At 45.8% G+C, this 68,338-nt stretch overlaps 1 protein-coding gene across 1 annotated transcript; it reads right to left on the bottom strand.

Moving 5' to 3' along the window:
• Positions 1 to 12,489: 12,489 nt before the first annotated feature.
• LOC116966213 (tubulin gamma-1 chain-like) lies at positions 12,490 to 43,973 on the bottom strand. Its single transcript, XM_033012361.1, has 8 exons — positions 43,942 to 43,973; positions 43,491 to 43,586; positions 29,729 to 29,855; positions 29,544 to 29,630; positions 28,155 to 28,304; positions 23,966 to 24,118; positions 14,555 to 14,716; positions 12,490 to 13,807 (listed from the first exon to the last, which is right to left on the bottom strand). Exons 1-8 carry the CDS (start codon positions 43,971 to 43,973, stop codon positions 13,610 to 13,612), a joined length of 1,005 nt encoding a protein of 334 aa, XP_032868252.1. The 3' UTR covers positions 12,490 to 13,609.
• Between the last annotated feature and the right edge of the window lie 24,365 nt (positions 43,974 to 68,338).

The raw sequence follows: 68,338 nt of genomic DNA, 5'->3' as shown, positions 1-68,338 counted from the left end.
CGCCTTATAAAGTTTGTATAATTTGTTTTATATACTGGCTGCCTCCGCCCACGGTCTGGGTTGTCTTTTATTTTTTATTATGTTTAGAGTGTTTTTTTAGTTATTTTCAGTATTTTATGTGGGGGAAAGCGGGGAGGGTAAGGGGGGAAACCGTCCTTCAGTCGCTTCCTGGTGAGGAATGCGGCTATTATCCGCGTCGAAAAGCTGGCTGCAGGGACTGGCGATAATGTGTGAGGGGGCTTGGGTACCTGAGGATGTGTCTCCCACTGGGACCGATGATGATTCATCCCTCCAAGATGGCGGCGGCGCGGGCACATCGCAACGCCCTGTGTCTCACGAGAATCAGCGAACTAGCAATAGTTTACTTACTTGTTTCAAGTCTGTTCACACGGAGCAGTCTTGCGTTCCTATCGTACAGCCGACAGGAACTTCTGGACATCGGTTCCTACAGCTGCAACACCATTTTGGTCTCGCTTCTGAACTAGCCAGAACAGCGGAGCAGCGGAGCGTACCAAGCCAGCTCGGCCGACCAGAAGCACCCATAGATGGCGACGCAAACACAAACACCGCCGTGGTGGGTTAAAGGCTAGGTTAGGGTTAACCCCACACAGGCTATCGATTCCTAGCCTTATCCTCTCCAACGTACGCTCACTGGCGACCAAAATGGATAAACTCCGGCTACGGATTACCTCCCACAACTGGATTAAAGATTGCAGCATCATGATCTTCACAGAAACATGGCTTAACATCGACGTTCCTGACAGCACCATCGAGCTAACGGGGCGCCATATACTCCGAGCGGACAGAACAACAGACTCAGGTACGACCAGAGTTGGGGGTCTGTGCATTTATGTAAATAAAGCTTGGTGCATGGACACTACCATCATCGAGAGTCACTGCTCAGCTAACCTCGAGTTTCTCATGGTTAAATGCAGACCATTCTTTCTTCCCAGAGAGTTTACTTCCACTGTTGTGACTGCAGCCTATACTCCTCCGGATGCTAATGCTAAGCTTGCAATGAAGGAACTGCATACTGCCATTAGCAAACAACAGACTCACAACCCCAAGGCAGCCTTCATTGTTGCGGGTGACTTAAATCACTCCAACTTGAAGACTGTACTCCCCAAATTCCACCAACATGTCTCCATCGCCACTAGAGAAGACAAGATACTGGACAAAGTTTACACAAACATGGCTGAAGCTTACAAAGCCATCCCCCTACCCCACCTTGGACAGTATGATCACCTCTCATTGTTCCTGCTCCCAAAGTACTCTCCACTCAACAGACGTGTTAAACCCACAGTGAGGACAGTTAAAGTTTGGTCAGAGGGAGCGGACTCCACACTTCAGCAGGGTTTTGGAAACACTGACTGGAATGTGTTTGCAGCTCAGGCCACCCTTGACTCCCACACGGACATTGACTCTTATACCTCCTCCGTTTTGGACTTTATAAACTCCACCATTAACAGTGTCACCTCCCTCAAACGGATTACCACATTCCCGAATCAGAAGCCATGGATGAACAGAGAGGTCAGGCTACTGCTGAAGGCACGTGACAACGCTTTCAGGTCAGGCGATGCTCGAGCCTACAGTTCATCCAGGGCTAACCTGAAGAGGGGCATCAAGACGGCCAAGCACAGCTACAAGCTAAGGATCGAGCAGCACTTCAAGAACAACTCCGACCCCCGACGCATGTGGCAAGGCATCCAGGCCATCACGGACTATAGACCCACCAACACCACCCCCACATCCAGCGACGCCTCCTTCCTTGAGGAGCTTAACCACTTTTATGGCCGCTTTGACAGGGACAATCAAGAGATGGCCATCAAGGCTGTGCTCCCTGCTGATCATCAACCCCTCACACTCACCCCCATCGACGTGTATGCAGCACTGAGCAGGATTAATGCACAAAAGGCTGCTGGCCCTGACGGCATCCCCGGGCGCGTCCTCAGGGCCTGTGCTGCGCAGCTGACAGACGTCTGGACTGACATCTTCAACCTGTCACTTGCCCAAGCAGCTGTCCCCACGTGCCTTAAAACCACCTCCATTGTGCCGGTGCCAAAACACTCCACTGCGGTGAGCCTCAACGACTTCCGCCCAGTTGCATTTACCCCCATCATCACCAAGTGCTTCGAGAGGCTGGTCCTGGCACACCTCAAAGGCTGCCTACCTCCCACACTGGACCCCTATCAGTTCGCCTACTGCAAGAACAGGAGTACGGAGGATGCCATCTCCACGGCACTTCACTCCGCCCTCTCCCACCTCGACAACAGAGACACCTACGTGAGAATGCTCAGCATTTAACACCATTATCCCATCCAAACTGATCACCAAACTCATCGACCTGGGCATTGACCCCTCCCAGGGCTCTCACTTAATTATTTTTCTCTGTTGTCAGCAGGGCAACCTTGGCAGCTTTTTAAGTTGCCAAATGACAGTTTAGGTGGTCATTTAAGGCAGCTTGCATGGCGCGTGCGATAATGTGCTTGGACGAAGTGGGTAGTTACCAGTCGGAATTATGCTCAATGAAGCATTCACATATTATTTATGCTTCAAATAAAGTCACAAACTAAACATATTCACCAATCAAGACATGATATATACCACAATGACATGCAGCAAATTATAATACAGTTTCTCAACTCTTTTTACACGTTGCAATGAATTCAATTTCTATTATTTCTTTCCACTTCCAAACAAAAATGTGGTTGGATTATTCAGCGTATGATCAACCTCGGTGAGACCAAGCGCAGGCTTGGCGATCGCTTCGCACAACACCTCCACTCAGTTTGCAATAACCAACCTGATCTCCCGGTGGCTCAACACTTCAACTCCCCTTCCCATTCCGAATCCGACCTTTCTGTCCTGGGGTTCCTCCATGGCCAGAGTGAGTCCCACCGCATATTGGAGGGGCAACACCTCATATTTGCTTCGGTAGTTTACACCCCAGCGGTATGAACATTGACTTCTCTAATTGCTTTTTCCCTCCTTCCCCTCCCATTCCCAGCTCTCCCACAGCCTACTGTCGCCGCCTCTTCCTTTCTTTTTCATGTCCTCCCCCCCCCCCCCCCCACCACCGACATCAATCTGAAGAAGGGTCTCGACCCGAAACATCGTCTATTCCTTCGCTCCACAGATGCTGCCTTACCCGCTGATTTTCTCCAGTTTTTTTGTCTACCAATGGGATCCCACTACTGGCCACATCTTCCCATCTCCTTCCCTGTTGGTTTTCCGCAGAGACCGCTCCCTTCCATAACTCCCTGGTCAATTTGTCCCTTCCCACCCAAACCGCCCCCTCTCCTGGCACTTTCCATTGCAACCGCAGGGATGCTACACAGTGTAGATTGTACAACATTGAGGGTTGATCATGGAACATAGAAAAGCACAGCACAGGAACAGCCGCCTCGGCCCACAATTTCAATGCCAAAGAGGTTGGTGAGAGCGTAGCCACTGAATAAATCCCTGCCAGCTTAGTACAGGGCCAGTGACACTGACTGTGTATATGGGAACTGGAGCAGAACATCTTATCAGTTCGCTGAGACAGGCCATTCAGCACCACTGGTCCATGCCGAGGTATTTATCTGATCTGCTCAGGCAGAGTGCAGGTGCCATTACATTCGAGCTGCAGGCTTGTGGGTTCAATTCCCACTCCAAAAATCTGAACCTAAACATTAGAGCGACACGAAAGATGCAATTACGCCGGAAAGAGCGCAGAAAAGATTTACAAGAATGTTGCCAGGACTCGAGGGACTGAGTTATAGGGAGAGGTTGGGCTGCTGGGACTTTGTTCCTTGGAAGATTGTACAAGGTTGAGGTTTGAACATGGAACATAGAAAAGTACAGCATAGGAACAGACGCCTTGACCCACAATTTCTAAAAGCCAAACATGATGCCAAGATAAATTAACCTCCTCTGCCTGCATATGAACTATATCTTCCATTCTCTCAATACTCATGTGTCCATCTAAAAGCCTCTTAAATGACACTATCTCCAGCACAACCTCCAGCAGCATGTTCCAGGCACCTAGCCCCCTCTGTGTAAACAGTCTTGCCCGTAACATCTCCTTAAACTTTACCCCTCTTACTTTAAAGCAATGTCCACCAGTCTATTTCCACCCAGGGGAAACGTTTCTGACTGTCTACCCTATCTGCGCATCTCGTAATTATTTTTATCTGTTTGAAAGGAAACAAGAAGAAGTATAAGAAGTAAAGTAGATGAGCTTCAGGCTCAATTAGAGGTTGGTAGATATGACATTGTGGGGATTACTGAGACGTGGCTGCAGGAGGATCTGGCCTGGGAACTTAATATTCAGGGTTATACATCCTATAGAAAGGACAGGCAGGTGGGCAGAGGAGGGGGGGGTTAGCTCTACTGGTGAGGGAGGGAATTCAGTCCCTTGCGAGGGAAGACATAGGGACTGACGAGGTAGAGTCACTGTGGATTGAGTTGAGGAATTGTAAAGGCAAGAAGACACTAATTGGTGTTATTTACAGACCCCCAAATAGTAGCCCGGATGTAGGGTGTAAGTTGCAGCAGGAGTTAAAACTGGCATGTAACAAAGATAATGCCACTGTGGTGATGGGGGATTTCAATATGCAGGTAGACTGGGAAAATCAGGTTGGTTCAGGACATCAAGAAAGAGAGTTTGTAGAATGCCTCCGAGATGGATTCTTCCAGCAGCTTGTAATGGAGCCGACCAGAGAAAAGGCAATTCTGGATTTAGTGTTGTCCAATGAACCAGATATGATAAGAGAACTCGAGGTAAAGGAGCCGCTTGGAGGTAGTGATCATAATATGATTAGTTTTAATCTGCAATTTGAGAATGAGCACGTTATTTCGGAAGTGGCATTGATGCAGTTGAACAAAGGGGACTATGAAGGCATGAGAGGGGAGATGGCCAAAGTAGACTGGAAAGGGATCCTAGCAGGAATGACGGTGGAACAGCAATCCGGAATCCAGGATCATTTCATTCCTAAAAGGAAGAAAGATTCTAAGGGGAGTAGGAGGCAACCGTGGCTGACAAGAGAAGTTTGGGGTAGAATAAAACTAAAAGAAAAGATGTATAACACAGCAAAGAGTAGCCGGAAGCCAGAGGATTGGGAAACTTTCATAGGACAACAGAAGGAAACAAAACGGGCAATATGGGCTGAAAAGATGAAGTATGAAGGGAAGTGACCAGGAATATAAAGAAGGACAGTAAAAGCTTCTTTAGATATGTTAAGGGAAAAAGAGTAGGAAACTCAAATGTGGGTCCCTTGAAGGCAGACACGGGTGAAATTATTATGGGCAACAAGGAAATGGCAGAAGAGTTGAATAGATACTTCGGATCTGTCTTCACTAAGGAAGACACAAACAATCTCCCAGATGTACTGGAGGACAGAGGATCTAAGGGGGTAGAGGAACTGAAAGAAATTTTCATTAGGCGAGAAATAGTATTGGGTAGGCTAATGGGACTGAAGGATGATAAATCCCCTGGGCCTGATGGTCTGCATCCCAGGGTCCTCAGGGAAGTGGCTCTAGAAATAGTGGATGCATTAGTGATTGTTTTCCAAAGTTCAATAGATTCAGGATCAGTCCCTGTGGATTGGAGGATAGCTAATGTTATCCCACTTTTCAAGTAAGGAGCGAGAGTGAAAACGGGGAATTACAGACCAGTTAGCCTGACTTTGGTGGTGGGAAAGATGCTGGAGTCAATTATTAAAGAGGTAATAATGGGGCATTTGGATAGCAGTAAAAGGATTAGTCCAAGTCAACATGGATTTATGAAAGGGAAATCATGCTTGACTAATCTTCTGCAATTTTTTGAGGATGTGACAAGTAAAATGGATGAAGGGGTGCCAGTGGATGTAGTGCATCTAGACTTTCAGAAAGCCTTTGATAATGTCCCGCACGGGAGACTGGTGACTAAAATTAGAGCACATGGTATTGGGGGTAGGGTGTTGACATGGATAGAAAATTGGTTGGCAGACCGGAAGCAAAAAAAGTAGGAGTGAACGGGTCCTTTTCAGAATGGCAAGCAGTGGCGAGTGGAGTGCCGCAAGGCTCGGTGTTGGGGCCGCAACTGTTTACCATATATATTAATGATTTGGAAGAGGGAATTAGGAGCAACACTAGCAAGTTTGCAGATGACACAAAGCTTGGTGGCAGTGTGAACTGTGAAGAGGATGTTAAGAGGTTGCAGGGTGACCTGGACAGGTTGAGTGAGTGGGCAGATGCGTGGCAGATGCAGTATGATATAGATAAATGTGACGTTATCCACTTTGGCGGCAAAAACAAGGGGGCAGATTATTATCTCAACGGGGTTAGGTTAGGTAAGAGGGAGGAACAACGATACCTGGGTGTCCTTGTACACCGGTCACTGAAAGTTGTCGTGCATGTACAGCAGGCAGTGAAGAAAGCTAATGGAATGTTGGCCTTCATAACAAGAGGATTTCAGTATAGGAGTAAAGAGGTTCTTCTGCAGTTGTATAGGGCTCTGGTGAGACCACATCTGGAGTATTGTGTACAGTTTTGGTCCCCTAATTTAAGGAAGGACATCCTTGTCATTGAGGCAGTGCAGCGTAGGTTCACGTGATTGATCCCTGGGATGGCGGGACTGTCATATGAGGAAAGATTGAAAAGACTAGGCTTGTATTCACTGGAGTTTAGAAGGATGAGGGGGATCTTATAGAAACATATAAAATTATAAATGGACTGGACAAGCTAGATGCAAGAAAAATGTTCCCTATGTTGGGCGAGTCCAGAACCAGGGGCCACAGTCTTAGAATAAAGGGTAGGTCATTTAAGACTGAGGTGAGAAAAAACATTTTCTCCCAGAGAGTTGTGAATTTATGGAATTCCCTGCCACAGAGGGCAGTGGAGGCCAAATCACTGGATGGATTTAAGAGAGAGTTAGATAGAGCTCTCGGGGCTAGTGGAGTCAAGGAATATGGGGAGAAGGCAGGCACGGGTTATTGATAGGGGACGATCAGCCATGATCACAATGAATGGCGGTGCTGGCTCGAAGGGTCGAATGGCCTCCTCCTGCACCGATTTCTAATGTTTCTATGTTTCTATTACATTCTCAAGGGGAGGGTGAGTGCTGTGCATGTTGGCACAAATGACATTAGGACAAAGGAAGAGGTCCTGCAAAATGAATATATGTAGTTAGACAAAAGGTTGAAAAGCAGGACCTCCAGTACCATGTGATAATGAGGGTAGGTACAAGACATTTGGAGAGATAAATGTGTGGCTGAGGAGTTGTTGCAGGGGGTAGGGATTTAGATTTTTGAACCATTGGAATCTCCTCTGGGGCAGAGGTGATCTATAAAAGAAGGCTGGGTTGCACTTGAACTGGAGACGAACCAATATCCTGGCAGGAACGTTTGCTGCTGATAGTCGGGGTGGGTTTAAATTACATTTGCTGTGTGCGGGGGGAGGGGGTCCACTGCAGAATAGAGGCAGGTGAGAGGCTGGAACTAGGTGTGGAAGGTGATAAAGAAAGCTCACTAGTGGGATAGGCAGGAGCACAGCAGGTAGCGACGTTGGAGTGAATGGAATCCATTTTGTGCGATGGGTGAGACTTAGATAGGTACATGCGACTGGGACATTTTAAACATTACATAAATATGGCTTAGAGAGGTACATAACTAGCAGCTTAATGATCCAGGGTAGGTACAGGTGTGAGAGGTACAAGATAGAGGTAGAGGTAAAAGAGGAGGGGGAGTTGCTCGATTGATTAAGGAGAATGTCACAGCAGTAATCAGATGACATTTCTGAAGGCTCTTGCAATAAGGTTATAGGGGTGGAGCTGAGAAATAAAGAACAGATGATCAGCTTGTTGGGAGTATACTATAGGCCTTTAAATAGTCAGTGGGAATTACAAGAACAAATGAGCAAGGAGATTGCAGACATATGACTAATGGGGTTACTATCATCGGGGATTTTAACTTTCCCAACATAGACTGGGACTGCCAGAGTGTCAAGGACTGAGATGGGACGAAATTTGTCAAATGAATTCAGGAAAGTTTCCTCAGGCAATATTTAGAGGCCACAATGCGAGAGAGCAAAGCCTGATATTCTCTTTGGAAATTGGGACAGCCAGTTGCATGAAATGTCAGTGGACGAGTGTTTTAGGACCAGTGACCAGTGACCAGTGACCATTGACCAGTGACCAATGACCAGTTCCATCCATCCATCCATCCATCCATCCATCCATCCATCCATCCATCCATCCATCAATATATTAAACTCTCGTGCAATGCGACCGGCTGCCGTCCGGCTGCCTTTCTGCCTTTTGATTCGTTCCCATCGTGTGATGTCATAATGCCCAATGCTCGCAGATGTCCAATCGCAATGCCCAATGCTCACAAATGTCCAATCGGAATGGATCCATTTACATGGACGGCTGCCGGCTGCATTTCTTCCTTTGATTCCCTGCAACTCCGATACCAGACGCAGAATCGCCGACATCTTTTCCATTTCGGTAGAGATTTCACTTTTCTTTCTAAGTATCTGCTTCTCATTACATTTCGTCGTGTTTAAGTACACGTTTTTAATCAAATCCTTCCCCCCCCCCCCCCAATATTTCAAAAATAAACTGGCTTCTCACCCATAGAAGCAGCACCAGCCCCAGCCCCTGCAGAACGTTCCATCGTGTGATGTCACAATGCCCAATGTTCACATATGTCCAATCAGAATGCCTTTGCAGGAGCCCCAGCCCCTGGTGAACGTTCCATTGTGTGATGTCACAATGCCCAATGCTCAAATACATTGTTGCCATAGAGGGAGTACAGAGAAGGTTCACCAGACTGATTCCTGGGATGGCAGGACTTTCATGTGAAGAGAGACTGGATAGTCTCGGCTTGTACTCGCTAGAATTTAGAAGATTGAGCGGGGATCTTATAGAAACGTATAAAATTCTTAAGGGGTTGGACAGGCTAGATGCAGGAAGTTTGTTCCAGATGTTGGGAAAGTCCAGAACAAGGGGTCACAGTTTAAGGATAAGGGGGAAATCCTTTAGGACAGAGATGAGAAAAACATTTTTCACACAGAGAGTGGTGAATCTCTGGAATTCTCTGCCACAGAAGGTAGTTGAGGCCAGTTCATTGGCTATATTTAAGAGGGAGTTAGATGTGGCCCTTGTGGCTAAAGGGATCAGGGGGTATGGAGAGAAGGCAGGTACAGGATACTGAGTTGGATGATCAGCCACGATCATATTGAATGGTGGTGCAGGCTCGAAGGGCCGAATGGCCTACTCCTGCACTTAATTTCTATGGTTCTATGTTTCCCTCTCCTCACCCATCTCCCTCTGCCACCCATCCCTCTCTCCCCCACCCCCCTTCCCTCTCTACCCCACCCCCTTCCCTCTCTCCGCCCGCTACCTTCCTCCTACCCCTCTGTCCCTCTTCCATCACTCCCCCTACCCCTCTCCTCCTCCCTCCCCACTCTTCCACCTCTCCCCCTCCACTCTCCCTCCCCACTCTTTCCCCTCTCTCCCCCCACCCCTCTCCCCCTCCCTCCTCCCCTACCTCCCCATCCCCCACATCTCTCTCCCCATCCCCCTCTCTCACCCCTACCCCGCTCTCCTTTCCCTCCCAAATCTGTCCCGTTTCCTCCTCCTCCTCTCCCCTCCCTCCCCTTTTCTCACCCCCCCTCCCCCCACCTGTGTATTTGGGGGGTGGTTAATGTGAGTTTGATGCCGCAGCCCCCCCTCCCCTCCCCCCCGCATACGCCGTTGGGGAAACAGACCCAACGGGTCTGCACTTGGTCTAGTCTCCTTTAAATTTTGCCCCTCTCACCTTAAAGATATGCCCTTTTGTATTTGGTATTTCAAATCTGGGAAAAGAATTCTGTCTCCCCTATCTATGCCTCTCATAATTTTATATACTTCTACTAAGTCTCGCATAAAACCCCTGGCATTCCAGAGAACACAATCCAAGTCTATCCATCTCTCTGTTCATCAATGCTGTTAAGAGTCTTGCCATTAATTGTATAATTTCTCCTTACATTTGACCTCCCAGAGTGCAACACTTGCTCGGATTAGACTATCTGACATATCTCCATTTCTGTAGCTGATCTATGTGCCGCGGTATAATTTGACAGCCTTCTAGACAGTCCGCGACTCCAGAGATCTTGGTGTAATTTGTAAATTTACTAACCAACCCATCTGCGTTTATGTCCACGTCATTTATATATATCACAAACAGCAGAGGTCCCAGCAGATCACTGCGGAACTCCACTGGTCAGAGCTCCAGCCTGAACATGATATTTCCACCACAACCCTCTGTCTTCTATCAGTAAGCCAGTTATGAATCTATACAACAAAGTCATTGTTAGCCCCATGCATCTTAATCTTCTGGATCAGCTCAGTATGTGGACCTTTATCATGCATTACCATCCACACTCTACCCTCATCGATCACATCCTTGATCAAGTTAGTAAGACATGACATGCTGCATACAAAGACAAGCTGACTGTCTCTCATTAACCCATTCCCTTCCAGGTGAGAGTAAATCCTATCCCGTAGAATCCTCCCTACCATTGACGCGAGGCTCACCGGCTATTGTTTCATTCTACTTCACCTACTTAGATAAAGGAACATTAGCTTCTCTCCAGACCTTGGCTGTGGCTAGAGAAGATGCAACGGTATTCGTTAAGGTTCCCGGAATCTCCTCTCTTGCCTCAATAACCTGGGATATTGCCTCACATCCTGAGGATTCATCCACGTTAATGCTCTTCAAGATCCCCCACACCTCTGCTTTCTTAAACTCACATTGCCCTTGCATACGAGTGTTCTCCACACTGTCCTCCATGTTCCGCTCCTTAGTGAAAACAGATGCAAAGTGCATGTTTAATGCCTCGCCTACATCGCAAGACCAAGCACAAATTCATATCTTTATCCTCGAGTTACCTTCTTATTTTATATGTCAGTATAAAAAGCCTTGGGATTCTCTTTAATTTGACAGCAAAACCTGGCTCTTCTAATTGCCCGCCTGAGTTCTTCCCTCTTTGCTTTATATTCCTCAAAGGCCCCAGGACACGCAGGGTCCGTGTGGGCCACCGGGAGTTAGTGGCGAGGTGTCGACTGTGCCTGGAAACATGGTCACTGGGTCGTCTCCCAGTATGCATCAAGCATCATACAACCCCACTCCCTCCCTCGCAGCTATCCTCCTGCTCAATGCACAGTCCCTAGAAAATATGATAGAAACATAGAAACATCGAAAATAGGTGCAGGAGTAGGCCCTTCGAGCCTGCACCGCCATTCAATATGATCATGGCTGATCATCCAACTCAGTTTCCTGTACCTGCCTTCTCTCCATACCCCGTGATCACTTTAGCCACAAGAGCCACATCTAACTCCCTCTTAAATATAGCCAATGAACTGGCCTCAACTACCTTCTGTGGCAGAGAATTCTACAGATTCACCACTCTCTGTGTGAAAAATGTTTTTCTCATCTCGGTCCTAAAAGACTTCCCCCTTATCCTTAAACTGTGACCCCTTGTCCTGGACTTCCCCAATATCGGGAACAATCTTCCTGCATCTAGCCTGTCCAACCCCTTAAGAATTTTGTAAGTTTCTACAAGGTGATGTAAGGGCAAGGTTGCTTTACCTGAGAAACAGAGGTGCAGTAGTAGAGCTGCTGCCTCATAGTGCCAGAGATCAGATTTGATCAGTGCTGTCTGTGTGGAGTTTGCACATTCTGTGATCGTGTAGGTTTTATCTGGGCGCACTGGTTTCTTCCCACATTCCTAAGTGGTGAAGGTTTGTAGGTTATCTGCCTACTGTAAATTGTCCCTAGCATATAGCATATAGCATACAGAAGTGGGATCATTCTTGTTTCGCTTGGGCAACTAACAACCCAGGGGTATGAAGCAGTGTTCAAGTCAGATGATTTAGAGTCATAGAAGAAATCTAGATTATGGCAACAAGCCCACTCAGGTAAGACAGCAATTCCCCAATATCATGTTGTTCAAGAAGGAACTGCAGATGCTGGAAAATCAAAGGTACACAGCAATTCCCCAATATCATGTTGGGCAATTTACAGAGGAACAGTCCAATCCACTAGGTATACAAAAATGCTGGAGAAACTCAGCGGGTGCAGCAGCATCTATGGAGCGAAGGAAATAGGCAACGTTTCTGGCTGAAACCCTTCTACACACTATTCAATATTTCTGTTTGTACACTATTCACTATTTCTGTTTGTACAGAACCAGATCACTTTCCAAGTCTCATCTATCCCTGCAAAGTGCTGAGTCAGGTGGTCTGGATGAGGCTGGAGATATCTGGTGTGTATAGGATCTCAGAGAGCAGAACATGTGGCCTGCACTCCTGCTGTATCCACCCTCAAGACTGAAAAGCTGGTACGGCCCGACAATTGTGGAGCTGCCTCCCAGATTCAGCAATTTGCCCTCATGTATAACTCACCTGCTAATTGCCCACTAACTAACTCACTGGTACACTATGATGCTAAGACATTACTAAACATTAATCAGCTACATTAACTGTCCTTTAAGTAAACTTTCATTTATTGCTGCTGGACAAAGATGAAATCAAATAAGCATTAACAAATTGTGAGATACTAACTGAAATTCACGACAATAATGTGCATTTTATAGGATATGCAAAAACTACCATTCAATAAAAAAACGATTTTATTAGCAACTGTTAAACAGGTCTGTTAATCGTGCATTCTACAACCTTCAGATCACGTCCCCAGCTACTACACAATACTGAAAGCACAAGCTAAACATTTCTGAAACTTTTTTCCAATCATCTTTAAAATTACCTTCATTAGTAGGTGTGAAGACATTTTAGCACTACCCGGAAACCCAAAAAATGGTGACCAAAGTAAAACACTAGCCAATGTTAGCCTAAATGAGCAGAATTGTAATTTCCTGAAGCGTTTACTAATCTGAGTGCTTGGTTAAGTGAGCAGACAGGTGTTGGACATGGCAGGAGAAGCAACATCTACTGATCGAGTGATCAAGCAGGCAAATAGTTACAATAGCAGGCAATGGATGCCTTGCTCACCCACCAGTACAAGGCCAGATACTACTACTGCACAACATTTATAAAACTAATCCCATATTAAAATAAATGGTACATTTACAAATTAAACTATCCAATTGTGGATTAAAATGAAGGGGAAAGATTTTTACCAAAAAATGCTTCATTTTACAATAAACTGTTGTGAGTGGAAGTATTTCCCGAACTGTGGGAATAGTCAATGACCTGTTACCACAAGGGTTTGACTGCACACTATATACTAACTCACTGGGGCGACTCCAGGCTCACACCAACATGACAATCAAATGTGCAGTTATGTTGCTGAATCACTGACCTGAACGAACAGTCATACAACTAAACTTTCTGATCAACGTCTCCATCACTAGTTGTCACCTGGAATCTTCCTTAAAACATGTATAGGGAAGGAACAGGGCGGAGATATTCAGCCAAGATGTTCATTTCGCACAGGAGCCTGCAGGTCTAAGCCTGGCTATCCTGCATATTCACCATATTCCAGTTAGTCACTTCACAAAGGATAAACAGAAATGTTAATAGAGTCGACTTATCAGCATATAATGATGGAATGTGCAGCGGTAAACCCTCAGCAAGCAGCAGTCTGTGTCACTGCTGCTGTGTACCCCAGGAAATGTAGTCGGGGCGAGTTGCAGCGTGATATTCATCAATTAACTGCTGGACAATCTCCCGGGAATTATCCAGTTCATCAAAACTCTCCTTAAATATGTCCTCTTTGCGAAATTGTTCTAAGAATGCTTCTCTTTTTCTGAGTTTATCATACTGTCTGCTGGTTCTTTCAAACAACTGTGGGATGAAGAGAAAACCCTTAATAATCCCATAAACTCAAACACATGTCACATTAAGGTGCAGAATGGTTTCACAGTTTTTTTAGTGTGGAACCCTTTAATGTCAAACTCCTTTTTTAAATTCTCGGATGTTCAATATTCTTTGACCGGTATACTATGAATCAGTGTTTTCACACTGAATATTTTATACAGGGCAGGTTTCATATGGTGCTTTATAACATTCAACCAAAACTTTTGTCAACAGTTCTAATCTTGTTGGCTGGAATGTACATTCAATCCGTTCATGGTCTCTTGAAACAGACATACCCAGAAAAGAGCAACACGACCAAATCCCTCATTCGAGGCAGCAGGATTAGAACTCTTGTCAACATTGTTTTGAATGTATACATACATGATAAAGTACAGTATGGGGATAGGGCCTCAAAGGTTTCAAGGCCATTCCGAGTCAAGCAAGCCAGAATGGCTGATTTGTTGGGACTTTCCAGCCCTGGCAGCACACTGCAAGGAATGGTGCTCTGCCAACAGCAAGTGACCAGTGAGTTCAGCCAATGCACCAGTGGGTGCAACAGCTACTATCTTGTTGAACAGAATTTGTTTATAAAGTGTTCTTTACACTCAGTCATTTATTTCACTTTTCACTGCACATCAACAATTTCATCACATAAATATAAACACTCATTGCCAGACAATAAGAGTCAAACTATTAGAACTGTCACGTGTCAACCACAAAGATATTGATACTTACTGAGGAGATGCTGGTATGATTGGCCATCATAAGCCCACTGACACGGTGAGCTGATGGCAGGTATGGAGACTTCCGTGACAATGCCACCTGAATACTGGCTGGTCCCCACGGTATGAAGTTGGCCAATTTTCGCTCTCGTATTCTTTGCAGACTTTTATGGACCTATATAAAGAACGTGGCTTAGAGTGAAAACATAGAAACATAGAAAATAGATGCTAGAGTAGGTCATTCGGCCCTTCGAGCCTGCACCGCCATTCGATATGATCATGGCTGATCATCCAACTCAGTATCCCATCCCTGCCTTCTCTCCATACCCCCTGATCCCTTTAGCCACAAGGGCCACATCTAACTCCCTCTTAAATATAGCCAATGAACTGGCCTCAACTACCTTCTGTGGCAGAGAATTCCACAGATTCACCACTCCCTGTAAAAAATTATTTTCTAATCTCGGTCCTAAAAGACTTCCGTCTTATCCTTAAACTGTGACCCCTAGTTCTGGACTTCCCCAACATCGGGAATAATCTTCCTGCATCTAGCCTGTCCAACCCCTTAAGAATTTTGTAAGTTTCTATAAGATCCCTCCTCAATCTTCTAAATTCTAGCGTGTACAAGCCGAGTCTATCCAGTCTTTCTTCATATGAAAGTCCTGCCATCCCAGGAATCAGTCTGGTGAACCTTCTCTGTACTCCCTCTATGGCAAGAATGGGTCACAACATCGGAGGCTTGGATTGCCTCAGCGCAGAGGGAGAGCAAGGAGGGAAGAGACAATGACTTTGGGACTTTAAACTGTGTTGTGTGTTTGTAATTTATTCTATGTTATGACTGCAGGCTAAACCATTTTGTTGCACTGAAAAGTGCAATGACAATAAATTGAATCCAATCAATGTCTTTCCTCAGATTAGGAGACCAAAACTGTACGCAATACTCCAGGTGTGGTCTCACCAAGACCCTGTACAACTGCAGTAGAACCTCCCTGCTCTTATACTCAAATCCTTTAGCTATGAATGTTAACATACCATTTGCTTTCTTCACTGCCTGCTGCACCTGCATGCCTACTTTCAATGACTGGTGTACCATGACACCCAGGTCTCGTTGCATCTCCCCTTTTCCTAATCGACCACCATTCAGATAATAGTCTGCTTTCCTGTTTTTGCTACCAAAGTGGATAACCTCACATTTATCCACATTATACTGCATCTGCCATGCATTTGCCCACTCACCCAGCCTATCCAAGTCACCTTGCAGCCTCCTAGCATCCTCCTCACAGCTAACACTGCCCCCCAGCTTTGTGTCATCCTTTGCATCTGTTGAAGAAGGGTCTCGACTCGAATCTTCGCCCATTCCTTCTCTCCAGAGATGCTGATTCACCCGCTGAGTTACACCAGCATTTTGTGTCCTCCTTCAATTTAAACCAGTATCTGCAGTTCTTTCTTACGCCCTTTTCTTTAGATTGCTCTTACTTAGTGACAAGCAATTACAGTGCAGTAAATACCAGACACGAGACGATGAGAAACATCTTGTTGCTGTTAGTTGATGATTATTGCCTAGGCATCAGAAAAAATTCCTACTCTTTTCTACAGATGTTTTTACCTCTACATATAAGGAAACTAATTGATCACCACTACCTCAATATCAATATCAGTTGTATTCGTCACTTGCACATAAAGTGCAAATGAAATTAATTTGCCAACAGCAGTACAATAAAAAAAAGAACACACAAAAACACAATAAAACATTTAACACAAACATCCACCACAGCATTCATCACTGTGGTGGAAGGCATAAAATTTGGCCGGTCCTCCTCCATTTCCCCCCCGCGGTCGGGACCTCAACCCCCGCAGCCATCGCTGCGGGCGTCCAGAGGTTTAGACAAGTTAAAGTCCAGATAAAGTCCAGGTAAGGCCTGAATCGGTGCTTCCCCACCGGAGACAGCGGCTTCAGGTTGGTGTAGGCCGCAGGCTAGCGGTCGAAGATTTAAAGTCCCCGCCGTGCTGCAGCCAGAAGCACCGCAGACCGCAGGGCCGGCGGTCAGAGCACCTCTCCAGGGATCCCCGGCGAGGGACCCCGCTGCTGATGGTAAGTCCCCGCCGTGCTGCAGCCAGAAGCACCGCAGACCGCAGGGCCGGCGGTCAGAGCTCCTCTCCAGGGATCCCCGGCGAGGGACCCCGCTGCTGATGGTAAGTCCCCGCCGCGCTCGCGGTAGAAGTAGGCCGCGGGCCGGCGGTCGGAGCTTCTTCTCCTCCCGGGTCCCCAACAAGGGATCCCAGGCTGCGGACGGCCCGCCAGCTGGAGCTCCGCAGACCACGGCTTCAGGCTGCCGCAGGCCAGTAAACGGAGCGCTCCCCTCTGACAAGCCCCGGTGAGGGCTCGCCCGATCCTCGACGAGAGTCCGCGCTGCGCCCGCCGCTGAAGCCACGGGCACGTCTCCGGGAAAGGCCGCACTGATCCTCGATGTTAGGCCACGGGGGAGGCGACATGGAAAAAGTCGCCCGTCCGTGGAGGAGGCGACCAAAATGGTTTCCCCCTTACCCCCCCACACAAGACACACAGAGGGACACCAAAAACACACATTAGGACACACTAAAAAATAAAAAAACGTTGAAAAAACCAACACGTTGCTGGCAGGGCTGCCGGCTTGCAGCGCCCCCACCGACCTTGAAACTGTTCCTAATTGTGAACCAGTATCGCCACTCTGACAGCCCAGGAATCGGTCAGCACTAAAAGGTGCACTGACCCCCACCCTGATCGACTACCCCAGGTAACATCCCGGTGAATCTCCTCTGCACCCTCCTATAATGTGGTGATCAGAACTAATCAGATCTCAGCTGGAGTACTGGATGTAAAATCAGAGCATCACCTCCTGACGTATATAATGCCCTGACTGATGAAGGGCAGTATCCCATATGCATTCCTATTGACATCGCTCACCTGCATCTCAGGTCTCCGTGTTCCTCAGTACCCCCAAGACCTATTAATGGTATGTGTCCTAACCTCATTAGTGCTCCCAAATTGCATCACCATATTAATTTGTATTAAACACTATCTGCCATTTTCAGCCCATGTCATCGCCATCGATATCTCACGACTAGCTTTCACACCTTCAATAACTCAATAACCAGTCTTCATGTCATCTGTGAACCGATGAAGGCAAGCATACCAATGCCTTCTTTACCACTCTAGCCTCTCATGGTGCCACTTTTGGTGCGGGGGTTATGGATTTGGGTCCAGAGATCCCTGCACGTCAATGTTATTAAAGGTGTTGCCATTATCTGTATTCTTTTCTTTTACATTCAACCAACTTGCTTGCAAAAAATGATGATACACACAAAATGCTGGCAGTTAGGCTGCATCTGTGGAGAAAAGGAATAGGTGACGTTTCAAATTGAGACCCTTCATCAGACCTTGCTTGGAGTAAACTGTATCTGCCATTTCTTTGCACATTTCAGTAACTGATCCTACTTTCATTTACCTGGTAACAGCCTTTCTCAATCAATCAAGTTCCTGTCTAATACCATCAAAATCAGCCTTTCACCAATTTAGATTTAATATATTAGTGCACCCTCTTTCCACAACTATTTTTAAATTAATAGAATTATGGTCACAGCTCTCAAAGTGTACCCCCACTGATATTTCAGTCATTTGCCAAGAGGAGGTTGAGTGTTGCCTTTATGGATGTGGAGAGTATCCATACTCATCCTTTCCTTAATGTGGTTCTAACCTGAATCTATATTCTTACCTGAGTAGGGACCACTTCTCCTTGGATAATGTTGAGGATGGCAATGTAACAGTGGTTAGTTTGCCTGTCTCTGCCAGTGGACACCATCACATTCTTTGGTTGCAACAGTCTTCGCATGACATCCAGGACTGTAGTTTTACGTATACTTGCCACCTGAGGACAAAAGATGCGCTAGTTTTAAAAATTAGAGAGTTGTAATTATCTATCCCTCCCTTTGAACAAAAGTAGCATAGAATCAGTGAACAGAATTAGAGCCAAAACTAACTAGATTCTCATTAAATAAGGCAAACATATCTGGTATTGGTTTTTGATGGTTTATCATTGTCATGTACAGTGCCCTCCATAATGTTTGGGACAAAGACCCATCATTTATTTATTTGCCTCTGTACACCACAATTTGAGATTTGTAATAGTAAAAAATCACATGATTAAAATGCATATTGTCAGATTTTATTAAAAGACCATTTTTATACATTTTGGTTTCACCATGTAGAAATTACAGCTGAGTTTAAACATAGTCCCCCCATTTCAGGGCACCATAATGTTTGGGACATAAGGCTTCACAGGTGTTTGTAATTGCCCAGGTGTGTTTAAATGCCTCCTTAAAGCAGGTAGAGAGCTCTCAGCACCGAGTCTTTCCTCCAGTCTTTCCATCACATTTGGAAACTTTTATTACTGTTTATCAACATGAGGACCAAAGTTGTACCACTGAAAGTCAAATAACCCATTATAAGACTGAGAAACAAGATGACAACTGTTAGAGACATCAAGCAAACCTTAGGCTTACCAAAATCAACTGTTTGAAACATCATTTTTATTTTTTATTTTTATTTTTTATTTTTTTTTATTAGAAGTACGGTAAATTACAATAACACACAACACATATATCTTAATACATTTTTTGTACCGCTTCATTTTTTTTTTTTTTAAAGCTTTAAGAAAAAGATAGAAGTAAGGAAAGTAAAGAAGGTGCGCAAGAGTTGTGAAGTGCAGAAGAGTGTTGGGAAAAGAAAGCCCCTTAGAAAAGAAGTTAGAGAAGGAAGTAAAGTAAGAAAGTAGACCCTAGAAAAGAAAGAAAAAGAAAGTAAGGACAATCGCTCTATTATAACATTAAACTCCGCAGAAAGACTACCAACCAAGTCTGTTTTTGTTGTTTTATCTCCCAATGCCAGGTCCTGATACCATTTATTTATTTATTTATTTTTAAAAAATTACTATTGCACCTCATGCTTGTAATAGGTCCATAAACGTAGACCACGTCTTTTGGAATTGGTTTGCTTTATCTGCTAAGAGGAATCTCATCTCTTCCAGATGTAATGTTTCAAACATATTTGATATCCACATTTTTATTGTTGGTGTGGGCGCATTTTTCCAGAATTTAAGTATGAGCTTTTTTCCCATTATTAGCCCGTAATTGAGTAAATTCTTCTGATACACGTTTAATTCAGGGATACCTTCCGATATCCCAAAAATGATCCATTCTGGTTTTGGTACCAGTTTTATTTTAATTAATTTTGAAAAAATATCAAATATTCCATGCCAGAATTTTTGGATTTTTGTACAAAAAATAAAAGAATGCGCTCTGGTAGCTTCTTGACACAGACATTTATCACAGATTGGTGAAACATTGGGAAAGATTTTATTTAATTTAGTTTTTGAATAGTATAGTCTATGTAATGTTTTGAATTGGATAAGCGTATGTCGTACATTGATCGAGCATTTATGCACCTGTAGTAAATGATTATCCCAGCTCTCTTTTGAAATTTTTATAGCTAATTCTTGTTCCCAGTCTCTTCTAATTCCATCTGTTGTGGGTATTTCTATGTTTAAAATGATATTATATAAGTACGATATTAAGTTAGCTGATTCCGCCTTTGTCTTCATTGCTTCATCCAGTAAGTCGGAAGGCATATTATGATAGTCTTTTGTGTATTTTTTCAAATAATCACAAATTTGAAGATATTTAAAATATTGGTTATTTTTCAAATTATATTTCAGTTGTAGTTGTTGAAATGATAGTAATTTTCCCACTTCATACAGATCTTCGAGCGTTTTGATTCCCATTCTTTCCCAATGTATAAATGATTTGTCTATGATTGATGATTTAAACGATGGGTTATTGGCTATTGGTATTGAGAGAGATAGGTTTCTTAATTTTAGATTCTGTTTTATTTGTTTCCATGTTCTAATTGTGCTATGTATAATTGGGTTTTTATTATAATTTTTATTATTCAGATTTATTGGTGAGAGGATAATCGCTCCTATATTACTCGGGGAGCAATCCCCTTTTTCCATTACAATCCAGTCCGCCTGCTGGGCAGAATTGTCCAGCAGGTGAATCATATTTTTAATATTTACTGCCCAATTATAATACATAAAGTTAGGGAGCGCTAGACCCCCCCACTCTTTTCGTTTATTAAGGTGTGTTCTTTGTATTCTATGGGGTTTATAATCCCATATGAAATTTGTAATGTCTGAGTCCAATTTTTTGAAAAACTTTTTTGGGAGATATATAGGTATTGATTGAAATAGGTATAGAATTTGTGGTAAGAAAATCATTTTTATAGCGTTTATTCTGCCTATTAAGGACATCGGAAGTGTTTTCCAGAATTTAATCAAATTATTTAATTTCTTAAGTAGGGGATTATAATTGGCTTTAAACATATCCTGGTAATTTCTAGTAATTTCAATTCCCAAATATTTGAATTTTTCTGTAGCTATTTTAAAGGGGAATTTCCTGAGATGTGTTGAGTCTTTTGGTTTTATCGACATAATTTCACTTTTGTTCCAATTTATTCTATATCCTGAAAAGGATCCAAAGTCCTCAATTAAATTTAATATATTCGGTATACTAATTTGTGGTTTTGTGATGTACAGTAGTACATCATCGGCATATAGGGATATTTTGTTATTTGAATATTTTGTATTATAACCGTAAATATCCAGGTGTGTTCTTATTTTTTCAGCAAGGGGTTCAATTACCAAAGCAAATAACAGCGGAGATAATGAACAACCTTGTCTATTGCCCCTTGATAGTTCAAATTTCGAGGATAATATATTATTAGTTAGTATTCTAGCCGTAGGTTTGTTATATAATAGTTTTATCCATGCAATGAAGTTCTCTCCCAATTGGAATTTTTGCAATACTTTAATCATATAATCCCATTCTACTTGATCAAACGCTTTTTCTGCATCCAGTGAGATGATAGCTAACTCTTGGTCGTGAGATTTATGTGAGTGCATTATGTTAAGCAAACGTCTCAAGTTATTGAATGAATGTCTCTTAGGTATAAATCCTGTTTGATCCTCATTTATTAATCTACTAACATACCTGCTTAGTCTACTGGCTAGTGTTTTCGCTATTATTTTTTGATCCGTATTTAACAAAGCAATAGCTCTATATGAACCTGGTTCTTCTATATTTTTATCTTTTTTAAGTATTAATATGATCGTTGATTCTGCTAATGTTTCAGGTAAGCTTTGCACCTCAAAAGCATATGTATACATTTTCTGTAATCGTGGAGTAACTATGTCATAAAAAGATTTATACAATTCATTACTGAATCCGTCTGGTCCTGGTGTTTTTCCATTCTTTAGTGTTTTTATTGTGTCTTCTATCTCCTTAGAAGTAATTTGTGCTCCCAGTTCCTCTTGTTCCCTCAGTTCTAATTGTGGTAGGTTACAGTTATCTAGAAATTCTGAAATTTTATTATTGTCTATTAACGTTTTAGATGTGTATAGATTCTGGTAAAATTGAGCAAATCTTTTATTGATATCCTTGGGTAATGTTAATAATTCCCCTCTATCTGATTTAATCTTTAATATTGCATTCTCTTTTTCCCGTTTTTTCAGTTGGCGTGCTAAAAGTTTGTGGGGTTTATCCCCGAATTCGAAGTGTTCTTGTTTTGTGATTTGAAATAATGTTATAACTTTCTCTGACAGTAATTTATTTAGCTTGAATTTCAATAATAGGATTTTATTATGTTTATCCATAGTTGGATCTTTAGCATTATCTGTATCTAATTGTTTTATTTGTTCTTCTAAATGTCTTTGTTCATTCTTATTCTTTTTATTTTGATAAGCTTGAAATGAAATAATGACTCCTCTAATAAATGCTTTGAAGGATTCCCATAATAGCGTGGGGGATATATCTGGTGTATCATTTATCTCAAAAAATAGGTCCATCTGTTTTTTTAGATATATACTCCCTTGTGGGTCTTTTAAAATTTGCGAGTTAAACCTCCAGAACGATTTATTCATAGACATTCCTTCTAGTTTTAAAACAAAAGTTAACGGGAGAGTGGTCTGAGATCGCATTAGTGTGGTATTTAGGGTTCATAGTGTGCGGAATTAATTTTGTATCCACAAGAAAATAGTCTATCCGTGAGTATGTTTTATGCACCGTTGAATAAAACGAATAATCCCTTCCCGTCGGGTTTGCAATCCTCCACACATCTACTATATTTGTGTTTTCCATATATGTATGTAAAAGTTCACTGGTTTTAGATTTCCTATTACCTTTTTGTTTTTGCATCGATTTATCTAGATAAGGATCTAAAACACAGTTAAAGTCTCCTCCAATTATAACATTTTGATAATTACATTCTGCAATTATATTCAGAATTTTATTAAAAAATTGAGGATTATCAAAATTGGGCGCATATATGTTTACCAACGTAATTGGCGTATTATTGATCTCTCCTGCTACTATAAGGTATCTCCCTTCCTTATCTGAAATAATATTCTTTGATTTAAATGGAATTCCTTTACGAATAATGATAGCGGTACCTCTAGATTTGGAAGTAAATGAAGAGTGAAATGTTTGGCCTATCCAGTTCGCCCTGTCTCGTCTGATCTTGATGTTTAAGATGCGTTTCCTGTAGAAACGAAATATCCGTGTTGTATGATTTCAACTGAGCTAGTATCTTGCCCCTTTTAATAGGTTCATTAATACCCCTTATATTCCAACTGCATAGTGTGATTCCTCCCATTTTCTTTTGATTGTCGTCATACATTTCTACCTATTTTGATGACCTTATTTATTATGGTGCATTCATACCTCAGGACTCTGGTTATTTTGGGAGCATTTATAATATAGACTTCCTTGGTAGTTCCCCTCTGCGATTGTCCTTGAAAAGAAAACACATAGATGTGACATATTGTGATAATAAAAAAAAAAAGTATATCAAATAAATTTACGGTGTCTGAGTTTCGGACACCGTAGTGAGTGACCCACTCGTCTGTGGGGTACGACATCTATATCGCTTCCGGTGTAGATGTTAAAAAATTAGCCCCGCTGCCTTTATTACCCAAACCCTAGGGGGTCGGTACCGTTTCCAAATAAGTTCTATTTCACCCAGTTGCAGTATATATATATATATATGTTTCATTCCAACTTATCAAATCTAATCATGTATTAAGTTCTCAATCAATCAAGTTCCTGTCTAATACCATCAAAATCAGCCTTTCACCAATTTAGATTTAATATATTAGTGCACCCTCTTTCCACAACTATTTTTAAATTAATAGAATTATGGTCACAGCTCTCAAAGTGTACCCCCACTGATATTTCAGTCATTTGCCAAGAGGAGGTTGAGTGTTGCCTTTATGGATGTGGAGAGTATCCATACTCATCCTTTCCTTAATGTGGTTCTAACCTGAATCTATATTCTTACCTGAGTAGGGTCCACTTCTCCTTGGATAATGTTGAGGATGGCAATGTAACAGTGGTTAGTTTGCCTGTCTCTGCCAGTGGACACCATCACATTCTTTGGTTGCAATAGTCTTCGCATGACATCCAGGACTGTAGTTTTACGTATACTTGCCACCTGAGGACAAAAGATGCGCTAGTTTTAAAAATTAGAGAGTTGTAATTAACTATCCCTCCCTTTGAACAAAAGTAGCATAGAATCAGTGAACAGAATTAGAGCCAAAACTAACTAGATTCTCATTAAATAAGGCAAACATATCTGGTATTGGTTTTTGATGGTTTATCATTGTCATGTACAGTGCCCTCCATAATGTTTGGGACAAAGACCCATCATTTATTTATTTGCCTCTGTACACCACAATTTGAGATTTGTAATAGTAAAAAATCACATGATTAAAATGCATATTGTCAGATTTTATTAAAAGACCATTTTTATACATTTTGGTTTCACCATGTAGAAATTACAGCTGAGTTTAAACATAGTCCCCCCATTTCAGGGCACCATAATGTTTGGGACATAAGGCTTCACAGGTGTTTGTAATTGCCCAGGTGTGTTTAAATGCCTCCTTAAAGCAGGTAGAGAGCTCTCAGCACCGAGTCTTTCCTCCAGTCTTTCCATCACATTTGGAAACTTTTATTACTGTTTATCAACATGAGGACCAAAGTTGTACCACTGAAAGTCAAATAACCCATTATAAGACTGAGAAACAAGATGACAACTGTTAGAGACATCAAGCAAACCTTAGGCTTACCAAAATCAACTGTTTGAAACATCATTAAGAAGAAAGAGAGCACTGGTGAGCTCACTAATCGCAAAGGGACTGGCAGGCCAAGGAAGACCTCTACAGCTGATGACAGATTAATTCTCTATATAATTAAGAAAAATCCCCAAACACCTGTCCGACAGATCAGAACCACTCTTCAGGAGTCAGGTGTGGATTTATCAATGACCACTGTCCGCAGAAGACTTTGTGAACAGAAATACAGAGGCTACACTGCAAGATGAAACCACTGGTTAGCCACAAAAATAGGATGGCCATGTTACAGTTTGCCAAGAAGTACTTAAAAGAGCAACTACAGTTCTGGAAAAAAGGTCTTGTGGACAGATGAGACGAAGATTAACTTATCAGAGAGATGGCAAGAATGAAGTATGGAGGAGAGAAGGAACTGCCCAAGATCCAAAGCATAACACCTCATCTGTGAAACACGGTGGTGGGGGTGTTATGGCCTGGGAAAACTGGCTGCTGAAGGTACTGGCTCACTTATCTTCATTGATGATACAACTGCTGATGGTAGTAGCATAATGAATTCTGAAGTGTATAGACACATCCTATCTGCTCATGTTCAAACAAATGCCTCAAAACTCATTGGGCGGCGGTTCATTCTACAGCAAGACAATGATCTCGAACATACTGCTAAAGTATCAAAGGAATTTTTCAAAGCTAAAAAATTGTCAATTCTTGAGTGGCCGTCAATCACCCGATCTGAACCCAATTGAACATGCCTTTTATATGCTGAAGAGAAAACTGAAGGGTACTAGCCCCCAAAACAAGCATGAGCTAAAGATGGCTGCAATACAGGCCTGGCAGAGCATCACCAGAGAAGACACCCAGCAACTGGTGATGTCCATGTATCGCAGACTTCAAGCAGTCATTGCATGCAAAGGATATGCAACAAAATACTAAACATGACTACTTTCATTTACATGACATTGCTGTGTCCCAAACATTATGGTGCCCTGAAATGGGGGGACTATGTATAAACACTGCTGTAATTTCTATATGGTGAAACCAAAATGTATAAAAATGGCCTTTATTAAAATCTGACAATGTGCACTTAAACCACATGTGATTTTTTCAATTACAAATCTCAAATTGTGGAGTATAGGGGCAAATAAATAAATGATGGGTCTTTATCCCAAACATTATTAGGAAAAGGGGAGATAGAAAAGTAGGCATGCAGGTGCAGCAGGCAGTGAAGAAAGCGAATGGTATGTTAGCATTCATAGCAAAAGGATTTGAGTATAGGAGCAGGGAGGTTCTACTGCAGTTGTACAGGGTCTTGGTGAGACCACACCTGGAGTATTGCGTACAGTTTTGGTCTCCAAATCTGATTAAGGACATTATTGCCATAGAGGGAGTGCAGAGAAGGTTCACCAGACTGATTCCTGGGATGTCAGGACTTTCATATGAAGAAAGACTGGATAGACTCAGCTTATACTCGTTAGAATTTAGGAGATTGAGGGGGGATCTTATAGAAACTTACAAAATTCTTAAGGGGTTGGACAGGCTAGATGCAGGAAGATTGTTCCCGATGTTGGGGAAGTCCAGGACAAGGGGTCACAGCTTAAGGATAAGGGGGAAATCCTTTAAGACCGAGATGAGAAAAACATTTTTCACACAGAGAGTGGCGAATCTCTGGAACTCTCTGCCACAGATGGTAGTTGAGGCCAGTTCATTTAGTTGAGGCCAGTTGATTGGCTATATTTAAGAGGGAGTTAGATGTGGCCCTTGTGGCTAAAGGGATCAGGGGGTATGGAGAGAAGGCAGGTACGGGATACTGAGTTGGATGATCAGCCATGATCATATTGAATGGCGGTGCAGGCTCGAAGGGCCGAATGGCCTACTCCTGCACCTATTTTCTATGTATCTATGTATTATGGAGGGCACGGTATATTGAGATACAGTGGACTGCTATGTTTGCGCACTATTTGATCAAGTCATATTAGTACTAGCAAGACATAAACAAGGACAACAGGCAACACAAATACCAGAGTACATGCATTAAGGTGTTAGAGTTACAATGAAATTTCCAAGGTCCACAATGAGATAGGTTGGAAGATCAGTACTGCACCCTATCTTATGGGAGGACCATTCACTAGTCTGATATTGTCATAGCTTACACGGTCACCATTTGCTATCAGGATTGCTTGAACATAACCTATATAAATGCATGCACAAGCCCCTCAGACCACCATCTTAATCAGTAGGATGGGAATTAAACGTATATCAGAAGAATTTATTCAATTACGGGCTAATAATGGGAAAAAAGCTCATACTTAAATTCTGGAAAAATGCGCCCACACCAACAATAAAAATGTGGACATCAAATATGTTTGAAACATTACATCTGGAAGAGATGAGATTCCTCTTAGCAGGTAAAGCAGACCAATTCCAAAAGACGTGGTCTACGTTTATGGACCTATTACAAGCATGAGGTGCAATAGTAATTTTAAAAATAAATAAATAAATAGATGGTATCAGGACCTGGCAATGGGAGGTAAAACAACAAAAACAGACTTGTTTGGTAGTCCCCTTTCTGCGGAGTTTAATGTTATAATAGAGCGATTGTCCCTACTTTCTTTTTCTTTCTTTTCTAGGGTCTACTTTCTTACTTTACTTCCTTCTCTAACTTCTTTTCTAAGGGGCTTTCTTTTCCCAACACTCTCTTGCACTTCACGACTCTTGCGCACTTTCTTTACTTTCCTTACTTCTATCTTTTTCTTAAAGCTCAAAAAAATGAAGCGGTACAAAAAATGTATTAAGATATATGTGTTGTGTAATATTGTAATTTACCGTACTTCTAATAAAAATAATAAAAAAGAAAAAAAAAAAGAAGTAGGATGGGCACAGAAATAGTCCAGCTCAGTGGCACAGCTGGTAAAACAGCTGCCTCGCAGCATTAGTGATTCAAGGTCGATCCTGACCTCGGGTGCTGTCTGTGTGAAGTTTGCATGTTCTCATCGGTTTAAGATGAAGGGGGAAAGATGTTATAGGAATGTGAGGGGTCACTTTTTCACACAAAAGGTAGGTGCATGGAACAAGCTTCTGGAGGAGGTAGTTGCGACAGGGATTATCGCTATGTTTAAGATGCAATTAGACAGGCACATGGACAGGGCAGGTTTAGAGGGACGTGGGCTAAACGCAGGCAAGTGGGACTAGTGTAGATGGGACACATTGGTTTGTGTGGGCAAGTTGGGCCAAAGGGCTTGTTTCCACACTGTATGATTCTACGACTCTAAACCAGTGATCTTCTCAGAATAGTGGAGCACATTGGCCCTCGAAGATACAAACCACTACAATGTTTCATGACAAACAAATTAATTGTTGTTACATCAAAACATAATTTAAGACATAACACGAATCACCACGTACTGATTGATCTGTCGTAAGCGGAGTATAGCCAGTCATGAGAAAATGAAGCCTTGGAGTGGGAATAAGGGAAGCAATCAGTCCAATTAGATCATTATTCATATAGCCTGGGTACCGGAGTGTGGTGGTACTTGCAGACATGATTGTGGACACCTATGAAAACAAATCACAAAACAAAGTCATACTGCAGCTAAAATCAATATATCCTCTATCATTAAAACTCATCAACACACTAGGTGAGTAAACCTAAACAGAAGCTGATCAAAGCTTTGGTGCTGGGAAGCAATAAATGGAAGCATAATTTATCAGTACAAACCCAAGAAAAGAATTAGCTTGATCAGATCAAGGCTGCAAGATAATTCCAGCTGCCCATAAAACTGCATTTCAACATTAGATTACCCTCCATGAGAGCCCCTTCCCCGAGCTGTGCTTCCCACATTATAATGCCAAAGAACTAATGTATTAGCCGTGCTTCCGATTACTTTTTCTTCTGACCCAAAAGGCCAGCAGCCGAAACGTTAAGCTGGGAAAGTCGGTGGGTGGCAGCAGTAACAATAGCAATAGACAATAGACAATAGGTGCAGGAGTAAGCCATTCATTCGGCTCTTCGAGCCAGCATCGCCTGTCATGGAGGGACATTGTATAAACACAGCTGTAATTTCTACATGGTGAAAATGTATAAAAATACCATTTAATAAAATCTGACAATGCGCACTTTAACCACACTTGATTTTTTCTATTACAAATCTCAAATTGTGGAGTACAGAGGCAAATAAATAAATGATGGGTCTTTGTCCCAAACATTTTGGAGGGCACTATGTGTGTGTATATATGTATATATGTGTGTGTGCATGTATTTGTGATCATGTGTACGTATACACACACTGAACTTTTTTTTCTCTCGTTTATTATATTGTTTAGTGTACTATGTTTATATATTCTGTTGTGCTGCAGCAAGTAAGAATGTCATTGTTCTATCTGGGACATAATGACTATTCAGGACTGGGGGGAAGTGGCAGACAGTGCAAGGGCTGCAGTACCACCAAAGGTCACGGCGTGCTACATTGTAAGAGATGGTGACTTTTGATGCTGCAAATGAAAGGGACAAATCAGAGCAGTGTGAGTATGCTACCTGGCTCACTGAGTTAATGCAGCATTTTGTTTTTCTTTGGTATAAATCAGCACATGTAGTTTACTTGTTATGACTCGAGGAATCATGTGTCTGCAGGAATAACATGAATGAGTTCCTATAGTCAGTTTTGATATTTAAATGAACATCCTGCCCCGATTAAATTATTTTTGCACCACCTCTTCTTTTTTCTTCAATTAACCTCCCAAATCTATGTCCAATAAGCAATGCTTTGTAGATCTCTGATCTAGTTATTTACTTACCAACTGGTTGATCTGAGAAAAGGAAGGGTTCTGAATATGAAGCCTGTCTGTTGCAATCCGGTTTAGTGCTGTGTTGTCAAGAACAACCTTTGAAAACACAAAACAGCAGCTCAGAGCTCAGTTCAAAACAGCAAACCATTCCACAGCTTGCCACAAGTTGAAACATTCCACTTGAAGTTACTCACCACACAGTCTGCATTTTGAGTTAGTCTCTTCAGTGTTAACAGCGAATTATAAGGCTGCACAACGACATCACTCATCTCATCTTGATTAGGGAACACAGAGTAAGTCTGAACCAACTTCTTTGGGTACCTTCAGAGATTAATGTGAATAGGTTTGCAATTTAGAACAGTCAGACTTTCAAATTCTGATAAAAGCTTTGGTTTTCCTCCCTAAACATTTGTAGAGAATGAGATACTCAAATAAAGTACTATTAGTGAAAAATTAGTCTTATCGAGAAACAAATGTGGTTCACGTGATAAATGTGCGAGACCCGTCGATCTACATTGCAGCGTTTTGATGGCGGCAGCGATGGAGAGAGAGGATGTATTAGTCGTTATCTTTCCAAATTTCATAGAAGCTGCAGACTGGAAGGCAACTGCTGTAAATTCAATATTTTATAAAAGGGAGAATTAAAAAAGAGAACTACGGGCCAGTTAACCTGACTTCAATAACATGGAAAAGGCTATAATTTATTATTAATGAAGTAGTAGAAGGGCATTTAAAATAACAACAACAAAACTGGGCTTGGTTAATATGTATTTATGAAAAGGAAATTATGCTTGCAAAGCTGCTACATTTTGTGTGTGTCACTATCAGCATAAGGGCATTTAATTAGTGTGCTGTATTCAAACTATCAGACAGCAGATTAATCTCTGGAATTATAAAACAAGGGATTATCTAACTGGTATGTATGATATTTTAAAAGAGCTCATAGTCTACACTTGAGGTAGAGTATTTGGGAATGATGACAGGAGAGATTTTTTCAAACAAGGCTGTGAAATCCTCTGTTCCAAGGACTGCAGATGATAATTTGTTGAGTATACAATTCATAGTAGAATTAAGGAATGTTGTGAAGGGGGAGAGTTGAATTGATAGGGAGGTTAAATCATGTTGCAGATAAGCAGCATGGAGACAGTCCCTTCAAGCCAACTCATCCTATTGTCCAAGGTGCCTTCCTGAGCTGCCGGCTGCCTTTCTTCCTTTTGATTCGTTCCATCGTGTGATGTCACAATGCCCAATACTCGCAGATGTCCAATCGGAATGGATCTATTTACATGAACGGCTGCTGGCCGCCTTTCTTCCTTTGATTCACTGCAACTCCGAAACCAGACGCAGAATCGCCGACATCTTTTCCATTTCGGTAAAGATTTCACTTTTCTTTCTAAGTATCCGCACCTCATTACATTTCGTCGTGTTTAAGTACACGTTTTTAATCAAATCCTCCCCCCCAATATTTCAAAAATAAACTGGCTTCTCACCCATAGAAGCAGCACCAGCCCCAGCCCCTGGTGAACGTTCCATCGTGTGATGTCACAATGCCTGATGCTCACATATGTCCAATCGGAATAGATTCATTTACATATGCCTTTGCAGGAGGCCCAGCCCATGGTGAACGTTCCATTGTGTGATGTCACAATGTCCAATGTTCAAAGGCATTGTTGCCATAGAGTACAGAGAAGGTTCACCAGACTGATTCCTGGGATGTCAGGACTTTAATATGAATAAAGACTGGATAGACTCGGCTTGTACTCGCTAGATTTTAGAAGATTGAGCGAGGATCTTATAGAAACTTACAAAATTCTTAAGGGGTTGGACAGGCTAAATGCAGGAAGATTGTTCCAGATGTTGGGGAAGTCCAATACAAGGGGTCACAGTTTAAGGATAAGGGGTAAATCTTTTAGGACCGAGAAGAGAAAAACATTTTTCACACAGAGAATGGTGAATCTCTGGAATTCACTGGCACAGAAGGTAGTTGAGGCCAGTTCATTGGCTATATTTAAGAGGGAGTTAGATGTGGCCCTTGTGGCTAAAGGGATAAGAGGGTATGGAGAGAAGGCAGGTACAGGATACTGAGTTGGATGATCAGCCATGATCATATTGAATGGTGGCGCAGGCTCAAAGGGCCGAATGGCCTACTCCTGCACTTAATTTCTATGTTTCCCTCTCCTCACCCCGCTCCCTCTCCCACCCATCCTTCTCTCCCCCACCCCCTTCCCTCTGTACCCCACCCCCTTCCCTCTCTCCCCCCGCCCCCTTCCCTTCTATTACTCTTCCACCCCTCCCCCTACCCTGTCCCTCCCCACTCTTCCACTTCTCTCCCCTTACCCCACCCCTCTCCCTCCCCCACCCCTCTCTTCCCCTCCCTTCCCCTCTCACCCCCACCCCTTCCTCCTACCCCTCTGTTCCTCTTCAACCACTCCCCCGTCCCTCTTCCACCACTCCCGCTACCCCTCTACCCCTACCTCCCTCCCCACTCTTCCACTTCTCTCCCCGTTCTCTCCTCCCCCTCTCCCTCTCCCATCCCTCTCTCCCCCACCCCTTCCCTCTCTACCCCACCCCCTTCCCCCCTTCCCTCTCTCCCCCCGCCCCCTTCCCCCTATCCCACTGTCCATCTTCCATCACTCCCCCTACCCCTCTCCTCCTCCCTCCACTCTTCCACTTCTCTCCCCCCTTCCCCCTCCACTCTCACTCCCCACTCTTTCACCTCTCTCCTCCCACCCCTCTCCCTCCCTCTTCTCCCCTCTTCCCCCCCCCTCCCCCACATCTCTCTCCCCATCCCCCTCTCTCACCCCCATCCCCGCTCTCCTTTCTCTCCCAATTCGGTCCCGTTTCCTCCTCCTCCTCTCCCCTCCCTCCCCTCTTCTCACCCCCCTCCGTGTTTGGGGGGGTGGTTAAGGTTAGTGTGAAGCCGCAGCCCCCGCAAACGCCGTTGGGGAAACAGACCCAACGGGTCTGCACTTGGTCTAGTTAGCTTTAAAATAGTTGTGGATAAAGGGAGGGTGGGCCCCACAAGTTAAAATTCTAAATTGGGACTAGTGTAACTTTGATGGTATAAGATAGGATCATTCTCAAGTTGATTGGACAATAGACAATAGGTGCAGGAGTAGGCCATTCAGCCCTTCGGGCCAGCACCGCCATTCAATGTTATCATGGCTGATCATCCCCAATCACTACCCTGTTCCTGCCTTTTCCCCGTATCCCCTGACTCCGCTAGTTTTAAGAGTACTATCTAGGTCTCTCTTGAAAGCATTCAGAGAACCTGCCTCCATTGCCCTCTGAGGCAGAGAATTCCACAGACTCGCCACTCTCTGTGAGAAAAAGTGTTTATTTGGCTCCGTTCTAAATTGCTTACTCCCTATTCTTAAACTGTGGCCCCTGGTTCTGGACTCCCCCAATATCGGGAACATATTTCCTGCCTGTAGCGTGTCCAAACCCTTAATAATCTATATGTTTAAATGAGAACCCCTCTCCTCCTTCTAAAGTCCAGAGTGTATAAGCCCAGCTGCTCCATTCTCTCAGCATATGGCAGTCCCAGAATTAAGGAATGTTGCGAAAGGGGAGAGTGGAATTGATAGGGAGGTTAAATCATGTTGCAGATAAGCAGCATGGAGACAGTCCCTTCAAGCCAACCATCCTATTGTCCAAGGTGCCTTCCTGAGCTGCCGGCTGCCTTTCTTCCTTTTGATTCGTTCCATCGTGTGATGTCACAATGCCCAATACTCACAGATGTCCAATCGGAATGGATCTATTTACATGAACTGCTGCCGGCCGCCTTTCTTCCTTTGATTTACTGCAACTCCGAAACCAGACGCAGAATCGCCGACATCTTTTCCATTTCGGTAGAGATTTCACTTTTCTTTCTAAGTATCCGCTCCTCATTACATTTCGTCGTGTTTAAGTACACGTTTTTAATCAAATCCTCCCGCCCAATATTTCAAAAATAAACTGGCTTCTCACCCATAGAAGCAGCCCCAGCCCCAGCCCCTGGTGAACGTTCCATCGTGTGATGTCACAATGCCTGATGCTCACATATGTCCAATCGGAAAGGATTCATTTACATATGCCTTTGCAGGAGCCCCAGCCCATGGTGAACGTTCCATTGTGTGATGTCACAATGCCCAATGTTCAAAGGCATTGTTGCCATAGAGGGAGTACAGAGAAGGTTCACCAGACTGATTCCTGGGATGTCAGGACTTTCATATGAATAAAGACTGGATAGACTCGGCTTGTACTCGCTAGATTTTAGAAGATTGAGCGGGGATCTTATAGAAACTCACAAAATTCTTAAGGGGTTGGACAGGCTAAATGCAGGAAGATTGTTCCAGATGTTGGGGAAGTCCAGTACAAGGGGTCACAGTTTAAGGATAAGAGGTAAATCTTTTAGGACCGAGATGAGAAAAACATTTTTCACACAGAGAATGGTGAATCTCTGGAATTCACTGGCACATAAGGTAGTTGAGGCCAGTTCATTGGCTATATTTAAGAGGGAGTTAGATGTGGCCCTTGTGGCTAAAGGGATAAGAGGGTATGGAGAGAAGGCAGGTACAGGATACTGAGTTGGATGATCAGCCATGATCATATTGAATGGTGGCGCAGGCTCAAAGGGCTGAATGGCCTACTCCTGCACTTAATTTCTATGTTTCTATGTTTCCCTCTCCTCACCCCGCTCCCTCTCCCACCCATCCTTCTCTCCCCCACCCCCCTTCCCTCTCTACCCCACCCCCCTTCCCTCTCTCCCCCCGCCCCCTTCCCTTCTATCCCCCTTCCACCACTGCCCCTACCCCTCCCTCCCCACTCTTCCACTCTCTCCCCTTACCCCACCCCTCTCCCTCCCCACCCCTCTCGCTCGTTCCTCCGTCCTTCCCCTCTCACCCCCACCCTTCCTCCTAACCCCCATCCCGCCTTCCACCACTCCCGCTAAACCACTCTAACCCTACTCCCTCCCACTCTTCCATTTCTCTTCCCCCTTCTCCTCCTCCCCCTCTCCTCACCCCTCTCCTCTCCATCTCTCTCCCCCACCCATTCCACTACTACCCAACCCCATTCCCTCTCTAACCCCCGCCCCCTCCCCCTATCCCTTCTGTCCCCTCTTCCTCACTTCCCCTAAACCCCTCACCTCTCCCTCCCCACTCCTTTCCCCCTCTCTCCCCCACCCTCTCCTCCCCTCCCTTCCTCTTCCCCCCTCTCCCCCCCCTCCCCCACATCTCTCTCCCCATCCACCTCTCTCACCCCCTACCCCACTCTCCTTTCTCTCCCAAATCGGTCCCGTTTCCTCCTCCTCCTCTCCCCTCCCTCCCCTCTTCTCACCCCCCCTCCACCCACCTGTGTGTTTGGGGGGTGGTTAAGGTTAGTGTGAAGCCGCAGCCCTCCACTCGCCCCCCCCCCCCCTCAAACGCCGTTGGGGAAACAGACCCAACGGGTCTGCACTTGGTCTAGTTAGCTTTAAAATAGTTGTGGATAAAGGGAGGGTGGGCCCCACAAGTTAAAATTCTAAATTGGGACTAGTGTAACTTTGATGGTATAAGATAGGAACATTCTCAAGTTGATTGGACAATAGACAATAGGTGCAGTAGTAGGCCATTCGGCCCTTCGGGCCAGCACCGCCATTCAATGTGATCATGGCTGATTATCCCCAATCAGTACCCTGTTCCTGCCTTCTCCCCATATCCCCTGACTCCGCTAGTTTAAAGAGTACTATCTAGGTCTCTCTTGAAAGCATTCAGAGAACCTGCCTCCATTGCCCTCTGAGGCAGAGAATTCCACAGACTCACCACTCTCTGTGAGAAAAAGTGTTTCTTTGGCTCCATTCTAAATTGCTTACTCCCTATTCTTAAACTGTGGCCCCTGGTTCAGGACTCCCCCAATATCGGGAACATATTTCCTGCCTGTAGCGTGTCCAAACCCTTAATAATCTATATGTTTCAATGAGACCCCTCTCCTCCTTCTAAAGTCCAGAGTGTACAAGCCCAGTTGCTCCATTCTCTCAGCATATGGCAGTCCCGCCATCCCGGGAATTAATCTTGTAAACCTACGCTGTACTCCCACATTAGCAAGAATGTCCTTCCTCAAATTAGGGGACCAAAACTGCACACAATACTCCAGGTGTGGTCTCACTAGGACTCTGTACAACTGCAGAAGAACCTCTTTGCTCCTATATTCGATTCCTCTTGTTATAAAGGCCAATACGTCATTCGTTTTCTTCACTGCCTGCTGTACCTGCATGCTTACTTTCATAGACTGATGTATAAGGACCCCCCAGATCCCGTTGTACTTCCCCTTTTCCCAACTTGATGCCATTTTGATAGTAATCTGCCTTCCTGTTTTTGCTACCAAAGTGGATAACCTCACATTTATCTGCATTAAACTTCATCTGCCATGCATCTGTCCACTCCCCCAAACTGTCGAAGTCACCCTGCATTCTCATAGCATCCTCCTCACAGATCAAACTGCCACCCAGCTTTGTGTCATCTGCAAATTTGCTAATGTTACTTTGAATCCCTTCCTACAAATCATTGATGTATATTGTAAATAGCTGCGGTCCCAGCACTGAGCCTTGCGGTACCCCACTAGTCACTGCCTGCCATTCTGAAAGGGACCCGTTAATCCCTACTCTTTGTTTCTCTTGGAGCAGTTTGTTTGTAGGCAAAGGAACATCTGGAAAATGGGATGCTTTTAAAAATGTGATGGCATGAGCTCAGAGCATGCATGTTCCAATTCGAGCAAAGGGCAAGGCAGGTGGGAGTAAGGAAGCCTGCATGATCAGAGAAATTGAGCCTCTGGTCTGGAAAAAGGCGTAGAACTTACAGGCTTCTGAGAAGATTCGGGAAAAACAGGATGGCAAAAAATAGGGAAATAATATTAAGGAAAATCCAGATAACTTTTATATACATTAAGATAAAGAGGTAAATAGAGAGTGAATAGGGTCCTCCAGAAACCAAAATGTTTATCTCTGTGTGATGCAGGAGATGGGCAAGATCCTCGATTAGGACAAGTCTGTAATATGGTCGAAGAGGTGCTGGATGTCCCAAGGTAATTGAAAGTACATAAATCTCATGAACATGATCAGATATATCCGAAGGATACCGTTGGTAGCTTGAGAAGAATTGCAGGATCCCCGGCTGAGATACAGGAATCATAATTCGGCATGGGTGAGGTACCGCAAGAGTGGAGGGTGGCTAATGTTGTGCCTCTATTTAAGAAGGGCTGCAAGGAAAAACCTTGGAACTATAGACCAGTAAGCCTAACATCTGTGGTAGGTAAATTGTAGATAGCAAAGATGGTTCACAAAATTTACAATAGGATCTTGATCAGCTGGGTAATTCAGTTGTGGAATGGTTAATGGAATTTAATGCAGATAAGTGCAAGGCATTGCATTTTAGAAAGTCAAACCAGGGTAGCATCTTCACAGTGAATGACAAGGCCCTGGGGAGTGTTGTCGAGCAGAGGGATATTGAAAGTGCAGATGCACAGTTCCCTGAAAGTGGCCTCACAGATAGATCTTGTGGTTAAGAAGCCTTTAGGCACATTAGCCTTCATCAGTCAAAGATTTGAGTATAAAAGTTGGAATGTTATGTTAACAGTTGTACAAGATGTTGGTGAGGCCAAATTTGAAGTGTTGTGTTCAGTTTTGGTCAGCCTGTTAGAGGAAGGATATCGTTAAGCTGGAAAGAATGCAAAGAAGATCGATGAGAATATTGCCAGGACATGAGGGCCTGAGCTCTTGGGGCAGTCGAGCAGGCTAGGGCTTTATTCCTTTGAGCTCAGGAGGCTAAGGGGTGATCACATGAAGTTGTGGATATTATCGTCCATATAGTCTGAGCATTTGACAGCACTGGGCCTCTATTCGCCGGAGTTTAGAAAGTTGAGGGGGGACCTCATTGAAACTTACAGAATCCTGAAAGGCATAAATAGAGTGGATGTGGAAAGGATGTTTCCACCAGTTGGAAAGGTTAGGACCAGCGGTTATAGTCACAGAATTAAAGGGCACTTGTTTAGATACGAGGTGAGGAGAAACTTCTTTAGTCAGAGGGTAGTTAATCTGTGGAACTCATTGCCACAGAGGATCAGTGGATATTTTTAAGGCAGAGATAGACAAATCCTTGATTAGAACAGGTGTCAAGGGTTATAGGGTGAAGGCAGGAAAATGGAATTAGGAGGCAGAGATCAGCCATGATTGAATGGCGGAGTGGTCTCAATGGGCCAAATGGTCTAATTCTACTCGTGTAACGTGAACTTTTACCCTGAGAAGGGAAATCAGGAACAAGAGGAATTAAGTTTAATGTGAGAGGGAAAAGATTGAATAGAAATCTGAGGGCAGCATTTTCACACAGAGGGTAGGTAAATAGAACAAGCTGCTCGAGGAGGTAGTTTAAGCTTCGATCGCCCCGACGGCCCCGACCATGGGATAATAAAGAGGAAGAAGTTAAACTTTATTGCCTTCCATTATAGTGAGGAGGGTGGGAAATCCGCTGTGGTGGATGTTCATGTTAATTTTTATGTAGGTGTGTCTTGTTGCTTTTTTTAGTATGGCTGTATGGTAATATGAGTTTCACTGGACCTTAATTGGTACATGTGACAATAAACAGACCTTTGAACATTGAACAGACATTTGGACAGGTACTTGGATAGAAAAGGCTTCCAGGGATATGGGCCACATACAGGCAGGTGGAACTAGCGTAGATAGGAAATCTGGTATGTACAGGCTAGTTGGGCTAGTTGAGCTGCCTGTTTCCATGCAGTATGACTGTAGGTCTGATTAGAGATAGCCAGTGAGCAGGGCAGTTTATATGGACTTCAGAAGACCATTGACAAGTTGCCATAAGGTAGGCTGTGTGGAAGGTTAGATCACATGGAATCCAAGGCAAGCTACACAATTGGATTCAAGATTGGCTTGGAGGAAGGAGTCAATGGGTAGTTTTGGAGCACAGTTTTTCTCATTGGAGGCCTGTGACCAGTGGAGTGATCCAGATGCCGGTGCTGTCTCCACTGTTGTTTGTTAGCTACATTAACAATGTGGATGACAGTGTCGTTAACATTGTTAGTGAATTTGTAGACTATGGTAATTACACCATAATTGTTCAGTCACATTCAGGGAGAGCATGGTGACACTGGAATTCTCCACCCTGGAGGTTAGATTGTTGGTGATAGAGGCCATAGATCAGTTTTTCAATGATAGGGAATGGAAAGCAGCATGCAGTTGGCAGAGAAGAAGAGTTGTGGTGTGGAGTAAATTGGCCATGGTCATATTAAATTACAGTGTGAGGAGACAGGTGGCCTACTCTTACTCTTGTCCCTTTTGTGTTATGGTTTAAAGGGGCAGAGTGCTTTGGGATGTGATTCTAGAGCAGAGGGTCTCAGCAGCCAGGTCTGGAGGAGATAAGAGAGGAGGTGAGATTTTAATGAGTAAGGCAAAACAAAATATACACCCCCTTCCAGTCCCAGGTCCCTCTCTCACCTCAGCCTTCCTTGCATTTGTTGCTCAAAGATTCCCTGTGGCCTTTCGCAGACCTTGCCTCTGTCTCTGACATGTGGAGCCCAGTGTTTTCAGTCCGTCTGCCAACTGTAACAAATGTGACATCAGTCAGGGGTGCGACGGGGAAATAAAATTTGACTGTTAGAACTTTAATGGATGTTGGAATAAAATGGAGTCATGCAGCACCGCAAGTCCGCATTAATTTTCCCTCTCACATTCCCCTCTTGTGATTTTATAAACCTACATAAGGTCATCCCCTTAGCTCCTTTGCTCCATGGAAATCAATCCCATCCTATCCAGCCTCTGCTTCTCACTCAAACTCTGGTAATCAATGGTAATCAATGGTAATGAATGTTGCATCTTTTCCAGTTTACTGACACCCTTCCTGTAGCAGGGTGACCACAACTGGACATATCCCAGCAGGTGTGGTCTCCTCGAGGTCTTGTACACTGAGACAGGACGCTGCAGAGTGAACCAGACATAGATGACCTCTTGGGCTGTTTGCACCCCCTGGCCTGGCTCCGTCTCCCAGCTCCAACCCCCTCCATGTCTCCCTCCTGCCTATTTCCCCCTCCCCAGTTCAAATCCCCTTCCTCCTCTGCGTCTGCCTCACGTGTCCTCAACCCTCACCATCCCCTCTGCCCCTCCCCAGGACCCTGTGCCCATCCCCCTGCCCCCTTCCTTGCTCTCTCCTCTGCCCCCTCCCTGCTGCCCTGCCCCAGACCCCCCTCCCCTCCTGCCCCACTATCCCTCCTCCCTCCCTCCCACCCGGCCCGGCCCGGCTGCACCACTCGCTGCCCATCCTCCTTCCACCCACTCACACAGCGTCACACAGCAGACCAGCAGTCTCCATGACGGCTTCACGTAGGGCGGAGTTCGCGCTCCACCTGACGGCGTGACGTAGGGCGGGGATTGCGCTCCACCTGACGGCATGACGTAGAGCGGGGCTTGCGCTCCACCTGACGGCATGACGTAGGGCGGGGCTTGCGCTCCTCCTGACGGCATGACGTAGGGCGGGGCTTGCGCTCCTCCTGACGGCATGACGTAGGGCGGGGCTTGCGCTCCACCTGACGGCGTGTCGTAGGGCGGGGCTCGCGCTCCACCTGACGGCGTGACGTAGGGCGGGGCTTGCGCTCCACCTGACGGCGTGTCGTAGGGCGGGGCTCGCGCTCCACCTGACGGCGTGACGTAGGGCGGGCTTGCGCTCCACCTGACGGCATGACGAAGGGCCCCCGTCTCTACCTGACGCCGGCACATCGAGCTCACGGCGAAACTTGCAAAGGGGCTCGCGATCTCCCTGACGGCGTGACGTAATCAGGGGGTCGCGGTCCGTCTGACCACGAGACGTGACGTGATGGGAATCCTGTGGTCTACCTGACGCGTGACGTTGAGGGAATCCCACCGGCTACGTAGTGGGAATCCCTGGCCTACTCCTGCACCTAATTTCTATGTTTCTATATGTTTCTATGGAGAGGGGGGCTGAGAGGAGGGGGAGAGCGAGGGAGGGGGAGAGAGAGGAGGGGGAGAGAGAGGGGGCATTCGCTGCATTTAACATTGCGGGAGCTAGCAAACTCACTCCAATTCGATGCATTCGTTGCATTTAACTTCTGAGGGGTTTTGAAAGAGAGATAGAGAGAGGAAGAGAGGAGTGGAGGAGAGGACGAGATGGGGGGTGTTAATATTTTCTGTGTTTAGTTTACATTCACCATGTTTTACTGAGTTTAATCTAGTTACTACATTCAATTCATTTTGTTTTACTGTCATTTAGTTCAGAGAGAAGGAGAGAGAGAGAGAGAAAGAAAGAAATAGAGAGGGAGAGAGAGAGAGAGAGAGAAAGAGTTTGAGACTGGGAGGGATAGAGAGAGAGGGTGAGATGGAGAGAGGGTGAGACGGAGAGAGAGAAATGCTGCTGGTGCCTTAGTCTTAGATTATAGTAGAGGCCATTTGGGACTGAGATGAGGAGAAACGTTTCCACCCAGAGAGTTGTGTGAATCTGTGGCCATTTGGGACTGAGATGAGGAGAAACGTTTCCACCCAGAGAGTTGTGTGAATCTGTGGCCATGTGGGACTGAAATGAGACATAAAACATTATAAGCATTGGAAAGAAACACATATGAAATGACATTTAGATGTAAAACGATTATTAGATTATTCAGATAAAATAATTACTAAATTAAAAGCAATCAAATAAAATATTTAAAATTGAATAAAGCCAGGAATAGAAGTTACAGTGCAGTATAGGTAATTAATAAATTGTATTGTTTACTGAAAGGCAGCGGCAAACAGAAAGTTCAAGTTCAAGTTCAAGTGAGTTTATTGTCATGTGTCCCTGTATAGGACAATGAAATTGTTGCCTGGCTTAAGCACACAGAAAATAGTAGGCATTTACTACAAAACAGATAAATGTGTCCATATACCATGATATAAATATATACACACATGAATAAATAAACTGGTAGTGCAAATAACAGAAAGTGGTTGCTAATAATCAGAGTTTTGTCCGAGCCAGGTTTAATAGCCTGATGGCTGAGGGGAAGTAGCTATTCCTGAACCTGGTTGTTGCAGTCTTCAGGCTCCTGTACCTTCTACCTGAAGGTAGCAGGGAGATGAGTGTGTGGCCAGGATGGTGCGGGTCTTTGATGATACTGCCAGCCTTTTTGAGGCAGCGACTGCGATAAATCCCCTCGATGGAAGGAAGGTCAGAGCCGATGATGGACTGGGCAGTGTTTACTACTTTTTGTAGTCTTTTCCTCTCCAGGGCGCTCAAATTGCCGAACCAAGCCACGATGCAACCGGTCAGCATGCTCTCGACTGTGCACCTGTAGAAGTTGGAGAGAGTCTTCCTTGACAATCCGACTCTCCGTAATCTTCTCATGAAGTAGAGGCGCTGATGAGCTTTTTTGATAATTGCGTTGGTGTTCTCGGACCAGGAAAGATCTTCAGAGATGTGCACGCCCAGGAATTTGAAGTTCTTGACCCTTTCAACCAACGACCCGTTGATATAAATGGGGCTGTGGGTCCCCCTCCTACTCCTTCCAAAGTCCACAATCAGTTCCTTGGTTTTGCTGGTGTTGAGGGCCAGGTTATTGCGCTGGCACCATATGGACAGTTGCTCGATCTCTCTTCTGTACTCTGACTCATCCCCATCAGTGATACGCCCCACAATAGTGGTGTCGTCAGCGAACTTGATGATGGAGTTCACACTGTGGTTGGCTATGCAGTCATGGGTATAGAGTGAGTACAGCAGGGGGCTGAGCACGCAGTCTTGAGGTGCTCCCATGCTGATTGTTATCGAGGCTGACACATTTCCACCAATACGAACAGACTGTGGTGGCGGCGCGACTCCGTGTTCCAGCGGCCCCCTTCAGCCTGTCTGTCTTTTTATAATTTTTTGTCTAGCTAAATATAGTTAATGTTATAATACTGTTTTTAACTGTGTATATGTGGGGGGGGGGGGAGTGGAGGGGGAACGTTTAAAAATCTCTTCCCTGCACGGGAGACCCAACCATTTTCCTGTCGCGTCTCCGTTGTCATAGATTTTCGTAGCTCCCGCAACGCGACTTCACCGGCCCATGTCGCGGCTTGGAACGACCCGGAGCTGGGCCGTACATCGCCCAGCGCGGCTTTAATGGCCGCGGAACATTCCAGCACCTGCAGGGGGCTCCAACTTTGTGACATTTAGGCCCGGAGTGGGACCGTACATCGACCCACGCGGCCTTAATGGCCGTGGGACTTATCATCGCCCGCCTGGGTCTTCAAAATCGGGAGAAAAATGGTGCAGTGGAGTGAAAAGACTTTCCCTTCCATCACAGTGAGGAGGTTCACTGTGATGTATGTTTGTGTAAATTGAATTGTTTGTATGTCTGTATAAATTGTCTCTGTTTTATGGCTGTGGAAACTAAGTTTCGTTTGAGCCTCACTGAGGTTCAAATAACATGTACTAAATATTCAATTCAATATTCAATATGAAAGTCCTGACATCCCAGGAATCAGTCTGGTGAACCTTCTCTGTACTCCCTCCATGGCAAGAATCTCCTTCCTCAGATTAGGAGACCAAAACTGTACACAATACTCCAGGTGTGGTCTCACCAAGACCCTGTACAACTGCAGTAGAACCTCCCTGCTCCTATACTCAAATCCTTTTGCTATGAATGCCCACATACAATTGGCTTTCTTCACTGCCTGCTGCACCTGCATGCCTACTTTCAATGATTGGTGTACCATGACACACAGGTCTCATTGCATCTCTCCTTTTCCTAATCGGCCACCATTCAGATAATAGTCTACTATCCTGTTTTTGCCACCAAAGTGGATAACCTCACATTTATCCACAATATACTGCATCTGCCATGCATTTGCCCACTCACCCAACCGGCTTCACGGGCTGGCTTTGCTGGTTACACGACGTATGACTAGTGACATGGTAGACCTCCGGCTAGTTAAGTTGACCGCATCAGATCTGCACCATTTACCGATGTGTCCTGAAGTTATCACCGGGGCTGGATCTCGGAGACTCGGCTTCTCGTTGTTGGTGGCGGTTGCTGGGCTTGTCCGGGGGCTGCACGGCACTGGTAAGCAGACACAGTTGCTGTTCTGCTGGTTAGGCTTCTAGGTGCTAGCGTCTAGCGTCTAGCTTCTAGCTGTGCTGTCCCGCTACAGCACTGCCTGTTGCAGGGCGATCGTGCGTCCCCGTTCCAACTCTTTGCGAACCAAATACATATCTTGTCTTTAACTTTATGTTCGATCTTGAGAATACCTCAAATCGACTGCGATTCTGTTCCTGCTAACGGAATCAACATCCTCGTCACCAAATTGTTAGGTATTTGTGCTGGAAACTGACTTAAATAAGACTGAGAACACACAGGTACTTAACATTCTTCTTGTATTGAAATCACCATCTTGAGTCTCTCTGCGCATGTGTACCTTCGCCCATGGCCTTCAAATATGCTCATCATATTCTCATACACAACAGGGGTGGAGAGGAGAGGGGAGGAGGAGAGGAGACAATCTCTTATCTCCACTAATTATCATTGGTGCTGGATTTGTGGGGAGGGGAGACGAGAAGAGAGGAGGAGGTAGCAGAGGGGAGGTCGGGAGAGGAGAGGGGAAGGGAGGAGAGAGGAGAGGAGAGGTAAGCAGAGGGAGGGTAGGAGAGGGGGGTTAAGAGGAGTGGAGGGGAGGAGAGGAGATGAGAGAGCGGAGGGGAGGCGAGAGGAGAGGAGAGGAGAGGAGAGGAGAGGAGAGGAGAGGAGAGGAGAGGAGAGGAGAGGAGAGGAGAGGAGAGGAGAGGAGAGGAGAGGAGAGGAGAGGAGAGGAGAGGAGAGGAGAGGAGAGGAGAGGAGAGGAGAGGAGAGGAGAGGAGAGGAGAGGAGAGGAGAGGAGAGGAGAGGAGAGGAGAGGAGAGGGGGAGATTGGAAGAGGGACGAGGAGAGCAGAGGCTAGTGGATGAGGGAGGAGAGGAGAAGAGAGGGCAGGAGAGGGGAGGAGGGGAGAGGAGATGTAGGGAAAAGGTGTGGGGAGGAGAGCAGTGGAGAGGGGAGCAGATGGGAAGAGAGGAGATGAGAGAAGAGAGGACAGAAAAGGCGAGGGAATGAAACGAGAGGAGACGGGAGGAGCGGAAATGGGAAAGGAGGAGAGGAGGGGAGATAGTGGAGAGGTGAGGAGGAAGAAGTGAGAACGGAAGTGGCAATAGGAGAGGTGAGGAGATGATACAATCTCTCCTCCACCAATTATCTTTGGTGTTGGATTGGAGGGAAGAGAGGAGAAGAAGTAATAGGAGAAGGGAAGAGGGGGAGGAGAGAGGAGGATTGGAGAGGGGAGGAGAGGTGAGGCTATGAGACAGGAGAGTAGCGGAGCGGCGCGAGAGGGAGTGTAGGAGAGGGGGTTGAGAGGAATGGAGGGGAGGAGAGGAGATGGAAGAAGGGAAGGTAGTAGATGAGAAGAGAAGGAGGGGAGGTCAGGGGGGCAGGGCGGGAGTAGGGGGAGAGGGAGAGAGCTGAGAGGATGGGCGGAGAGGAAAGGAGATGGGGAGATGGGAGGAGGGTCGAAGACAGCAGATGAAGAGGAAGGGAGTGGAGGAGAGGAGAGGGTAGGAGGGGATAGAAAGGGCGAGGAGAGGGGCGGAGATGGGGCACATGGGAAGGAGGGGAGAGGGGAGGAGAGGAGAGGCGACAATCTCTCACCTACACAATATTTCAGTTATCTTTGCTGCTGGATTTGAGGGTGGTGAGAGAGAGGGTGTGGGAGGGGGAGAGCCGAGGGATTGGTGAGGGGAGGAGAGGAGAGGGTGGTGGAGAGGAGAGGGGAATGGAGAGGAGAGAGATGAGAGGGTAGGATTCAAATGGCGGGAGTAGATGAGGGGAGGAGGGGAGAGTGGAGGGGTAGAGGAGTGGCGCAGAGGGGCAGAGGAGAAGGGGGGAGATGAGGGGGGGTAGAAGATGAGGGAGGGAGGAAGGAAGGGGAAAGGGAGGAGAGGAGAGGAGAGGACAGGAGAAGACAGCACAATCGAGAGCATCCTTACCAACTGGATCACAGTATGGTATGGCAACTGCTCTGTCTCCGACCGGAAAGCACTGCAGAGGGTGGTGAAAATTGCCCAACGCATCACCGGTTCCTCGCTCCCCTCCATTGAATCCGTCCAAAGCAAGCGTGGACTGCGAAGGGCGCGCAGCGTCGCCAAGGACTGCTCTCACCCCAACCATGGACTGTTTACCCTCCTACCATCCAGGACGCGCTACAGGTCTCTCCGTTGCCGGACCAGCAGGTCCAGGAACAGCTTCTTCCCTGCGGCTGTCACTCTACTCAACAATGTACCTCGGTGACTGCCAATCACCCACCCATAACCATATAACCATATAACAATTACAGCACGGAAACAGGCCATCTCGACCCTTCTAGTCCGTGCCGAACACGTATTCTCCCCTAGTCCCATATACCTGCGCTCAGACCATAACCCTCCATTCCTTTCCCGTCCATATAACTATCCAATTTATTTTTAAATGATAAAAACGAACCTGCCTCCACCACCTTCCCTGGAAGTTCATTCCACACAGCCACCACTCTCTGAGTAAAGAAGTTCCCCCTCATGTTACCCCTAAACTTCTGTCCCTTAATTCTCAAGTCATGTCCCCTTGTTTGAATCTTCCCTACTCTCAGTGGGAAAAGCTTATCCACGTCAACTCTGTCTATCCCTCTCATCATTTTAAAGACCTCTATCAAGTTCCCCCTTAACCTTCTGCGCTCCAAAGAATAAAGCCCTAACTTGTTCAACCTTTCTCTGTAACTTAGTTGCTGAAACCCAGGCAACATTCTAGTAAATCTCCTCTGTACTCTCTCTATTTTGTTGACATCCTTCCTATAATTAGGCGACCAAAATTGTACCCCATACTCCAGAATTGGCCTCACCAATGCCTTGTACAATTTTAACATTACATCCCAACTTCTATACTCAATGCTCTGATTTATAAAGGCCAGCACACCAAAAGCTTTCTTTACCACCCTATCTACATGAGATTCCACTTTCAGGGAACTGTGCACAGTTATTCCCAGATCCCTCTGTTCACCTGCATTCTTCAATTCCCTACCATTTACCATGTACGTCCTATTTTGATTTGTCCTGCCGAGATGTAGCACCTCAAACTTATCAGCATTAAACTCCATCTGTCATCTTTCAGTCCACTCTTCCAACTGGCATAAATCTCTCTGTAGACTTTGAAAATCTACTTCATTATCCACAACCCCACCTATCTTAGTATCATCTGCATACTTACTAATCCAATTTACCACACCATCATCCAGATCATTGATGTACATGACAAACAACAGTGGACCCAACACAGATCCCTGTGGCAGCCCCACTAGTCACTGGCGTCCAACCTGACAAACAACCATCCACCATTACTCTCTGGCATCTCCCATTCAGCCACTGTTGAATCCATCTTGCTACTCCACAATTAATACCCAACCATTGAACCTTCTTAACCAACCTTCCATGAGGAACCTTGTCAAAGGCCTTACTGAAGTCCATATATACAACATCCACTGCTTTACCCTCATCAATTTCCCGAGTAACCTCTTCAAAAAATTCAAGAAGATTAGTCAAACATGACCTTCCAGGCACAAATCCATGTTGACTGTTCCTAATCAGACCCTGTTTATCCAGATGTTTATATATATTATCTCTAAGTATCCTTTCCATTAATTTGCCCACCACTGACGTCAAACTACCAGGTCTATAATTGCTAGGTTTACTCTTAGACCCCTTTTTAAACAATGGAACAACATGCGCAGTACGCCAATCCTCCGGTACTATTCCCGTTTCTAATGACATTTGAAATATTTCTGTCATAGCCCCTGCTATTTCTACACTAACTTCCCTCAATGTCCTAGGGAATATCCTGTCCGGACCTGGAGACTTATCCACTTTTATATTTCTCAAAAGTGTCAGTACTTCCTCTTCTTTGAATCTCATAGTTTCCATAGCTACTCTATTTGTTTCCCTTACCTCACATAATTCAATATCCTTCTCCTTGGTGAATACCGAAGAAAAGAAATTGTTCAATATCACCCCCATCTCTTTTGGCTCTGCAGATAGCTGTCCACTTTGACACTCTAATGGACCAATTTTATCATATATTGAAATCATATTCTATGTCGCTCTTCCAGGGAGATGCTAACTGCATTTCGTTGTCTCTGTACTGTACACTGAATATGACAATTAAAGTTGAATCTGAATCTTTGAATTAAATCTGAATCTGATCTAATCTGAAACTGAGAGAGCAGAGGAGAGGAGAAGAGAGTAGTGGAGAGGCGAGGAGAGAGCAGGGGAGAGGAGAGGAGAGGGGAGGGGTGGGGGGGGGGGAGGGGATAAGAGGAGAGTGGAGTATAGGATGAGAGGAGGGGTAGGAGAGGAGGTGTGGTGAGGAGAGTGGAGGTGAGGAGAGGGGAGGAGGGAGGGGGGGACGAGAAAGAGGAGAGGGGAGTAAAGGAGTGAGAAAAGTGGGTGGTGGGGGCGATAGGAGAGGAGAGAAGGAAGGGAGGGAGGCAGAGGATGGGAGAGGAGAGAGGAGGAGAAAGGGGGAGAGGAGAGGAGAGGAGAGAGCGGGTGAGACGGGAGGAGAAAGGGGGAGAGGAGAGGAGATGTGAGGAGAGGGGAGGGGAGGAGTGGAGGAGGGGGGAGGGTATTGTAGTGTTTGATGGGTAGTAACTCAACACAGATTCATGTTTTCTCATGTCAGTAAAGGGCCTGTCCCACTGCGGCGACCTAATTGGCGAGTTTAAAAGAGTTTAGGAGAGTTTGAAAAAGTGTCATGTTGAAGACCTCCTTGAACTATATAGAATACCTCCTTCAACCTCTCGATTATGTCGAAGACCAGGTTGGATTAGCTTCGGGAAAATTGGACACTGAATAGTGGAGTGAAGATGACCTCGTTTGACCTCTTTGACTATGTTGAAGATTATCTACGACTACCTTCGACTACCCTCGATTACCTACGAACAACATGCCGACCTACTACGACCTACTTTGACTAAAGTCACGATGTTTTCCATGGCGACCTTTTTTTTAACTCGCAGGCATTTTGCAGCATGTTGAAAAATTCACCGTGACCTAGCTGAGGCCTCGAGTACGCAGGGACTACTCTCGAGCATGAAGGAGAGTTACAAAGACCTCCTTGGACCTCGTGACGACCATGCTGCGAGTATGAGTTGGGGACAAACTCTTCTAACCACGCAAATCAGGTCCCCGCAGTGGGACTGCCCCTTAAATTGGATTTTATTCCAGCCAAGATTCCACCGGACTGATTCCCAGAAAATATACAAATAGGGGCGGAGCCCTCTTGTGATGACTGTAAGGACAGTCTTACACAGACACAACAGGTTGGAGGGAGAGGAGTGGAAATGAGAGAAGAGGGGGCGAGAAGAGGGGGGAGAGAAGATGGTAGAGAGGAGGGGAGGAGAGGAGGGGAGAGGAGGAGAAACAAGGGGAAAGGAGAGGAGAGCAGGGGAGAAGTGAGGTGAGGAGAGATGGGGGGGGGGGGAGAGGAGAGGAGGGGAAAGGAGAGGTGAGAAGAGGCGAGGAGGGGAGAGGAAAGGTGAGGAGGGGAGAGGAAAGCGGAGGTGCAGAGAGGAAAATAAAGGAGAGTAGCGAGAAAAGCAGAGGAGAGGTGCGGGGGGAGAGGGTAGGGAGGGGAGGGGAGAAGAGGAGAGTGGAGAGGTGTGAAGAGGAGTGGGGGGAGAGGAGAGGGGTGGAAAGGAAAGGAGGGAAGAGGACTGAAAGCGAGAGGGGGAAAGAGAGGGGGAGAAGAGAAGAGGGGAGGGGAGAGAAGAGCGGGAGGGGAGGGGCGGAGCGAGAGGAGGAGAGTGGAGAGGAGAGGAGAGACGAGAGGTGAGGAGAGGGGAAGTGAGGGGGAGAGGAGAGGGAGAAGGAGAAGAGAGGAGGGGAGGAGATGTGAGGGGAGAAGAGGGGAAGAAACGAGAGGAGTGGGGAGTAGGTGAGGAGACGAAGGGAGAGGCGAGCGGGGGAGGGTGGGAGAGGTGATGAGAGTAGAGGAGAGTTGATTAGAGGAGAGGAGACTAGATGAGAGGTGAGGGCAATATCACACCACTATATTACAATTATCTTTGGTGCTGGATTTGAAGGGTGGGGAGAGAGGGAGCGGGAGGGGAAGAGGGGAGAGTGAAGGGGATTGGACAGCGCAGGAGAGGAGAGGCGAGGATAAGAGTGGGGTTAGTCCTGGCCAAAGATCATAGAGCGGAGATCTTTGCTCCTGGCTTTCTCCTCCCCTTCCCAGCTCTCCCACAGCCCACTGCCTCCACCTCTTCCTTTCTTCTACTCCCCCCCCTCCCCCCACATCAAACTGAAGAAAGGTCTCGACCCGAAACGTCACCTATTCCTTCGCTCCATAGATGCTGCATCATGCGCTGAGTTTCTCCAGCATTTTCGTCTCCCATCGATTTGTCCAGAATCTGCAGTTCTTTCGTAATCAGCCATGATTGAATGGCATAGTGGAGCGATGGGCCGAATGGCCTAATTCTGCTCCTGTCACTTATGAACAGCTTTTTGCAGCGGAGAGACTATACATGATTGCAATCGAGCCATTCACAGTGTACAGGTACATACATGTACATATATGGAATTGATTGTAGGCTTTAGGAGAGCTCCCCCTCCCCTCACACCACTCACCATCAACAACACCACAGTCACATCTGTGGAGTCTTTTAAGTTCCTGGGAATCATCATCTCCAAGGACCTTAAGTGGGGGGCTACCATCGACTCCACAGTCAAACAGGCACAACAGAGGATGTAGTTCCTGCAGCAGCTGAGGAAGCACAATCTGCCACAGGTAATGATGGTCCAATTCTACACGGCCATTGTAGAGTCAGTTCTCAATAATGTTTTATTATTATTAATGTTTAGTGTTTTCTGAATCATTCATAACTGTCACTGTATATCATGTTGTTACTTGTGGGTGGAGCACTAAGGCATATTCCTTGTATGTGAATATTTGGCCAATAAACTTACTTACTTACTTACTTACTTATTTCATAAGAAATGTGCCCCAGGTCTCCTCCTTTGCCAGATTGAGGCTGTACCCAACATGGAGGAACAACTCACTGCCCAGTGATGTAAACTCTTGAGTTAAGGAAACTTCTACATATGCTCCCCTTCCTCCTCCCCCCCACCCCCACCCCCTTCTTCCACTAAAAGTCAGTTAACCAGTTCCACAGTTCACAATATGTGCCCCCGATTCACACAATCCCTAGCAGATAATCAGCCTATCAGTTAGATATAGCTCTAAGCTAACAGAATCAAGGGATATGGGGAAAAGGCAGGAATGGGGTACTGATTGGGGATGATCAGCCATGATCATATTGAATGGCGGAGCTGGCTTGAAGAGCCAAATGGCCTTCTCCTGCACCTATTTTCTATGTTTCTGTATGAGGGGTCCTCCTTGCCTGAGGTAATCTGAGTTGTCCTGGTCCTTACTTGCTTCCAATCCACCCCATCCCACCCACAATCAGTCCGAAGAAGGGTCCTGATCCGAAACGTCCCCTATCCACGTTCTCCAGAGATGCTGCCTGACCTGCTGAGTTACTCCGGTGTTTCACAGAGGAAGAGGACTTAATGTTCTGGTGCCTTTCCCCACAGTGGAAATGTTTTGATTCTGTGGGGGGACGTTTGTGTTGAACTCTATAATGTGTTGTGTCCATTTTATTCATTTTTGTTTTAACCTTTTTCTATGGTTTGTAATGGAACTTATTATTTAATTTATGTAAAGCACTTTGGGGTCAATGCGAGTTGACTTAAAACGTGCTATATAAATAAAACTTACTTACTTACTTACTCCAGCAATCTGTGAAACGTCACCTATCCATGTTCTCCACAGATGCTGCCTGACCTGCTGAGTTACTCCAGCACTCTGTGAAACGTCACCTATCCATGTTCTCCACAGATGCTGCCTGACCCGCTGAGTTACTTCAGCACTCTGTGAAACGTCACCTATCCATGTTCTCCACAGATGCTGCCTGACCCGCTGAGTTACTTCAGCACTCTGTGAAACGTCACCTATCCATGTTCTCCAGAGATGCTGGCTCACTTGCTGATTTACTCCAGCACTTTGTCTATCCTTAAGTACGGATAGATCCTTTGGTACGGCAGACCCTGGTTCGATCCCGACTACGGGTGCTGTCTGTACGGAGTTCCAATGTTCTACCCGTGACCACGTGGGTTTTCTCCGGGTGCTCTGGTTTCCTCCCACATCCCAAAGACACGCAGGTTTGTAGGTTACTTGGCTTCTGTACATTGTCCCTAGTGTGCAGGATGATCATTGGTCGGCGTGGACTCGGTGGGATGAAGGACATGTTTCCACGCTGTATCACCCAACTAAACTAATTATTTGGCTTTGCAAAGCTTGAAGATGTAAGAGGAAATAAGGTGGAGAAATCTCCAAAGTCTAAACGTTTTAATGTATCTGAGAACCAAGTGAGAATAGAATGTGAACACAGGGAATGTTGATGTTGGAATCTTGAGCAAAACACAAAGTGCTGGAGTAACTCAGCAGGTCAGGCAGCATCTGTGGAAGGAATGGGCAGGCAAAGTCATTAGAATGGGTATCCAAAGATGTACAGATTATTAGCTTCTGTAAATTGGCCCTAGTGTGTAGGATAGTACTAGTGTACAGGTGATCGCTGGTCGGCATGGACTCGGTGGGCCGAAGGGCCCGTTTCCACGCTGTATCTCTAGAAGCAAAACTCAAAGGTATGTAGCATGACTTTTGCAACGTTTTGCATCAGCCATTTTTGATCATTACAGTTCATCGGGATTAAACATTGTTTGGCTAGCAGTTTAGAAACATAATTAGATCACAATATAGGAAGAGTTTACAGACCATACATGAGAAGTTGCACATTCCATCACTAATCATGTTTAAAAGAACATATTAATCAAAATGCTCAACTGATTTCTGGACTGCATTGTGAGTTGTGAATCTCACTTCTCCAATTCATTTGGGTCATTAGACTATTTATGGGAAACATCTGTCTAACCAGAACCAGCAAGGAAAACAGCTGGATTCATAGCAATGGGCAGCCAGAAATCCTTGCACTCTAATGTAAATCCTACTGAGAATCCTGAAACAGAGAACGCCACTCTGTGCAATTAGAAAGCTCATTCAGGTACAACAGCAAGGATTTACAGTTGGCTACATTCAGGGATGGCACAGCGGTAGAGTTGCTGCTTCACAGCGCCAGAGACCCAGGTTTGATTCTGACTACGGGTCCTGTTGGTACGGAGTTTGTACGTTCGGCCCGTGACTGAGTGGGTTTTCTCCGGGGCCTCTGGTTTCCTCCAACTGTCCAAAGACGTACAAGTTTGTAGCTTAATTGGCTTCGGTAAAATGGTAAATTGTCCCCAGTCTGTGGGCTAGTATTAGTGTGCGAGTAATCGCTGGTCAGCATGGACTCAGTGGGCTGAAGGGCCTGTTTCTGCGCTTTACCTCTAAACTAAACTTTCTAGAATTGTGCCCAAACGTCCAATATATTTTGGAAGTCTACCATTGAAACATGAAAGATGTTTTACAGATGGCAACAGACTCGAGTCCGAAGAAGGGTCTGGACCAAAATGTCACCTGTTCTTTTTCTCCAGTGATGTTGTCTGACCCGCTGTTTTTTGTGTCTATCTTCGATGTAAACCAGCATCTGTAGTTCCTTCCTACGTCGTTTAAATGTTACTGTATCAAATGTCGGTACAAAATGGGGAAAGGAGGTGAAGGTGGGGGCGCAGAAGCGATGGCTGATAGGGTGGAAGGTGAGGACAAGGGGGACTCTGTCCTTGTTACGAGTAGGGGGATGGGAAGTGAGAGCAGAGCTGCGGGATATAGAGGAGACCCTGGTGAGAACCTCATCTATAATCGAAGAGGGGAACCCCCATTCCCTAAAGAATGAGGACATCTCCGATGCCCTGGTCTAGATCACCTCATCCTGGGTGCAGATGCGGTGCAGACGGAGGAATTGGAAGTGGGGGAGGAATGGGTAGAAGGGAGAATGTGAAAACAAAGAACTGCTGATGCTGGACATAAAATGCTGGGGTAACTCAGCAGGTCAGACAGCATCTCTGGATAGAAGGAATGGGTGATGTTTTGGGTCGAGACCCTTCTTCAGACTGCTCCACTGCAGATGCTGGTCTACACAAAATACCTGAATGGACAGCATCTCTGGACAACATGGATAGACAATGTTTTGGGTTAGAAATAATGTTAATTGCATCCATATAACAATTACAAAACGGAATCAGGCCAACTCAGCCCTTCTAGTCCGTGCCGAACACTTATTCTCCCCTAGTCCCATCTACCTGCACTCAGACCATAACCCTCCATTCCTTTCCCGTCCATATACCTATCCAATTTATTTTTAAATTATAAAATCGCAACCTGCCTCCACCACTTCCACTGGAAGCTCATTCAACACAGCTACCACTCTCTGAGTAAAGAAGTTCCCCATCATGTTACCACTAAACGTCTGTTCCTTAATTCTCAAATCATGTCCTCTTGTTTGAAGCTTCCCTACTCTCAATGAAAAAAGCTTATCCATGTCAAACCTGTCTATCCCTCTCATCATTTTAAATACCTCTATCAAGTCCCCCCTTAACCTTCTGCGTTCCAAAGAATAAAGACCCATCTTGTTCAACCTTTCTCTGTAACTTAGGTGCTGAAACCCAAGCAACATTCTAGTAAATCTCCACTGTACTCTCTCTGTTTTGTTGACATCCTTCCTATAATATGGTGACCAGAATTGTACACCATATTCGAGAATTGGCCTCACCAATGCCTTGTACAATTTTAAAATTACATCCCATATTCTATACTCAATGCTCTGATTTATAAAGGTCAGCACACCAAAACGTTTCTTTACTACCCTATCTACATGAGATTCCACCTTAAGGGAACTAAGCAGTTATTCCTAGATCCCTTTGTTCAACTGCATTCCTCAATTTGCTACCATTTACCATGTACGTCCTATTTTGATTTGTCCTGCCAAGATGTAGCACCTCACACTTATCAGCATTAAACTCCATCTGCCATCTTTCAGCCCACTCTTCCAAATGGCCTAAATCTCTCTGTAGACTTTGAAAACCCGCTTCATTATCCACAACACCACCTATCTTAGTATCATCTGTTTACTTAATAATCCAATGTACCACTCCATCATCCAGATCATTGATGTACATGAGAAACAACAGTGGACCCAACACAGATCACTGAGGCACCCCACTAGTCACAGGCCTCCAACCTGACAAACAGTCATCCACCATTACTCTCTGGCATCTCCCATTCTCTCACTGTTGAATCCATTTTGCTACTCCATCATTAATAATTTACAATTGAACCTTCTTAACCGTCCTTCCATGAGGAACCTTTTCAAAGGCCTTACCGAAGTCCATATATACAACATCCACTGCTTTACCCTCATCAATTTCCCGGTAACCTCTTCAAAAAATTCAAGAAGATTAGTCAAACATGACCTTCCAGGCACAAATCCATGTTGACTGTTCCTAATCAGACCCTGTTTATCCAGATGATTATATATATTATCTCTAAGTATCCTTTCCATTAATTTGCCCACCACTGACGTCAAACTAACAGGTCTATAATTGTTAGGTTTACTCTTAGAACCCTTTTTAAATAATGGAACAACATGCGCAGTACGCCAATTATTCGGCACCATTCAAGATGATTAGTCCAACTTCCAAGCACAAATCCATGTTGACTTTGTCATCACCTCTTCCCAAGCTAACAGTGGGCCATTATGGGCTCCACCCTTCCTTGGTCATCTATTGCCGGCCCTAATTTGTTCAATACTGGTCCGTGTGTTTAAGAAAGTTAGATTCAGCACTTAGGGCTAATGGAATCAAGGGATATGGGGAGAAAGCAGGAACAGGGTACTGATTCTGGATGATCAGCCATGATCATATTAAATGGCGGTGCTGGTTCAAAGGGTCGAATGGCCTACTCCTGCACCTATTTTCTATGTTTCTAGTCTATTCTGACCTCTGGTCCCTCCCCTCTATTTTCAGTCTGAAGTGAGTCCCGACCCGAAACGTCACCCGCGTTAAAGCAGCTGCCTTACAGCGCCAGAGACCAAGGTTCGATCCACAATATGGGTACTGTCTGTACGGAGTTTTACGTTCTCCCTGTAACCTTCATGGGATTTCTCCAGGTGTCCCGGTTTCCTGTTTGAGAAGGTTCCTGAAGACAAGCTAGAGACCACAACACAAACGAGGAAATCTACCGGGAAACTGCAACAAAGCCCCTCAGCCAGGACATGGAGTGACGCAGGATGAAATCTGCAGGATGTACTCAGAATGTCACCAGAACGTGCACCTGAGATAGCAATGACACGGCAAGCTGACGGAAGAAGGACAAGAGGCCGACCAAAACTCACATGAGGTGAACATTCTGGTGGGATTTGGAAGCCCGGGACGCTAGCCTATCGAGGGTGGAAGACATCGCACATAACCAAACAGAATGGCCAAAGCTTGCTGCCCAATTCACTCAACAGTGTGGGCGGAACTAAGTCTAAGTAAGTAAGTGTGTGTAGGATAGTGTTAGTGTGTGGGGATCGCTGATCGGCATGGACTCAGTGGCTGAAGGTGACGGTTTCCGTGCTGTATCTCTAAACTAAACTAAATGACCCAGCGTTTTTCTCCAGATATGTTGCCTGGCCCATTGACTGACTCCAGCACTTTGTGTCTATCTCCATAATGTTATTGAAGGGAGTTACCATAAAGAGTTCATGAACAGCTTATTGGGAAATCAGGCTTGTGCTTGGATCAGTGATGTGTAAGAGATGGCAGTACTGCCAATACCTGATCCATACCATGGAAGTAAACTCAGAACAAATAAACAACACGCAGAGAGCAGTGGTTAAGGTCAGAGCAGAAAAATAACAGCCACCAAAGCCAAGAGCGTTAAATCTCTCAAAAGTTTATTTCAAAAAACAAATTGTTGCACAGAAATTCATTAATAATAGCTATTTCTTAAAAAGTAATTAAAAACAAGGAATATTGAAAACTATTTACAAAAATATACATACAGAAGGTTTTCACTGACACCGCAGGCAATTTGTGTTTAACATCTGTGTCCAATATGGTGGTTCGGGGCAGTCTGTGTCTGATGAACATATGAGTTACTGGTGTTTCAGCAAAGTTGCAACGGATGAAGGAAGAGAGAGTAAAAAGAGTTGGAACTCCAGATGTTTGTATGTGAGCTTCTACGAACACTTGCTCACTGGAGATAGAGAGATATAGAGAGACAGAGAGAGACGGAGAGAGACAGAGAGAGACGGAGAGAGACAGAGAGAGACAGAGAGAGACAGAGAGAGAGTGTGACAGTGAGTGCGTGAGACAGTGAGAGAGTATGAGTATGAGTGTGTTAGTGAATGATTTGTGAGTGTGAGTGAGCGTGAGTAGATGAGTGAGTGAGTGAGTGAGAGTTAGCGAGAGTGTGAGTGAGAGAGAGAGTGTGTGAGTAGATGAGTGAGTGAGTGAGAGTGAGCGAGAGTGTGAGTGAGAGAGAGTGTGAGTAGATGAGTGAGTGAGAGTGAGTGAGTGTGAGAGTAGATGAGTGAGTGAAGAGTGTGAGTGAGAGTGAAGAGTGTGAGTGAGTGAGATGAGTGAGTGAAGAGTGTGAGTGAGTGAGTGAGTGAGTGAGTGAGTGAGTGAGTGAGTGAGTGAGTGTAGTGGCCGTTTGGTTTAATTTTGTGTGATAAATGATGGAATTTGCCTTCAAATGTTGTCTGCCTGTAATTATGTGGGTGGGATATATTATGTAGTTGGAGGCGTGTTTGCTGCTGGGATTCTTGGAAGAAGCTTGCAGTTTATTTAGTTCGGAGGAAGTATGGTGGGACGGTACAGCTTTCGACCAATGGTCGGAGCTTTCCAACACCAAAGACATTTTGTAATGTTTCGGAGCCACATGCTGGAGTTTGACCAAGGGTAAAATGTACTTATCAAGAAGAAGTTTGGATGAATATCTGACTGTTTTACTTTGACAATAAATAAACTATTAATCAAGAGAGTGTGTGTTGATGATTTATCTTTCCACGGCTTTGAATGTCTCGTGAAGAGCTCCCATTGGTAAAACAACGCTATCTCCTCATACCATGAGTAGATGTGCTCACTTCTTCTTGATAAGTACATTTTGGATCCAAGATGGCGGCGCGCACAGTCGCAGCGGCCCCTCGGGAGATAGTCGGAGCATTAAAAAGTGAGTGTTGTGTGTTTTGTCCAGTCTGTCCAAGATATATGTACTGCAGGAACATGCTCCTAAACATCGGGGCAAACCACGGTAGTAGTACGGGCGCGTTTTGGTGCGATTTAGACCAAATACGCCGCTATGGACCACTACTACCGGCTGCGAAGTCAAACATATCGGCCGCAGAGATGAATACGACCGGAGAGAGGAGGCGGGAGAGGAGAGAGAGGAGGAGGAGGCGCAAGCGGTGTGAGAGGAGGCAGTAACGGGGTAAAAGAGCAGGCTCTTAGACGAGGCGGAGACGGGGGAAAAGAGCAAGCATTCACGCTAGGCTAACAGCTAACCCCACCCGACCTGCAGTGCCCTCGCTTCTCCTCTCTAATGTCCGCTCCCTGGACAACAAACTTGACGAACTGCGTCTTCTCAAGACAACATACAGGGATATAAGAGACTGCTGTGTGTTTGTTTTCACGGAATCATGGCTCCACGGCAATATCCCGGACACGGCAATACAGCTGGAGGGAATGACATCGTTCCGTGCGGACAGAGAGGCAGCTAACTCTGGTAAGAGCCGAGGTGGAGGCCTGTGCTTGTACATAAACAAGGACTGGTGTGTGAACGCTACGATAGCTGGGAAACATTGCTCTCCGCTGATAGAATTCCTCATCGTGAAATGTCGGCCTTTCTATCTGCCGAGGGAATTCTCCGTTGTTTTTGTTGTGGCTGTATATGTTGCTACAAGTGCTAATGTAAATTCTAAAGCCAACGAAGCTCTGGGAACTCTGCATGACGCCATCAGTGAGTTCCAGACCAAATATCCTGATAGCTTCATTGTGGTGACCGGGGATTTTAATCACACCAGCCTTAAGACTGTGCTCCCAAAATTCAAGCAATATGTGGATTTTGAGACCAGGGGAGAGAACATCTTGGACTTGGTTTACACCAACACCCCAGAGGCTTACAAGGCAGCCCCACGCCCTCACCTGGGCCACTCTGACCACATTTCAGTGTTTTTAACACCAGCCTACAGACCTCTGCAAAAACAAGTCAGAGCGGAGAGAAAACACACCAGGGTCTGGCCAGAGGGAGCAGCCTCAGCACTGCAGGATTGCTTCCTGCACACTGACTGGGATGTGTTCAGGACAGCAGCATCCTATGATGACCTCATCAACATCGAGGAGTACGCAGAGACTGTAACCAGCTACATTGCCAAGTGCACCGAGGATGTCACTATCATGAAAACCTTCACTGCACGTGGAAACGAAAAGCCATGGATGACAGCAGAGGTGCGCTCGCTGCTGAGGGCCCGTGATGCAGCCTACAGAGCCGGTAACACAGCCGCTCTTCGACCTACCAGGACTGCACTGGAAAAGGGAATCAGGGCAGCGAAACGTGCCTACGCGGGGAAAATCCAGGGACACCTCTGTGACACAGGAGACACCAGGAGGATGTGGAAGGGAATCCAAACACTGTCGGGGTACAAGGCAAGGCAGCAGGTAACTGACACCGACACTTCTCACCCAGATAAACTGAATAACTTCTTTGCACATTTTGATGCAGCAAACACCACACCCAAGGGGAGAGACAGCCCCTGCTTACAAACCGACCAGCCAGTCCTGAACATAGACTCAATGGACACACGGAGAATCCTGTCTAAGGTCAACCCGTGGAAAGCAGTCGGACCCGACAACATCACAGGACGTGTGCTCAAGGAATGTGCTGAGGAGTTAGCAGATGTGCTAACAGACATCTTTAACATCTCTCTTAGTCAAGCCATTGTCCCCACATGCCTCAAAACTTCCACGATAATCCCCAGAGCGAAGAAACAAGTGGTTGCCTGCCTAAATGACTACCGTTCTGTCGCCCTGACCCCAATAATAATGAAGTGTTTTGAACACCTGGTGAAACCCCACATTACTGCCAGCCTCCCCTCATCGTTAGACCCCCTCCAGTTTGCCTATCGCCCCAACTGTTCTACAGAGGATGCCATCTCTACCACGCTGCACACAGTACTCACGCATCTGGAAAACAAAAACACATACGCCAGAATCCTGTACATTGGCTTCAGTTCAGCGTTTAACACCATCATCCCACAGAGACTTGTGGAGAAACTAACCCTGCTGGGCCTCAACACCACCCCATGTCACTGGATCTGTTGGCAAGTCAGTCCGTGTTGGCAAGAACACTTCAGGCTCTATCACGCTGAGCACCGACTCCCCTCAAGGCTGTGTGCTCAGCCCACTGTTGTTCACATTGCTCACACATGACTGTGCTGCCAGATTCAGGGACAATAAGATCATAAAATTCGCGGACGACACAACAGTGGTGGGACTCATCAGCGGAGATGACGAATCAATGTACAGGGAGGAAGTAAAACAAGTAGTGGACTGGTGCAGCAAAAATAATCTAGAATTAAATGTCGACAAAACGAAGGAGATGGTTGTCGACTTCAGGAGGGCGCAGCCAAAGCATACACCCCTCAACATCAGTGGCACTGCAGTGGAGAGAGTGGAGAGCATAAAGTTCCTCGGTGTGCAAATTACAGACAACCTCACCTGGTCCAGGAACACCACTGGGACCGTCAAACTGGCCCATCAGCGACTGCACTTCATGAGGAAACTAAAACAGGCCTCACTCCCCACCAACATCCTCAGGACTTTCTACAGGGGTACGGTGGAGTCTGTACTAACGTACTGCATAAATACGTGGTACTCCACCTGCAACTACTCGGACAGGAAGGCTCTGCAGAGGGTAGTGAGGGGAGCAGAGAGGATCATTGGCGTCTCCCTACCCTCAGTACAAGAACTGTTCCAGAGCCGCTGTCTGAAAAAAGCTCAGAGAATTGCTAAGGACAAACTGCACCCCTTCACATACACCTGGATCTCCTGCCATCAGGCAAGAGATATCGAAGCATCAAAGCCCGGACTACAAGACTGCTAAACAGCTTCCTACCACAGGCTGTGAGGCTGCTAAACAGTCACTCTGTACTCACAGTCACTTGATTCTGCGGCTGGCACGGACACTTTAATAACTGGCACTGGCCACTTTAATAACTGGCACTGGCCACTCAAATCAGCTGCCCCGGACATTTTTATGATTGGTTTATTGTATTTTAACGTTGTGTTTTACCTGCTTTTAACTATTTATACTGTTCCATCAGGGACTGGATTGTTTTTAGTGTTATTATGTGCGAAATGTTTTAAATTTCATGTGCGATGCTCCGCTATTCCCTGGGAAACGTCTTTTCATTTTGCACTGTACAACTGTTGCTTGCAAGATGACAATAAAGGTTGATTGATTGATTGGTGTCTTCTCCTAGTGACTAGAGGGAACAGTTCCTTGAACAATATAATAATCTGCGATTATTATCGAGTCGAAAGCTACCTTACAGTCAGGAGGTGGGAGAAGAGGGACAGAAGATTGGCCTGGATCTCTGGGGGGAGATTACGCACGGAAAGTTGTAGCAGAAGAGGAACTGAAGACTGATTCCTTGGAAGAGGAACTGAAGAAAATAGATCTCGCCAGCCAGGTTTACTCCTGCAGCCTTTTCCATTACAGGTTATCGCCACAAGGCAGTGGAGGTTTTAAATCAGAGTTTTCCCTCTCCTAGATGGACTGCCTTCCCAGGCTGACGAGCCCCATCTGCCCGAGACTCGTGGGGGCGGGAGCGTCTACCTTCCCGTGCAGGTCTATAGCACCTGCCCACTGCCCAGAATCGTGAGAATTTCCGTGCTCAACATTTGAAAGAGCTACACAGCAAGGTTCTGGAATGGAAGAGGTGATTACACCACATAGTAATCCTGGAATGGAAGAGGTGATTACACCACCATAAGATAGTATTTCAAATATATCTACACAAAGATCAGGACATACATCTGGTTCTATAACCAGTTCAGCATCAAGGGCCTCTGCTCGAATGGAAGTTGAAGTTGATCTAGCTGCCCTCTCAATAGAATCGAATACCTTGGAGAAGAAACATGAGATTGAGTGACGAGAAGAATAGCTGAGAGAAGAGATGAGGCGACAAGAAGAAGAGATGACGTGACGAAAAGGATACCTTGAACTAGCCACAACATTTTTTTTAAATGGCGGCGGCGCGGGCACATCGCGATGCCCCGTGTCTCCCAAAAATGGGAAATATAGCGACAATTCCCCTACATGTTTCAAGGCTGCTCACTCGGAGCAGTCTTGTATCCATTCTGTACAGCCGACAGGAACTTCTGGACTTCGGTTCCTGCGGCTGCAACAACTTTCTAGGCGATCTCCGTCTTCCTCCTGAGCTTGTCAGAGCAACTGAGCACCCAATTAAAGTTGAATTTGAATCTGAAAGTTGGCAGTTGCCAAATCGATGGAGATAATGAAAAGTGAGGGTTTGTAGATTAACCCTTATTGCCATTTTTCAGAATGATCTGCGTTGGAATGGTCAGACTCATCATGCAACGCTGAAAGTAACAGGTGTCCTAAATTTTCTGAGGTGCAACTTTCATAATTGTTCAACTTCTGTCAAGGAGAAGCTATACTTCACCCTCGTTAGACCTCATTTGGACTACGCAGTTGCAGCATGGGACCCATACACAAATACAAACATTTCATCCATCGAACGTGTCCAAAGACAGGCAGCTCGATTTGTTACTAACACCTATGAGAGAAAAGCGAGTGGCACCAAACTTCTGAATTGTCTGGGATGGAACCCTCTACAAGACAGACGTGAAGTTCACTGTTTGACCTGTTTTTACAAAATGTTAAATGGTCAGTTTGACATGGATTACAAGACCTACACCAAACCCAAACCAATTAGGAGCAGACAAGGGCATTCGATCCAATTAGTGATTCCAGCTACAAAGACAGATGTGTACAGCAATTCGTTCTCCCCCCGCACAATTAAAGCATGGAATCTCCACCGAACTATAGTTACCCAACCAGATGCAACTAAATTTAAAGTAGCTCTTTCTTCCCAATAACCCTTTCTGGCTTAAGTCCTCCCTCCACCACCTCCAGTTTAAATTCCATTCGGAATATTTTGGAGGACCAAGAACCAAGAACCATTTATAAACTTCACTACACATACATGCAAGCCACCCTTTACATGGTATAACGGTACTACACAGCTGTAAACCCCAAGATGGCGCCTGCCTGTGGCGACTTTTGCGGAGCACCAGAACATAAAAGGTTCACCTACAACTTCTACCAACTTACCTGCATCAGGGAAACGGCAGTAATCGGTGCCGTTTCAGACAAGCTGCTTGGGCAGCTGAAAGTGCTGGCAATTAAATGACCTCCCGCAGCTGCGGGAGCCCCGGACTTTAAACTTTCCCATGCTGGCTGTGAAAATCCCGACCCGACTGAGGATCCCAGGTACGGTACCTGGAAACCCCGGGATGACCTCCAGAGCCGACGGGCTGGATCTCCCAGAAACAATGAAGCTGGAGCTGCCGACTTTGGGGGAATCCCTGTCTGTAGCGGAGCTGGAGCTGCCGTCTGTGAAGGAATCCCCGTTCCAGCGCAGCAGGTACAGTAAACATAGTACCTGGAAACAAAGGGGAAGCCTCCATTGTGTCCGGAAACGTGGCAGACAGGCAGGACTTCAGGTCAGAATGAAGCGCAAGGGACTTCGGCCCCATCTCCCTACTCTCAATCAATCAACCTTTATTGTCATCTTGCAAGCAACAGTTGTACAGTGCAAAATGAAAAGACGTTTCCCAGGGAATACTGGAGCATCGCACATGAAATTTAAAACATTTCACACATAACAACGCTAAAAACAATCCCGTCCCTGATGGAACAGTATAAATAGTTAAAAGCAGGTTAAATGCATCCTACTGATTAATGTACAGTCCCTTGAAAATAAAGTGGAGGACTTAAAGGCAAGGCTGCTTTATCAAAGGGAGCTGAGGGAATGCTCTGTGTTCTGTTTCACACAGACATGGCTCACCCCCAGCTCCCCAGACTCTGCGGTCCAGCCTGAAGGGTTCTCCATCCACCGTATGGACCGTACACTGGCATCTGGGAAAGGGAGAGGAGGGGGCGTCTGCCTCATGGTCAACTCTGTGTGGTGCTCAGACGTGGCAGTCCTGTCCAACTCCTGCTCTCCACACCTGGAACATCTGGTGGTGAAGTGCCGTCCCTTCTACCTTCCAAGGGGATTCACCTCCATCATCCTGACCGCGGTCTACATCCCACCCAAGCAAACATCCGTCTGGCACTGGAGAAGCTGCATGCTGTGGTCAACAAACACCAGACGTCTTACCCCGAGGCATTTACCACCATTGCTGGGGACTTCAATAAGGCAAACCTAAACAAATCACTCCCTAACTTCCACGAACATGTCTCCTGCTTCACCAAAGGACCTAACACCCTCGACCACTGCTACACCACCATCAAGAATGCCTTTCGTTCTATCCCTCGCCCTCACTTCGGTAAATCCGACCATACTGCGGTGCTGCTTCTTCCTGCCTACAGGCAGCAATTAAAGAGCGCACCCCCAGAGGTGAGGACAGTACAGAGCTGGTCGGGGGGGGGGGGGGGGGGGGGGGCAGAGGAACAACTCCAGGACTATTTGGAGACTGTAGACTGGGCAATGTTCAAGGACTCGGCAACGGACTTGAACGAATATGCCACAGTCGTTACAGACTTCGTAAAGAAATGTGTGGAGGACTGCATCCCTACAAAAACCTTCTGAGTGTTTCCCAATCAGAAACCTTGGATGAACTTTGAGATCTGCACTCTGCTGAAGTCCAGACACGGGGCATTCACCTCCAATGATACAGTGGTCTACAAGAGGTCCAGATACGACCTTGGTAAGGCCATCAAAAAGGCCAAAAGGGACTTCTTTGCAAGGAGTAGGATGGGGACCCACAGCCTCATTTATATCAACGGGTCGATGGTTAAAAGGGTCAAGAACTTCAAATTCCTGGGCGTGCACATCTCTGAAGATCTTTCCTGGTCCGAGAACACTAATGCAATTATCAAGAAGGCTGCCAGCATCATCAAGGACCCCACACCATCCTGGCCACACACTCATCTCCCCACTGCCATCAGGTAGAAGGTACAGGAGCCTGAAATCTGCAACATCCAGGTTCAGGAACAGCTGCTTCCCCACATCTATCAGACTATTAAACACAACTTCAAACAAACTGTGAACTATAACAGCCTATTGCATTTTATCTGTTTTTTTATGTGTGTATATATATATTCTATGGTATATGGACACACTGATCTGATCTGCATTCCTGCCTACAATATTCTGTTGCGCTGCAGCAAGCAAGTATTTCATTGACCTATCTGGGTCTGCCCATGATCATATTGAATGGCGGTGTAGGCTCGAAGGGCCGAATGGGCAACTCCTGCACCTATTTTCTATGTTTCTATGACAATAAACTCTTCTTGACTTCTTGTAAGAAGGGGAAGTGCCGCTCCTTCTGGGCATTGATGCAAGCCGTGATATGAACGTAGTCTCCTTCGGCAAAGCTGTGTTCCAGCTGTCTACCTCTCAAAGTCCCACCCAACAACTACTCGAATAATACAAAGACATTTGTGATAACCAGCTGGGCAAGCTTTCCACAGATACATCGTTGTAACCGACAAGGAAGTTATACCTGTCGTTCGTTCTCCTCACCGAATCCCGCAAACAATGAAGGACCACGTCAAAGCTGAACTTGACAGAATGGAAACACTGGGTGTGATAGCCCCTGTCAATGACCCTTCCTCCTGGGTCTCTACCATGGTCGCAGCAGTCAAGAAGAACAAAGACAAAATAAGGATTTGTATTAACGCTAAAGACTTAAACACTGCCATCAAATGACCACACCAGCCGATGTGGACGGTGGAAGAGGTCGCAGCCAGCCTTGGTAAAGCCACAGTTTTCTCTGTCCTAATGCAAAAAACGCATTTTGGCACATACCGCTAGATCAGGCATCCAGCATGTTAACCACATTCGCAACGCCCTTTGGACGCTACCGATTCTTACGAATGCCATTTGGCATCAATTTCGCCGGTGAAGTTTTCCAATGTACTATGGAACAACTCTTTACTGGCTACCCAAGCACCATAATCATGGAACACATCCTGATCACCGGGCGCAATGCACAAGAACATGACTCAATCCTGAAACAAGTCTTGGATCGTGCCAGATAAGTCAATCTCAAACTCAAACCCCTCAAGAGCAGGTTTCGGGTCGAGGAAGTGACTTATGTGGGCCACATGTTCACCAACAACGGACTCAGGCCAGACCCATCTAAAACCATTACCATCAACAAAATGCCAGCACCTACGGGTGGGATGTGACGGCTCTAGGCACGGTAAACTACCTGGGAAAATTCATCCCAAACTTCAGCGAGCTGTCAGCCCCGCTGTGACAACTGTCCCACAATCATACACACTGGTCCTGGCACCTGCACCAGCTCCAGCACTTGAAACCCGCAAACAACTAATGTGTTGCGCTCCAACCCTCACATACTTTGATGCCGAGTTACCCGTCACCCTCACCAATGCTGCCTCCCAGTGTAGACTGGGCATCACTTGCCTACATGACGACAAGAAGGGTCACAGACCAGTTGCCTATGTCTCCCGCACCATGACCGACACTGAACAGCGCTACGCTCAAACTGGGAAGGAGCTACTCGCAGTAACTTTTGCCTGCAAGAAATTCAAGGACTTTATCTTTGGCGACCCGATCACGGTTGAAATCGATCACCAGCCTGGTCAGTATCCTCAGTAAACTGATCCACACGGCACCAGTGAGTTTACAACACATGATGATGGGACTACAGAGATATGGCATCAGACTAACCTAGAAACGCGGTTAGGACATGCGCTTAGCTGACACTCTCTCATGGGCACCTCACCCAACCTGTCTGATGATGAGCATGATGGGTACACGGTTATGATGGTCTCTTGCCTTCCATCTGCGGACTTAGACATGCTAGTGGCAAAAACAGCTGCAGACGAAACGCTACAATCGCTGGCCACTGTCGCCCACTGCTGCTGGCCAGACAATCAGCACCACCTGCCGCAGGCTGTCCACCTATTCTACCCTGTCCGCGATGAACTGGTCCTTCAAGACGGTATTATAATGAATGGACATAAGGCAGTTATCCCGACGTCTCTTCACAGCAAGTACTTTGATATCGTCCATGGGGGGGGCATCCCACTGCAGAAATAACCCCCCAACATGCAACAGTTATGCTTTACTGGCCTGACATGGCTGACTACATTCTCGAGAAAGTTGCTGCCTGCCTGATTTGCAATTGCCTGACCCCGCACCAACAGAAGCAACCACTTCTTCCACACCTTACCCTGGTCCACAGTAGCAGCCGACATCTTTGAGTAGCACAGCAAACAATACCTGGTTCTCGTCAATTCATAGAAACATAGAAATATAGAAAATAGGTGCAGGAGTAGGCCATTCGGCCTTTCGAGCCTGCACCGCCATTCAATATGATCATGGCTGATCATCCAACTCAGTATTCCATCCCTGCCTTCTATCCATACCCCCTGATCCCTTTAGCCACAAGGGCCACATCTAATTCCCTCTTAAATAAAACCAATGAACTGGCCTCAACTACCTTTTGTGGCAGAGAATTCCAGAGATTCACCGTTCTCTCTGTGAAAAATGTTTTCTTCATCTGGATTCTAAACGATTTCCCCCTTACCGTTAAACTGTGACCCCTTGTTCTGGACGTTCTTGTACGGGAACATTCTTCCTGCATCTAGCCTGACCAACCCCTTATGAATTTTGTAAGTTTCTATAAGATCACCCCTCAATCTTCTAAATTCTAGCGAGTACAAGCCGAGTCTATCCAGTCTTTCTTAATATGAAAGTCCTGACATCCCAGTAATCAGTGTGGTGAACCTTCTCTGTACTCCCTCTTTGGCAAGAATGTCTTTCCTCAGATTAGGAGACCAAAACTGTACGCAATACTCCAGGTGTGGCCTCAACAAGACCCTGCACAACTGCAGTAGAACCTCCCTGCTCCTATACTCAAATCCGTTTGCTACTCAGGATGGTTTGAAGTCGACTTGCTCAGTGCCCCGACCTCAGCCATGGTCATTCAAAAACTGACTCGCTACTTCTCTGTCCACGGAGCCCCCCTAAAGCTGCTCTCAGACAATGGAACTCAATTCTCCAGTCAGCTCTTCAGGGATTTGGTGAAACGCAGGGACTTTTACCTCACCATCAGCAGCCCCGATTACCCACAGTCCAATGGCCTGGCCGTGCGCGCGGTAAGAAGTGCAAACAAACTAATGGAACGCTCACACAGGGTTGTCTCTGATGTCTATCTCGACCTACTCAACCTACGGAACATTGCTGGAGAACACCACCCGACCCGTGGAGCTGGAGAACAACGCGGAGCTGGAGACCGCCACCCGACCCGCTGGGCTGGAGAACGCCAGGTAAGCCCCGGGGCTGGAGACCATCAGCAGAGCCGAGGGGCTGAAGAACGCCTGCGGAGTCACGGAGACGCAGACGCGGAGCAACGGAGCGGCAGAACACCAGCGCGCACCAAGCCAGCTCGGCCGACCAGAAGCACCAACAGACGGCGACGCGTACGAAAACACCGCCGGGGACGCAG

Source organism: Amblyraja radiata, chromosome 36, assembly GCF_010909765.2.
Source record: "Amblyraja radiata isolate CabotCenter1 chromosome 36, sAmbRad1.1.pri, whole genome shotgun sequence".
Lineage (NCBI taxonomy): Eukaryota > Metazoa > Chordata > Chondrichthyes > Rajiformes > Rajidae > Amblyraja > Amblyraja radiata.
The sequence above is the reverse complement of the archived record's forward strand: the minus strand, read 5'-3'. Positions and strand labels throughout refer to the sequence as shown.

What these genes read in the sequence shown, in the direction of transcription:
- LOC116966213 (XM_033012361.1), bottom strand. Translation starts at nt 43,973, where the DNA reads ATGATGAGCATATTTGAAGGCCATGGGCGAAG. An exon ending in TTTGAAGGCCATGGGCGAAG is followed by an intron (nt 43,587 to 43,941) that starts GTACACATGCGC and finishes TCTGCTTACCAG; the next exon opens with TGCCGTGCAGCCCCCGGACA. An exon ending in CGCTTACGACAGATCAATCA is followed by an intron (nt 24,119 to 28,154) that starts GTACGTGGTGAT and finishes TTTTGTCCTCAG; the next exon opens with GTGGCAAGTATACGTAAAAC.